Source organism: Hemiscyllium ocellatum, chromosome 19 (genome assembly GCF_020745735.1).
Source record: "Hemiscyllium ocellatum isolate sHemOce1 chromosome 19, sHemOce1.pat.X.cur, whole genome shotgun sequence".
NCBI classification, from domain to species: Eukaryota; Metazoa; Chordata; class Chondrichthyes; order Orectolobiformes; family Hemiscylliidae; genus Hemiscyllium; species Hemiscyllium ocellatum.
Window position 1 is genome coordinate 75,518,145 of NC_083419.1, and position 72,089 is coordinate 75,590,233.

The 72,089-nt window shown below is 44.1% G+C and overlaps 1 long non-coding RNA gene across 3 annotated transcripts; it reads left to right on the forward strand.

The window, feature by feature from the left end:
• The first annotated feature begins 4,141 nt into the window (after positions 1-4,141).
• LOC132824799 (uncharacterized) lies at positions 4,142-30,821 on the forward strand. Of its 3 annotated transcripts, XR_009645709.1 has the most exons (5): positions 4,418-4,569; positions 4,834-4,940; positions 9,414-9,511; positions 28,682-29,250; positions 30,638-30,821. It is a non-coding gene; the product is annotated as an uncharacterized LOC132824799 (long non-coding RNA). The 3 variants fall into 3 exon arrangements; XR_009645708.1 differs by lacking the exons at positions 4,418-4,569; positions 30,638-30,821 and adding an exon at positions 4,142-4,197 and having other exon boundaries at positions 28,682-29,421; XR_009645707.1 differs by lacking the exon at positions 30,638-30,821 and having other exon boundaries at positions 28,682-29,421.
• The last annotated feature ends 41,268 nt before the right edge of the window (positions 30,822-72,089 follow it).

The following is a 72,089-nucleotide window of genomic DNA, read 5'->3' on the forward strand; positions in this document are numbered from 1 at the left end:
CCAACAGTAAGTCTTCCTAGAAAACAAAACGCCAACATATTAATGTACTTAATCTCGTCAACTATTTCTTATTTGAAAAGCACTAACTGTCGAGCTCAGCTTTGAACAAACATCCTCTGCCACAGTTATCAAAATGCCACAAGCTGAACGACAACCACTATTTACATTCATATTCACTGCAGCCTAAGAATGAGAGGTGGTATCATTGAGGGTCTATAAAATGGTCAAGGGATTGACCAAGTAGAGGCAGAGAAGATGATCCAACTACAATGAGTCGTCCTAAGTTTACAATGAAGGGAAAGTTGGAGGAATTACTTCTCTCAGAGGATGGTGAAGCTGGGGAATTCCCTTTCTCAGAACACTGTGGATTCTGGGACATGAAGTAAATTTAAATAAGAGACACACAGACTTTTAATCAGTAATGGGTTGAAGGGTTAAGGAGGGCTGGCAGGAAAGTGGTGTTCAGGCCAAGATGAGATTCACAATCAAGCTGCCTAAATTTTAAACATGAACACTTCTTAATAGTTCACTCCATCCTAACGAAATATTTTGTGCAGATCAAATCACATGATACATAGTTATTCAGAGAACAAAACAAGTTTGTTCATTGAAGAACCCAGAGGAAAGGTGATGAAACAATGTGAGTTTGATATACCTCAATCATCATTTCAAGTGCATTCTATGCATAAATTCTCCTTTTCCTCCTCGAAGTATTCAACTTCTTGAATAATTGAGAGAATGAAGTCACAGTTGTACAATACATAAATCAGACCCTTCAGTCCAACTTGCCCATGCTGACCAGATATCCAAAATTAATCTAGTCCCATTTGCCAGCATTTGTTCCATATCCATCTTAGACCATAAGACCATAAGACATAGGAGTGGAAGTAAGGCCATTCAGCCCATCGAGTCCACTCCGCCATTCAATCATGGCTGATGGGCATTTCAACTCCACTTACCCGCATTCTCCCTGTAGCCCTTAATTCCTCGAGGCAACAAGAATCTATCAATCTTAAACCCTTTCTGCTGATTATCAGTTTATTTTACTTTATCAGCACTTGAAATACTGACTTTTTTCTCCCAACATTGGTGAAAGAAATCATAACTTCATTCATCCAAGTTAATTTTGTAATCTTTCACAAAGAAACAAGTGAGAACAACATATAGCGGAGTGCAAAACAAAATACTGCAGCTGCACGATATCTGGGAACACTCTAAAGGTGAGGCACTGATACTTTGGTGTAACCTGCAGTCTGGCCAAATTGCAGCAAAAAGCTGTTCAATTTTATCTGCAAACTATTGAATAAAATCCTCCTTGCACAATAATGAGGCAGCATTTTGGGATGTCATTTTTAAAATATTATTTTCAAAGTTACTCACAATTAAGAGTGATCATTTGGTACTGTCTGCATAACACAGTACGAAAAGGAATTAACAGTAAAAAAACACAATAACCCAAATTCAGAGTCGCTAATTCATTGATGTTGCATGGGTCCAGCATTTACAAGTAATCAATTTTTAAATATAACTACAAATACATTTACTAACTATATTGGAGTACAGTCAAGTTTCTTACTGAACAGTGACAGGATTGGACAGAGTCCGCATGGATTTAAGAGAGGGGAATCATACTTAGCAAATCTACTGAAAGAATCTACAGAGTCGAATATTAAAGTAAGAAATAGCAGGACATTTAAAAAGCTTATCATTAAACATGGTAGTCTGGGTTTTGTGAAAGAGAAACTATATTTGACAAATTTGCGACAGTTCATTGAGGAGATAACTAGCAGGGCAATCCAATGATGTTCTGTATTTGTAATTTAAAAATGCAAATGATAAGGTGCTACATAAAAGTTAGTTGCACAATTGAGGAGCTCATGGTATCGGGTAATGTATTAGCATGTATTGAGGATTGGTTAACCACGCTGGCTGTTGCTGAGTCCTCACTTGCAGTGCTGTATACAATATTAGCTCCCATATTTAATAAAGGATAAACCAACATTGGAGACCATTCAAAAAAGATTCACTTAGCTGCTTCGAGCATGAAAGGGTTGACCTATCAAGAATAGATAAGCAGGGGTGATCTTATGGAAACAAGATCTGAGGAGCTTGACAGGGTGGATGTTGACTAGATCTTCCAGCACCAGTGAAGTCTCAAACCAGGGGTCATTACAGAGTGGAACATTCATTTTAGAAAAAAGTCAAGATTTTTTTTCTCTCAGTGAACGGCTAGAATTTTCTCACCCAAACTTTTGTGAAAGTTAAATGTGGGAAGGGAATGGTTGGATTACTCTTCGGAGGGTTTCTGGCTTGTTGGGCTGAAGGGCCTGTTTCCACACAGTAGGGAATCTATGATTCTATCTCAAATTATTTTAAAAGAGGGGAGATAGATTTTTGAAATATTGAGCAGTTGAGGGCTATGCGGATCAAGCATAAAAGAGGTGTTGAGGCCTGGGTTGGCCCAGCCATGATCTGACAGAATGGGGGAACAAGCTGAAAGGGATGAATTGCCTACACCTGCTCCGATTCCCTGAGGCTCCATTTCATGTTTTTTTTGTTTCCAAAGATGAGCGTGATAGAATGTGCTAAAGATTTTAGATGTTGTGAAAATGGGGTGTTTTTACACTAATTCAGATAGCAATGATTCATCAATCACAGCTATACAATCATGCGTAGGAAGGCAATTCCCTCCATGAATGAAGGAAATCTACTGCAGAGCTCACACAAAGGGAATTCGTACCCTCAGTAAACTCTCTACCCACCCTACCTCTTGCAAAAATGCCATTCCGTTTTCCAATTCCTCAGCCTCCGACGTATCTGCTCCCAGGAGGACCAGTTCCATCAGAGAACAAACCAGATGGCCTCCTTCTTTAGAGACCGCAATTTCCCTTCCCCCGTGCTAAAAGATGCCCTCCAACACATCTCATCCACATTCCACATTCCGCCCTCCACACCCCACCCCTCCAACCCTAACAAGGGCAGAACGCCCCGGGGGCTCACCTTCCACCCTATGAACCTTCGCATAAACCAAATCATCCACCTCCAAAAAGACCCCACCACCAGGGATATATTTCCCTCCCCACCCCTTCACACGTTCTGCAAAGACCGTTCCCTCCTTGACTAGCTGGTCAGGTCCACGCCCCTACAACCCACCGTCCCATCCTGGCACTTTCCCCTGCCACCACAGTAACTGTAAAACCTGTGCCCACACCACCTCCCTCACCTCTAACCAAGGCCCTAAAAGAGCCTTCCACATCCATCAAAGTTTTACCTGCACATCCACTAATTTCATTTATTGTATCCGTTGCTCCTGATGTGGTCCCCTCTACACTGGGGAGACTGGGGGCGCCTCCTAGCAGAGCGCTTCAGGGAACATCTCCGGGACACCCCCGCGAAGCAACCACACCGCCCCGTGGTCCAACATTTCAACTCCCCCTCCCACTCTGCCGAGGACATGGAGGTCCTGGGCCTCCTTCACTGTCGCTCCCTCACCACCAGATGCCTGGAGGAAGAACGCCTCATCTTCCACCTCAGAACACTTCAACCCCAGGGCATCAATGTGGACTTCAACAGTTTCCTCATTTCCCCTTCCCCCACCTCACCCTAGTTCAAACTTCCAGCTCAGCACTGTCCCATGACTTGTCCGGCCTTGCCCCACCTGCCTGTCTTCTTTCCCACCTAACCACTCCACCCTCTCCTCCCTGACCTGTCACCTCCATCCTCTCCCCCACTCACCCATTGGACTCTATGCTACTTTCTCCCCACCCTCCTCTCGTTATCTCTCCACGCTTCAGGCTCACTGCCTTTATTCCTGATGAAGGGCTTTTGCCCGAAACGCAGATGTCTCTGCCCTTTGGATGCTGCATGAACTGCTGTGCTCTTCCAGCACCACTGACCCAGAATCTGGGTTCCAGCATCTGCAGTCATTGTTGTTACCTCCCATCACATGACCCAACATCTCAGCACAAGCAGGACACACTGCGCATGCTCCAGCCAACAGTGACCCCGGGTGATTGATGTCAGCACCGGACCAATGAAAGGACGGTGGGCGGGGCTGGAGGACCGAGCGGGTGGTTGATTCTCCAACCAATCACAGTCAATGAGGGGCGGGGCTAAACGAAACCATGTGATCACCCTCGCGCCTGACTCAGAGTCGCTGTAATGAATGCTCGGGAAGTTATGGAGCAAAAGGATACGGTAAGGAAAGAAATAAATAGGGAAACGGGACAAAAACTGTGTTGCTATGAGCGGAGAGGTTTTACAAACAAATTGTGCATGTCGGAAAACACAAATTTGAACGTCCCAGTCCCGTGTTTGCAGTAAATGGGGAATTGCCTCAGCGGCTGCAGGCCTGAGTGAGCGCCGCCATCTTTATTCGGGACAACGATTCACTGGACACGTGCGGGGCCGCCATCTTTGTAGGGGGCAAGGTGCAGCCAGGCGCATGTGCAGCCTCTCTCTGGTACAGAGTCATTGTGATGACAGCAGCCAATCCTGCTCTGATTCACCTCTGGGCTCCCTCAGGACCACTTTGTCAATGTCCAGCTTCCTCAGTCTCCAACCATGGGGGTATTTTTGGTCTGTTTAGTACTGTATTATTACTTTTATAGACCCTTTGTAAATGAGTTTTTCACTGTGGCCCTACCCCTGACCATGTGCTGCTCTATTATCAGATTATTTTTATCTTGAATATTTTTGACAGTCAAGAATTCTTTTTTCCAATAAGCAAGTGTATTTTCCTTCCATTTCTGACTATCAAATTCTGAACCATTTTCATTCCTTGTAATCCGTTTTACACTCCCTGAGACATCAACTGTGTTTCTCCTCCCACAGATCCCAGTGATTAATGCCAAAGCCCTGTTGCCTGGGGAGAGGGTGATGCTTGACTTTCTTGTACAGCTGCAGTTTGTGTGGTGAAGGTGCTCCCACAATGTGGTTGGGTAAGAGACATTACAGATTATTCATTACAGCAACAGTGATGATTTGAAGATAATGTCCAAATCAAGAACAGTTTGTAATTTTATTATCATGCTTATAATTTCACAAAAATACTGTTGAGAACTTTAGATATAAGGCCCGAGATGGACATATTAGGTCAGGTGATCAAAAGCATTGCCAAAAAGCAGGTTTTGAGGGATGTCTTAACGGTGGAAAGCAGACCTGTGAGGTTTTCTCTGCAAATTCCAGACCATAGTGCTGTCGCAACTGTAGAATCAGCCACACAGTTGAAGTAATGAATTAACAAGTCGTTGGGAGTCTCAAAGAAAATGGTTGTTGAGGTCTCAAAGGATGTGTGGTGCAGGGAGCTAGGGATGATCACAGCCAGGAATCAAATCAAGAATGAGAATTTTAAATTGTTGTTCCTTATGAATAGGATCCTTTTGACAGATGAACATGTTTGGGGAGAAGTGAGCACGTGGGCAACAGAGCTTTCAATTTTTCTTGAGATTACAGGGTGGTTGAATTTGGGAGGCTGGCCAGGAGTGTGTTTGGACAATTAAGTCTGGAGATAACACATGATGAATGAGAGTTTCAGTATATGAGCTGAGATGAGGTTGGAATCAGCTAGAAATAGTTGTGTTGGAGTGGGACTGGGCTCCACTGGGATTCAGCTGGATGTCAGGTTGTGAATCAGGCAGTAACACAATCGGGAGCTGAGTGGCCCTGGTGGAGCCTAAAATGAGTGTCACTCAGCTGGCTGTCGCTGAGCAGCTGCTGATGGATAGCCCTGTTGATGACGTCTTCCATCACTTTACTTCTGATTGAGTGTGGACTGACAGAGGGAAATTGCCTGGGTTGGATTGCCCTGTGTTTTTGTGTTGAACATGCCTGGGCAATGTTCCACATTGTCGGTAGATGCCAGTGCTGGAGCAGTATGTGGCTTGATGGGTGGCAAGTTCTGGAGCACAAGCTATCAGTATTATTGCCGAGAATGTTAGCAGGACCCATAGCCTTTACACTACTTAACCATTTCTGGATATTGTTCGAACTAAATTGAACTGGCTTATAGCTCACATCTGTGATGTTAGGAACCACTGGAAAAGGCTGAGATGTTTCATCCCCTTTACATCTGGCTGAAGATTGCTGCATATGCTGTCATCTTATCTTTTGCATGGATGTGTGAAACCCCTCCATCAGTAAGGGTGGGGATATCTTGAGTGCTTCCTGCAACAAGTTGTTTAATTGTCCATTACCATTCACAACTGGGTGTGGCACAATTGCAGAGCTCTGATCTGATCCATTGATTGTGGGATCACTTAGCTCTGTTGCTTGCTGCTGATGCTGTTTGAAATGCAGATGGTCCTGTTTGGTAGCTTCACCAGGTTGGCACTTCATTTTTAGGTATGCCTGGTGCTGCTCATGGCATGCCCTCCTTACCTGTCCATTGTGATGGGTGTGCGGGATTTACAAACCCATGAGATTACAGATTGTGCTGGAGTACAGTTCTGCTGTTGTTGTAATCCCACAGTGCCTCAGAGATGTCCAACTTGAGTTCCTACATCTGTCCCATTTAGCATGATGATAGAAGAACTCAACACAACGGAGGTTTTTCTCAACTTTAAGGTGAAGCTTTGTCTCCAAAAAGACTGTGGGATAACAACAGTTATCGCTCTTACCGACACTGTCATGGACAGATACATTTGCAGCTGGTAGATTCATTCTGATGAGATCTAGTATGTTTTTCCCTCTTGCTGGTTCGGTTACCGCCTGCTGCAAACCCAGTTGAGCAGCTATGTCCTTGAGGACCCGACCAGCTCAGTCAGTAATCCTGCTGCTGAGCTACTCTTGGTAGATGACATTGAAATCCTGTACCCAGAGTAGGCTTGTCACTATGTTATTGCCTCAGTGCTTCCTCCAAGTGTTATTCAACATGGAGGAGAACTGATTCATCAGCCGTGGGAGCACGGTACGTGGTAATCAGCAGGAGCCATGAGACTTCCTGGTGTCCAAAGTCAATGCTGAGTACTCCCAGGGGAAATGGTTCCTGTGTGTACACCACTGTGCCATCACCTCTGCCTGGTCTGTCCTGCTGGTGGGACAGGACATATCCAGAAATTTCAGGAGAAAGTGAAGACTGCAGATGCTGGAGATCAGAGTCGAGAGTGTGGTGCTGGAAAAGCACAGCAGGTCAGGCTGATGAAAGGCTTAGGCTTGAAACGTCGATTCTTTTGCTCCTCGGATGCTGCCTGACCTGTTGTGCTTTTCCATCATCACACTCTCGATATCTAGGGATGGTGATGGTGTCTGGCCATTATCTGTAAGGGATTACTCTGTGAGTATGACTGTGTCAGGCTGTTCCTTGACTAGTCTGTGAGACAGCTCGCCACATTTTGGCCCAAAAAAACAGATGTTAGTGAGCAAGATGTTGCAGAGTCGAGAGGGCTGATTCTGTGGTTGTATTTCCTAATGCCCTGTTCGATGCCAAGTGGTCCATCCAGTTTCATTCCTTTGTTGAGACTTTGCAGTGATGAATACAGTGAGTAGCTGGCTGGGCCACTGTCGGGATGGCAGGATTTTTTTCGCTATTGACAATGGTTCCATGGAGATCAGGAGATTCCTAATTCCAGTTATTTTTTCTTGAATTCAGATTCCACCATCTGCCGAGCTGGGATTCGAACGAGGACTTCAGTTGTACATTTTAATATTCTGGATAAAAGTTAAATATATTAGTTTTGTTCATTCATTTTAAATATCACTAACCCCGGTTTTGTTTCTTTGTAAACACTGCCCATCACCCTGTCTCCTTCATCCTTCTCTCCAACAACAAGATCAAGGAGCACATTGAGTTTCTCTGTCACTAAGACTGAGACAATCCGACCAGCTGCCTCTGCTGCTTCCCTCCCTCCCACTAGCCCACTGAGACAAACTGCCTCACATGGTGTTCCTGATTTTTGTCCCAAACTTACATCTTTCTCCAGTCTCTTGTCAACCCTTATCAGAGCTCATCTTGATTTTTTACTAGTCTCACTAAACTACAGACATTCCAACTCTGTTTCCTCCTCATCACTCCCCCTCGCCAAATCACAGGTATTGTTCCTTGTTCTGTCTGTCTGTCTTTCCTGGTTATGTCCTTCTCATCCATTCTGCAAAAAAACTAACATTTGACCTCACCATCATTTGTAAATTCTGCTCCATCTCCACAATCCCTTTCCTTTCTGAATTCCTTGTATTTGGTGTCCCTCAAGGATGTATCCTTGGTCCCTCCTGTTTCTCACCTACATACTACCAGGAGGTGACATCGTCCAAAAGCACAGTGTGAGGTTTCACATGTAAACACACACAATGCCCAACTCTCCCTCCCCACCATCCCTCTCCATTGCTCCACTGTTGCTCAGTTACCAAACGGCTTCTCACATTCCCACTACTCAATTAACTGCAATTTCCTCCAATGAAAATTGCAATGGTTAAACCCATTAACTTCAGTTGCTAATACAAATTCCTTTCCCTTACTGCTGAGCCCCTCCCTCTCGCTGGGTGCAGTCTGAGGTAGAACCAGACTCTTTACAACATTGCTGTGATATCTGACCTCAAGGTGACCTTCTGATCAGACATCTACACAATCACAAACACCAGGAATTCCAATCTCTAAAATGTTGCTTGTCTGCACCTCACCCCAGCTCCATTGCTACTGAAACCCCTTACCCGTGTCGTTGTTGCCTTAAACTTGGTCAATCTGAAACAGAACCCTTGATTTCGTGACTGACCAAGAATCTGCTGGCTTTCAGTGTTTCCTGCACAATGATCCCCCTGCCTCCCATCCCTTTGTGGTGCAGCTTTCTACAGTTTCCACCATGTAAATAGCACTCTGTTCTCTTATTATCCCCTCCAAACTGACCGACTTCACATCTTCTCAAATTATAATCCATCTAGCAACTTGTTGCCCCCTTCTCCTGTGCATCTCTCACTCTTCACAATCCTCTTAGAACTTTACAATTGTGCCTTTTATAGGAGTTCCCCCCCCCCCCCATTCTTCTAAACATTTACTGGGAACACTGGGCAGTGTGAAGCATGCAGAGTTGCTCTGTTTTTAGAGACACTCTCTATGGGAGGAGTTTGCTGCCCATTGGTCAGAATGGAGGCAACTTGCCCATCGAGCTGCATGAGCCTTTCACACCCCATGTCTGATTGATGAGGCACAGCGGCAGCAAGGAAGGAAAAAAAAGGAGCACATCCTGCTCTCCACATCTCACTGACTCTTGGAACATTCTGTCCCATGTGTCAAAGATCTGACCTGTTCAGTCACATGAAGACCCAAGGTGGAAACTGATAGAAATCCACGGAGATTTCCCACTGAACTGACTGCTGACCTCCACAAGGGGTAATGTGTCCAGTCATCCTGGGCTAGGAGGAGGGGATGGTGTGAGTTTCTAACCTGAACTGACAGTGATGGATTTTATAAACTTGTATTACAGGATACTACAGGTGGACATTCAGATGGTAATCTGTCATTATAACACCAAACTCTGATTGAATTAGTCAGTTCATCAGGACCTGGATATTCGCATTGTGTGTGAGTATTGTATTCCATCTGAATACCATTTGCAGCATAAAAGTTCTCCTTTGAATCTTCCCAAACCTTTAATGTGTCTCCTGTAATCCTTGTATAATGAGCTGATGGGTTCAAGATTTATTATTATAACGTGTAACTTTTCTAAACCCCTCTGTCACAGCCCCTCTCAATTTCCTTTGCTACAAGGAGAACAACCTCAGTTTCCCCAAACCCCTGATTCCCCAATGTCTGTTTGCTCTCTATAAGGTACACATCAGGATTGTGTTGGAACATTCTCCACTTGCCTGCATCAGTGCAGCCCCCCAACAATATTAAATAAAGTGAACATCCTCCAGGACAAAGCACTGTGCCTGAGTGGTGTCCCATCCCCCACCTTCAGCACTCCCTCTCCCCACCCCAGAGACACAGTGGCATCACTGTGTAAAATGTAAAGGCAGCATTGTCCTCCCAGACCATAGAGCTGCTCCCTCATTAGGGAGGAAACTGGAGCCCCTGGAAGAAACCCATGCAGACACTGGGAGAATGTGCAAGTCCCACAGAGACAGTTGTCCAAAGCTGGAATCGATCCTGGGGCCCTGGCAGCAGGGCTAATCACTGAGCCACTGTGCCACCCTAAATTGTAATTTGATTCACAACTACCACTTCCTCTGATAGTTCATTTTACACACAAACCATTGTCTGAACAAAAAAAAAAAAACAGAAACGCCTTTTTAAAGCCGTTCTGCTGTCACCTTAAAAGCTATGTACCCAGTCTTGAATCGCCTCCCTGCCTGGAAAGGACACCTGGTATTCACATTACTGATACCACCCCTCCATGATTTGAGTCTAATAAGGTCACTCCTCAGCCTCCTGCGCGCCAGTGAAAGAAGTCGCAGCCTATCCAGCCTCTGCTTATGATTCAAACTATCTATTCCCATCAACGTCCTGGGAAATCGCTTCTGAATCCACTCCAACTACATAATGACCTCCCGATATCAGCATGACCAGAACTGGACACAGAATTCCAGAAAAGGCCTCCCCAACATCCAAAATAACGTCCCAACTCTTGTACTCAAAGGTCTGAGCAATGAAGACAAGTGTGCTAAGCACCTTCCTAACCACCCTGTCTCCATGTGACACAGACTTGAAAAACCTGAACCCCTACTCGAGGCCCTGTTTTTAATTACTGTAACTCTGCCCTCGTTTGTTTTTCAAGATGTAATATTTTGCATTTATTCCAGACCAAAAATCCCAAAAAACCCTGAGCATTAAAGACAGTAGGAGTATACTTAAGAGGGAAATCAGGAGGGCAAAAAGGGGACATGAGATAGCTTTGGCAAATAGAGTTATGAATAATCCCAAGAGTGTTTATAAATACATTAAGAACAAAAGTGTAACTCGAGAGAGAATAGGGCTCCTCAAAGATCAGCAAGGTAGCCTACATGTGGACCTGCAGGAGATGGGAGAGATACTAACTGAATATTTTGCATCAGTGTTTACTGTGGAGAAGGACATGGGCAATATAGAATGTGGGGAAATAGATGTCGACATGTTGAATATGTCCATCTTACAGAAGAGGACGTGCTGGGTGTCTTGTAACCTGTAAAGCTTGGTTACTCCCCAGCACCTGATCAGGTGTACCCTAGAGCTCTGGGAAGCTGGGAATGTGATAGTTGGGCCTCTTGCTGAGATATTTGTATCAACGATTATCACAGGTGAGATGCCGAAAGACTAGAGGTTGGTTAACGTGGTGCCGCTATTTAAGAAAGGTGGTAAGGACAAGCCAGGGAACTATCGCCCGGTGAGCCTGACATTGATGCTGGGCAAGTTGTTGGAGGGATCCTGAGGAACAAGATGCGCGTGTATTCTGAAAAGCAAGGACTGATTAGTGATAGTCAGCATGAATTTGTGCATGTCTCTCAAAATTGATTGAGTTATTTGAAGATGTATCAAAGAGGATTGATGAGGGCAGAGAGGTGGACATGATCGATGGAATTCAGTAAGGCACTCAACATGGTTCCCCATGGAAGACTGGTTAGCAAGGTTAGATCTCATGGAATATAGGGAGAACGAGCCGTTTAGATACAGAACTGGCTCAAATGTAGAAGGCTGGGTGGTGGTGGAGGGTTATTTTTCAGATTAGAGGCATGTGACCAGTGGAGTGCCGCAAGGATCAGTTCTGGGGCCACTACCTTTCGTCGTTTTTATATATATATATATATATTATATATATATATGATTTAGATATGAGCATAGGAGGTAGAGTTAATAAGTTTGCAGATGTCACCAAAATTGGAGGTATAGTGGATAGCGAAGAGGGTTACCTCAGATTACAACAGGATGTTGTTCAGATGGGTGAGAAGTGGCAGATGGAGTTTAATTCAGATAAATGTGACGTGCTGCATTTTGGAAAAGCAAATCTTAACAGGACTGATACACGTAGTGCCAAATTCCTAGATAGTGTTGATGAACAAAGATATCTTGCAGTGCAGGTTCATATTTCCTTGAACGTAGAGTTGTAGGTAGATAGGATATTGAAGAAAGTGTTTGGAATACATTCCTTTATTGATCAGAGCATTGAGTATAGAAGTTGGAAGGTCATGTACAGGACATTGGTTAGGCCTCTTTTGCAATATTGTGTGCAATTCTGTTCTCCGTGAATCGGAAGGATGTTGTGAAACTTGAAAGGGTTCAACAAAGATTTACAAGGATATTGCCAAGGTTTGAGCTGCAGGAAGAGAGCAAAAAGGCTGGGGTTTTCTTTCCCTGGAGCATCAGAGAGTGAGGGATGACCGCCATAGAAGTTTATAAACTCATTGGTAGCATCGATAGGGTAAACAGACAAGGCCTTTTCCCTGAATAGGAGAGTCCAGAAATAGAGAGCATAGGTTGAGGGTGAGAGGGGAAAGATATAAAAGGGAACTAAGGAGCAACTTTTTCACGCAGAGTGTGGTGCGTGTATGGAATAAGCTGCCAGAAGAAGTGGTGGAGGCTGACAATTATAGCATTTTAAAGGCATTTGGATACTTGACATGAATAGGAAAGATTTAGAGGGATATGGTCCAGGTGCTGGCAAGAGAGATAAGATTAGGTTCAGATATCAGGTCGGCATGGACAAATTTGACCGAAGGTTCTGTTTAGTGCTGTTCATCTGTGACTCATAGGGTTTCGGTCCCTTCAAAGATAAATCTTAGTCTGTTTTATTTAGGTAAAGCTACAACATTCAGTAGGGCGACGGTTTGTTTCTTTAAATACACATCTTATGATACTTTGATTAAGTTTTTTAATATAAAATATTGGTACTAATTTATTCTAGAGTAGAGTTTTGTAAAGCTGTAAGACTGTGTGCCTTTTTCTGGGTCTGTGGACTGTTAAGGTGCAGAGATGGCCATTTGTACAGTGATGTGCTCTTACTGTTGGATGTAGGAGATTAAGGAAAGTTTCAATGATCATGATTGTCTGCAGGAAGTGAGGAAGCAAATCCTGTAGGATTTCATGGATCAGATGGAGCAATAGTTAAAGGTAATGAAGAATTTACAGGAGCCGGGGTGTGTGCTAGGTGACAGTTTCAGAAAGGTAGGAAAACTGCCGATCCAGTCAGGTAGATGGGTTTCCTCTCGGAGAGGGAGGAGTGGAAGGCAAGTAGTGCCGGAGTCTCCTGTGGTTATTTCCATCTCAAACAAGTATACTGTTTTGGAAAGTGTCGGGAGTCACACTCTCAGAGGAATATCGCACTGACAGCCAAGTTACTAGTGTAATGAATCTAGTGTAATGTGAGGTATACCAGGTTCCACGTGATCGATGGTGATGGGGGCTCTCTCATCTGCAGCACAGACTGCAGTTTCTGGAGCTGACAGTGAGACATCAGAATGGGGTGGTGCCTCCCTACTGTCTGGGTGAAGGATGGCTCCGACGGTGCAGAATATTCTGAAAGGGGAGAATGATCAGTGGGAGGTCGCTGTACATTGGTACCAATGACATAAGAGAAAAGGATGAAGTCCTGATGAGAGAATATAGCAAATTAGCCTGGAGGATAATAAGCAGATTGTGGTGGGTAGTAATATCTGGATTACTCCCGGTGCCACATGCTAGTGAGAGTAGGAATAGCAGGGTAGAGCAGATGAATGCGTGGCCAAGGATCTGATACAGGGGAGAAAGATTCACATTTTTGGATCATTGGAATCTCTGCTGGGGGAGAGGTGACGTGCATAAGAAGGATGGATTACACCTGAATTGGAAGGTGTCTAATATCCAAGCAGGGAGATTTGCTAGTGCTGCTTGGGAGGCATTAAACCAGTGAGGGCGTGGGGGTAATCCTAAAGAGATAGTGAGAAAGGAGGGAAGTCTGAGGCTGGTACAGTTGAGAAGTTAGACAGGCAAGGGCAAGGCACAGAATGAGGTCGGACTGACAAGGTACAATAGACAATCGGTGCAGGAATAGGCCATTCTGGCCTTTGAGCCAGCACAATCATTCATTATGATCATGGCTGACCATCCACAATCAGTATCCTGTTCCTGTCTTATCTCCGTAAGACTTGATTCCATTATCTTTAACAGCTCTATCCATCTCTTTCTTGAAAGTATCCAGAGACTTGGCCTCCACTGCCTTCTGGGGCAGTGCATTCCATGTGTCCACTACTCTCTGGGTGAAGACGTTTCTCATCAACTCTCTTCTAAATGACCTCTCCCTTATTTTTAAACTGTGTCCTCTGGTTCTGGACTCACCCATCCGTGGAAACATGCTTCCTGCCTCCAGAGTGTCCAACCCTTTAATAATTTTGTAGGTCTCAATCAGATCCCCTCTCATTCTTCTAAATTCAATGTACACAAGCTCAGTCGCTCCAATCTTTCAACATATGATCATTCTGCCATTCCGGGAATTGACCTCGTGAACCTACCCAACACTCCCTCAATAGCCACAATGCTCTTCCTCAAATGTGGAGACCAAAACTGCCCACAATACTCCAGGTGCGGTCTTACCAGGGCCCTGTACAGCTGCAGAAGGACCTCTTTGCTCCTATACTCAATTCCTCTTGTTATGAGGGCCAGCATGCAGTGAGCTTTCTTCACTACCTGCTGTACCTGCATGCTTGCTTTCATTGACTGATGTACAACACACCGAGATCTCGTTGTACTTCCCCTTTACAAAACATGACTCCTTTTAGATAGTAATCTGCCTTCCTGTTCTTGCCTCCAAAGTGGATAACCACACATTTATTCACCTTAAACTGCATCTGCTATGCATCCGTCCACTCACCTAGCCTGACCAAGTTAACCTGTATTCTCATAACATTGTCCTCACATTTCACCCTGCCACCCAGATTTGTGTCATCAGCAAATTTGCTAATATTACTTTTAATGTGTTCATCTATTTTATCAATGTATATTGCGGTCCCAGGACCGAGGACACAGCTGCGGTCCCAGCACCGAACCTTGTGGTACCCCACTAGTCACTGCCTGCCATTCCGAAAGGAAGCGTTTATCACTACACTTTGTTTCCTGTCAGCCAGCCAATTTTCAATCCAAGTCAGTATATTCCCCTTTGTAAATCCATGCTGACTCTGAGGAATCCTATTACTGCTATCCAAATGAGCCATAATTTCATCTTTTGTAATTGACTCAGCGTCTTTCTCACCACTGACATCAGGCTAACCGGTCTATAATTCCTTGTTTTCTCTCTCCCACCTTTCTGGAAAAGTGGGACAACATTAGCCACCCTCCAATCTGACTCTATATCTCCTGATTCTGTATCTCCCCCTTCGCAAGGGACTGAACGTCATTCCTCACCAACAGGGCCATCCCACCCCCTCTGCCCATCAGTCTGTCCTTTTGATAGCACTGCACTGCATTTATTTCAATGCAAGAGGTTTTACAGGGAAAGCAGATGAGCTTCAGATATGGTTTTGAACATGGGACTGGGATATAGTATGCATTACAGAAACGTGGCTTAGGTTGGAAAGGACAGGTAGCTTAATGTTCCAGGGAATAGATGTAAGAGGAAGGATAGAAAGGGGGATAAGAGAGAAGGTGGGATGGTGTTTTTGATTTGGGATAACATTATTGTTGTGCTTAGCGAGGATATTCATGGGGGTTCGCCCGTTGAAATTACTTGGGTGGAACTGGGAAATAAGAACAGGATGATACCTCATTGAGGTTGTCTGTGTAGGTTTCGTCCAGGTGCTCTGGTTTCCTCCCACAGACCAAAGATGTGCAGGTTTGGTGGATAATCCAGGCTGAATTGAATCCAGTGTTCAGGGATGTGCAGGCTATGTGGATTGGCCTTGGGAAATGCAGCGTTTCAATGGTAGGATAGGAGGCTGTGAGGGTCAGTGTGGATGTGATGGGCCGAATGGCCTGCTTCCACACTTGGGATTCTCTGACAATAATTCTACTAGTTTTAAAATAGTTGCAGAAAATAATAGACCAGATCTAAAAGCTGGTGTTCAAAATTGGACAAAGGTGAATTTTGACGGTACAAGGCGAGAACTTTCAATATTTCTTTGCAACCCCAGGCAAAGGGACGGCTGGAAAGTGGGAACATAAGAACAAAAGGAATAGGAGCAGGGGTAGGCCATCTGGCCCGTCAAGCCTGCTCTGCTATTCAATAAGATCAGGGCTGATCTTTTCATGGCCTCAGCTCCACATTCCTGCTCTCTCACCATAACCCTTAATTCCTTTCCTGTTTGCAAATCTACATTTTGCCTTAAAGACATTCAAGTTGATAACGTCAACTGCTACACTCAGCAGGGAATTCCACAGATTCATAACCCTTTAGCTGAAGAAGTTCCTCCTCAACTCTGTCCTAAATCAGATACCCCCTTACTTTGACGCTGTGCTCTCTAGGTTGACCCACCTCCCAGTGGAAATAACCTCCCTGCTTCTATCTTATCTATTCACTTCTTAATTTTATTTTTTCCAATACAACTTCCCATTCTTCTAAATTCCAACAAGTATAGTCCCAGTCTATTCAATCTCTCCACATACACCATCCCTCTCAACTCTCAAACTAGTGACCCTCCTCTGCACCCCCTCCAGTGTCAGGAGACCAAACCTGTATTCCAGTACTCCAGGTGTGGCCTCACCAGCACCCTGTACAGCTGCAGCATAACTATCCCTCTAGCAAGGAAGGACAATGCACCCTTCACCATCTCTTCTAGTCCCCTGGGATGCATTCCATCACGGCCAGGACACCCATGTACTTTTGGGCTGTTATCTTTCCCAACACTACCTCTTTACTGAGAATGACTGTTTCCATGTCCTCATCTGCGATTGCCTCAATAGGCCTGTGAAAATGAGACAACAAGAGAACCTAGACAGGATGTTCCTGTTAAGGTCAAGTCTGGTAGGTGTAGGGAATGCTGTGTGTCTAGAGAAATTGAGGGACTGGTCAAAAAGATGGAGGGATATGGCAGGTACAGACAGCTGGGTTTTAATGAATCCCTCGGAGTATAGGGGCAATAGGAGTACACTCGAGGGAAAACAGGAGGGCAAAAAGGCTACAAGAGATAGCTTTGGGGGGGAAAGAGGTTTAAGGACAATCCAAAGAGATTCTACCAAACACTAAGGACAAAAGAGTAACCAGGCAGAGAATAGGGAAACTCAAAGATCAACAAGGCTGTCTGTGGAACCACAGAAGGTGGGAGAGATACTACCCAAGGATTTCATGTCAGCTTTTACTGAAAGAGGATATGGAAGCTAGAGAGTTTGGAGAAATAAATAGTGATAACTTGACGACTGTCCATATTACAGAGGAGGTTGTACGGGATGTCTTATACAGAAAGCTGAGTAAATCTGTGGGACCTGATCAGGTGTATGCCAAATCTTTGTGGGAAGTTAGGGAAGTGATTTTCGGGTCCCTCGCTGAGATATTTCTACCACCGATAGCCACAGGTGAGGTGCTGCAAGACAGGCACCATTATTTGAGAAAGGTGATGAGGAAAGGCCAGGGAACAATACACCGGTGAGCCTGAGGGTAGTGGCAGACAAGGTGTTGGAAGGAATTCTGAAGGACAGGTTTATATGTAATTGGAAATGTAAGAAGTGATTAGGAATAGTCAGCATGGCTTTGTACATACATCACTAACTTGGACTTCAGAAAGACATTCAAAAAGCTCCACATAACAGACTGGTTAGCAAGTTAGACACCATGGGATACAGAGAGAACCAGCTATTATATACAAATTGGCGGGAAGGTTGGGGACGGAGGATAGTGCTTTTCGGACTGGAGGCCTGTGATGAGCAATATGGTGTAAGGATCGGTGCTAGGTCTACTGCTTTTCATCATATATATCAATGATTTCTGTGAATATGAGGTATAGTTAGTAGGTTTACAGTAGACATCAAAATTTGAGGTGTACTGGACAGCGAAGAAGGTTAACTCAGAGTACAATGGGACTTCAATCAAATGGGCTGAGGATTGTCAGATCGAGTTTATTTCAGATAAATGTGAGATCCTCCATTTTGGAAAAGCAAATGAGGGCAGGAATTATACATTTAATGGGAAGGTCCTGGGGAGTGTTGCTGAACAAAGAGACCTTGGAGTGCAGATTCATAGTTCCTTGAAAGTGGAATCATAGGCAGGGTAGTGAAGAAGGTGTTTAGTGTACTTGCCTTTACTGGTCAGTACATTTGAGTAGTGAAGTTGGGACGTCATTTTGCAGCGGCACAGCACATTGATTCATCCACTTCTGGAATTCTGCTTTCAGTCCTGGTCTCCCTGCTATCGGAATGATATTGTGAAACTTGCAAGGGTTCGGAAAAGATGTGCAAAGATGTTGCCAGGTTTGAGGGTTTGAGCTATATAGGTAGAGGGTGAATAGGCTGGGGCTGTTTCCCCGGAGCATCGGATACAGTTGTGAGGGGCAAGGATAGGGTGAAATCCCAGGGTCTTATTCCCAGGATATGTGAGTCCAAAGCTTAGGGCACAGGCTTCAGGTGTGAGGGAAAAGATTGAAAAGAGATCTAAGGGGCAATGTTTCCAGCTGAACATGGTACGTGTGTGGAAGGAGCTGCCAGAGAAAGTGTGGAGGCTGGTACAATTACCCAATTATGCCTTTGAGATGTTGTATGTGATTAGCAAAAGTTTAGAAGGATATACGCCAAGAGCTGGTGGATGGGATGAGATTAATTTAGGATATCTGGTCAGCATGGACAAGTTTTGGATCGAAGGGTCTGTTTCTCTGCTGTACATCTTTATGGCACTACTAAAATTAAGATGGGTTTCTATTTTATGGAGAGTTAGCAGAAGATCAACTAATTCTTCTTGGAGCTGAGAAGGTTAGGCAGGAATTTCGACCAGGAGCAGATTTCTTTCCAGGATATTTAATTTACAGAGAGACAGAGGGAGAAATTATTAACGTCACAATTTTGAGTAACTACCTTCAGGTAAATGGCTAATAAAATAGGTTAAAAATGTGAAGATTATTGTACTCACTAAGTTCTGAGCATCTGGAACAGTTTGTCCGCCAGCTGGATGCAGATCCAGTAGTTATTGAGAAAACGAATTTAGAATGTAACTTTTTTAAGGAAGGATTTGGAGGTCTACAGACAAATGGGAGGTGAGTTGGGATAGACTGGCACCATGTCCAGAGCGGCCAGTACAGCTGAATAGCCCCAAACCCTTGTCCTCTGTGTTACTGCCCCATTCACTGTGAATGATGAAGCTTATCCCAGGGCAGAGTCATAGAGACATACAGCATGGAATTAGACCCTTTGGTCGAACTGGTCCATGCCGACCAGATATCCCAACATTTGGCACATATCCCTCTACACCCTTCCTATTCACATACCCATCCAGATGCCAAATGGTGTAACTGTACCAGCCTCCACCACTTTCCTGAACAGAAGATTCCATACAGGCACCCATCTCAGTGTGAAAAAAAGTTGCCTCTTGGGTCACTTTTAAATATTTCCCCTCTCACCTTAAACCTACACCCTCTCGTTCTAGACTCCCCCACCCCAGGGAAAAGACCTTGTCTATTTTTCCCATCCATACTCCTCATGATTTTATAAAGTTCTATGAGGTCACCCCTCAGCATCCGATGCTCTTGGGAGGAGCCCACTCATGTCACAATGGGGCCCGGGTGATTGACAGCAGCTTCAGACCAATAGGAGAATTGGTGTGATCCTCCAGCCAATGGGAGTGAATTGGGGTGGGTCCAGCAGGCCAACACATGGCCATGAGCTGTGCAGGCGCAGTGTCACGGTGAGGGCGGGGGGGACCTAGTGAGTGTGAAGGGAGTGGGAGAGACTGCAAAGTCTGGGGAAGAAATGGAGCTATTGTGGACTGGGAGGGTTTATAAACGCACAGTTTTAGGCTGCTAGACCTGAATTAGAAATTCCTGGTAAATTAGAACCAAAAGAACTGCGGATGCTGTAAATCTCGCACAACAACCAGAAGGTACTGGTAAAACTCAGCAGGTCTGGCAGCATCTGTGAAGAGAAATCAGAGTTAACATTTTGGATCCGCTGACCCTTCCTCAGAACTGATGTTACTGAAAATTAATGTCGGTTTATATGCAGAAGGTAGGGGTTAAGGAGTAAATGATAGGTGGTAATATAGTCCAAGAGCAGTTGGACAAAGGAGTGGATAACGATCTGGCTGGGGGAGGGTGAATAGCTGTTTCTGGGGACTGTTCGTGGCTAACTATAGCTAATGTGTAATGGCAGGCTATGTGATAACAAGGCCTTGTGTGTGGGTTAAGAGGCTAGGGCGCTAGGACATTGGAGAGTTCAGGACGTAAAATTATTGAATTTGATACTGGGGATAGAGGTGTGCAGGGTCCCCAAGTAGAAGATGAGGTGTTGTTCTTCCAGCTTGTGTTAACGTGTGGCACTGGAAAAGCACAGCAGATCAGGCAGCATCTCAGGAACAGGAGAATCAACGTTTTCGGCATATTCCTTTTATCAGGAATGCCGGGATTGGGTGGGGTGGGAGGGAGTAAGAGGGCTGAGAGATAAATAAGAAGGGTGGGTCCGGTTGGTGGGAAGGGAGCTAGGAAGGCAATAGGTAGATGTAGGTGGAGGGTAATGGAGAGAGGGTGGAGTGGATAATTGGAAAGGATGATGGACAGATGGGACAGTTCAAGAGGGTGGTGTCGAGTTGGAGGGTTGGATCTGGGATAAGGCAGGGGAGGGGAGATGAGGAAACCTTGATTCTGTGGCTAAAGGGTCTCAATGTGGAAGATGAGGTTTTCTTTCTCCAGGCGTCGGGTGGCTGGGATTTGGTGGTGGAGGTGGCCCAGGACGTGAATGTCCTTGGCGGAGTGGGTGGGGAAGTTGAAGTGGTCGGCCACAGGATGGTGGAGTTGGTTGGTGCATGCATCCCAGAAATGTTCCCTGAAACATTCTGCAAGTTGGTGTTCTTTGTCAACTCCCCAGTAGAGAGGAGACCACATCGAAAGCAAAGGCCATAATAGGTGAGGTGTTTGGATGCGCAGGAAAATCTCTGCTGGATGTGGAAGGGCCCTTTTGAGGTGTGGGCACAGGTTTTACACCTCTTGCAGTGGCAAATGAAGGTGCTGGGAGGGGACGGTGGGTTGGTGGGGAGCATGGATCTGACTAGAAATTCACAGGGAATGGCTTTTGATTGTAATGGAAATGTTTGAAGTGAAAGATAGTTGCTACTCATTTAAATTCTCTTAATGGGAGTAACTAGCTGAAACTAGAGAGACGTTGTGACAGGAGACCTCAGACCCGTGGTATGCTCCTCTTGTACAATGTGGGAAATAAGGGACACTTCCAGTGTCCGTGACGGCTATGTGTGCAGGATGAGTGCCCATCTGCAGCTACTGGGAAACTGCTTTTCAGACCTGGAGCTGAGAGTGGACTCACTGTGGAGCAATACTGAGAATGTTATGGGCAGCACGTTCAGTGAGTTAGTCACACTGCAGGTGAGGGTTACACAGGCAGAAAGGGAATGGGTGACCATCAGATCAACTAAAAGGCTCAGGAAGGGAGTGCAGGACTCCCCAGTAATCATTCCCCCTTCTCAGACAGATATTGTGCACTGCTTGGGATTCTATAATGGGGGGAACAGGTGGGGTGGACTCTCAGGGGAAATCAGCAACAGCCAGGTCCATGACCCCACAGAGAGCTCTGCTGCACAGAACGGGAGGAAGGAGAATGGCAGAGCTATAGTGACAGGGGATCCAGTAGTCAGGGTCAGAGACAGGCGTGTCTGTGGCCACAGACATGAATCCAGGACAGTGGAATTGAACCCAGGTCCATTTATTGATGAGTGCACAGAACAATAAAGGTCAGTGTCTCAAATGCAACCTTCAGCACTTGGTCACCCTGAAGCTCTACTGTCCAGGGACTGTGCACTTGTGCTGAGCCCTTCAGAGGGCTTGAAGGAGATGGGGAGAAAACAGGAACAGGGTTGTGTTGTAGATCTACAAACTAACCGTCACCCTCCGCTTTTGGTCTCCCCCCTCTGTCTCCCACCTCCCATCGTACCTCCTCCCCACCGCAGGGAAAAGACCTTGTGTATTTACCTTATCCATGCCCCTACTGATTTTATAAACCTCTATAAGGTCACCCATCAGCCTCTAACGTTCCAGGGAAAACGGTGTATTCAGCGTCTCCCTGTAGCTCAAATCCTCCAACCCTGGCAACATGCCTGTAATACTTTTCTGACCCCTTTCAAGGTTCACAAAATTGTTTTGATAGGAAGGAGACCAGAATTGCACACAATATTCTAAGCGTGACCTAACCAATGTCCTGTACAGCCGCAATATGACTTCCCAACTCCTATACTCCGTGCTCTGACCAATAAAGGAAAGCATACTAAACATCTTCACTAATCTATCTACCTGCGATTCTGCTTTCAAGGAGCTATGAACCTGCACTCCAAGGTCTCTTTGTTCAGCAGCACTCCCGAGAACCTTACCATTAAGTGTATACTCCCTGCTAATATTTGCTTTTCCAAAATGCAGCACCTCACATTTATCTAAATTAAAGTCCATCTGCCACTTCTCAGCACATTCAACCATCTGATCAAGATCCTGTTGTAATCTGAGGTAATCCTCTTCACTGTCCATTACACCTCCAATTTTGATGTCATCTTACTAACATTACTTCCTATATTCACATCCAAATCATTAATATAAATTATGAAAATTAGTGGATCCAGCACCGATCCTTTGTGACACCCCACTGGTCACAGGTCTCCAATCTGAAAATCAACCTTCCGCCACCACCCTCTGTATTCTATTTTTGAGCCAGTTTTGTATCCAAATGGCTAGTTCTCTCTGTATTCCATGAGATCTAATCTTGCTAACCGGTTTCCCATGGGGAACCTTGATGAATGTCTTACTGAAGACCATGTAGTTCATCTCCACCGCTTTGCACTGTCAATCCTCTTTGTTGTTACTTCAGAAGAATTGACTCAAATTCATGAGACGTGATTTCTCACACACAATGCCATTATTAATATCCACGACTTAATTCTGTACATTGGGGTCGGTGTCACCCAGTTATAGGTGTTAATATTCTGGATGAAGTTCATGTACACCAGCTTTGTGTTAGTGACTTTGTATTGTATCTTGTTAATATCACCAACACAGGTGGGTTCCTTTGGAAAGGCAGTCCCTATATCCCTAACCCCCCTCCCATCTGCTGTGCCTCCTCCATCCCCACCGTCGACAGTAAGTGGGAGGAGCTCATGGAGTTTCCATGTGAGTGAGATTGAGAACATCTTCCCTTCTTTCCACTAGCCCACCAGGAAATGGTGGTCGTGTCCTTACCTCTGGGCCAGGAGGATCGGGTTCAGGGTTGAGTAACAGCATCTTTGAAAAGGCCCAAGCCCAAGCAACCAGGCCATACTGTCTCCCAGCTGTCCCTGCCTGAGCCTCCAAACAGAACCTTCCTGTAGTTTCTCTCCTGTTAGACTCTCCCATTGCTCAGTTTGTCCAGGATCCCCTCCTGCAGCTGCACTGCTCCTGTCCCTCACTGACCTGTCCATTCCCCGTGTCCCTCCACATTCATTCATTGTTTACAATCCCATTGTCCCAGTCCGCCAGCCCCGCCCCTTCACCCTATTGGGCAGCAGCTGCTGTCAATCACCAGGGCTCCTGTGTGATCTGGAGCATGCTCTGTAGGAAGGGAGACCAGTGCACAGGCACAGTGCTGGGCAATTGGTGGCGTATGTGCAGGCTGGGTCAGTGCCAGGAAGGGAGGCTGTGGGTGTGTGGGATTAATCTGTCATTGGCAGCTCCCTCCCTTCCTCCCTCTGAGAACAGGACCCAGGGGAATGGCCCCTCCCCCGGTATCAGGACAAGTGGTCAGCGTATCAGTGTGGGGAGCATTTTGCAGAAAGTTATCAGAACTCGGGAATGTTATGGAAATGAACAAAGATGGGCCTGCAATTAAAGTTCAAACTTGATTCATTTTAGTTCAACCAGATATGATTTTGGCCAGTGTGTGCAGGATGGTTCTCATCAGAGGATGGGAGTGGGGAAAATAAATAAGAGGTTCCAGATTGTGGAAAAAAAATCAGTGCGTTCTGCTCCAGAAGGGAACCCTGAGAGGTTTGGGGAGGATTCACTAACACCCAGGAGGCTCCGAGTCAGACTCATTGATTTGACTTGATTAGATTAGATTTCCTACAGTGTGGAAACAGGCCTTTCGGCCCAACCAGCCCACACTGACCATCGGAAGAGTAACCCACCCAGACCCATTTCCCTCTGACTAATGCACCTAACACTGGGCAATTTAGCCTGGCCAATTCACCTGGCCTGTGCATCTTTGGATTGTGGGAGGAAACCGGAGCACCCGGAGGCAACCCACGCAGGCACGGGGAGAATTGAACCTGGGACCCTAGTGCTGTCATGCCACCCTTTTTTTTGGTTCTTTGTCTGCAGGCAGGAGCTAGGAAGCTGAATTCAAAGAGAGGAGAGTGAGTTAGAGCTGGGTGTGAAGGAAAGGAGTGAGGAGATTGGTTTGGATTTCAGTTCACAGAAGAGAGAAATTGTGAGACTGAGATTTAATGTTTTGGGGGAACAAAGAAACTACAATTTAATACTATAATTGTCTCATGAATTTCCATCCTGTGTTAACGGTGGTGACTTGTTTTCTCAGTTGTCGGGTACTGAACGGGCAGATTTGTGGATGAGAAATTCAAATTGAGCTTCATGTTCAGACCCGATGGTTACTTGATCCGTGCCGATCTGAATATCATTGGCCTTTTCATGTGGAAGGAAAGGGGTGTATTCTGTCCGTGGGCAAATATTTCAAATGTCAGTGTGTCTGGAAAAAGTACTGAGACACAGCCAAGTCCATGTTAGCGTGGTGACTGTGGAGAGAGATTTAATTTGCTTTTAAAAGTCTGAAAAAACATGGCACATTTCCAAGGGACAATTAAGTCACAGATTTGTATGAGGATAAGTTTTAAATTAACCATGCAATCAGAAAGACACAAGGATACCTGCAGCATGGAAAATGCAATGAAAATGGAATTGTTGTAAAGGAGTTGATTCTCGATCATGGTTTTTTATCCATTAGTGTTGTCACGTCGGTTCCAGTGCCATGGGGAAATACTGGAAATGTGATGAATGTAACGTAGGTTTCAGTTATTAAACTGGAAAAAGTGCAGACGAAACTTACAAGAAGTTTTGCCAGGGCTCAGGGGTCTGAGTTATAGGGAGAGGTTGGACAAGCGAGGATTTTTGTTTTTTGTTTAGAGCAGAGGAAACAGAGGGGGGATCTTTTCTGGAAGTGTATAAGATCATGAGAGGCTTGGGTAAGGTGAATGCACTCAGTCTCTTTCCCAGGAAATCAAGGAGTGGAGGCATCAGTTGAAGGTTAGAGGAGAAAGAATAAAAGGGAAGCTGAGGGGGCAACAGGTTTACACAGAGGGTGGTATGTATAAGGACTGAGCTGCCAGTGGAAGTGGTTGAGGTGGGTACATTAACAACAGGTAAAAGACATTTGGACAAATACATGGATAGCAAAGGGTCAGAAGCAGATGGGCCAAGTGCAGGGAAATGGGGTTAGTGTGGATGGACATTCTGGTCAGTTTGGGCCAAAGGGCCTGTCTCTGCTGTAGGGCTCTGACTCCAAGTCTATTTACTATTTCTCCTGCTATCTCTGGGAGCACCCTGGGATGTATTCCATCAGGGCAAAGAGACTTATCTACCTTTAGCTCCATTAGCTTGCCCAGCTCTAACGCTTTTGTGATAATGGTTATTTCTTTTTCCTCACCTTCCCCAGTTTCTTTATCAATTCTTGGCATGTTCTTCGTATCATCCACTGTGAAGACTGACTGCTGTGTACTCCTATTCCTGAACCCTGCTGGATAGGAATAACTACATTAGCAGAACTCTGAGAGGTCTTCTTTGAGTCTCTATTGATGAGACATGGCAGTTACCTGGATAGTGTACATGCAGAACACCTCCAGGCAGCATCAGGTAACTCCCCGCTTGTCCGATGTATGGCTCCCATTCTTATACCTTTGTGGTTTGTGGTTTTGAATGGATGCTGCCTCTCAGTATTCTCTCCATGGCGATGGCAGTTAAAAAGTCGAGTTCAGCTCAGCACTTTGTGGTTAAACCACATACCCCTCCCCCACGCCCCTGTGGCTCAGTGAGGTATCTGACAGGCACTTCAGTTTCAGCTGGGCTGTCTGTCAGGATTCTGATGTGGAAGAACTGGTGTTAGAGCGGGGTGGGCAAAGTTTTTAAAAAAAAACACACATCACCAGGTTATAGTCCAACAGGATTATTTGGAAGTACAAGCTTTAGGAATGTGCTGTGATTTTGAACTTGATCAGGATTATCTCTATTGTCACAGTTTCGTGTTTCAAAAATGACAGAGGCCATATGTTCCCCACACAATAGGTTCCCCTCTAGCAGTGCAAACTGCTATTCTGGCCCTGGGGACAGCTACTCATCACTTGTCTCCCCCATCCCATTTAACGTTCTGCTGATCTTTAAAGTTTTTCTAATCTCCTAGTTTCTCCGTTGTCTTTGCCAATTTGTATGCCTTCTATTTCAATTTGATAAGACTCCCTTATTTCCTGAGCCACCCAGGGCAGATTACTCCTTTTCCTACAGTCCTTCCTTTTCCCTGATATATACTTTTGCTGAGCAGTTTGAAATATCCTTTGATATTTCTCCACTGTCTGTCAACTGTCCCACCCTAAAGTCTTTGCTTCCAGTCTACATTAGCCAACTCCAGTCCCATCCTATTGTAGTCCCCTTTGTTTAAGCATAGGATCTGGATTGGATTCAATCTTCCCGCTTTCCAACTGTATTCTAAATTCAACCATACTTATCACAAGTCTTTTATCAGATTACAAGGTGAGGGGATGTTTCCTGGGTGTTTTGGTTTTCATTATCAGAGACCTTGGCTTTGTAATAAAGTACAGGATGGATATTCACAACAGAGTATTCTGGACGGTGTGAATGTACTACACAGTCTAAAACCATAAATCACTGTCTCCCCTCAGTTTACTTGATTTGGAGAATCCGATGTTTGACTGGGGTGTACAAAGTTAAAAATCACACAACACCAGGTTATAGTCCTTCAGGTTTAATTGGAAGCACACTAGATTTTGGAGCGTTGCTCCTTCATCATGATCCAATTACACCTGTTGGACTATAACCTGTTGTGTGATTTTTAACTCATCTCAGTTTAAAATTGCAAAATCATTATCTCCTACACGTTTCCTCACTATCTAAGTTTGGAACACTAATCCACCTGACTATCCTGCTTTTTCCAAAAATCTCCTTTGGTGAAGGTGGTGAGTTTTGGATGCAGCTTTCCAGTTATTACCGTAAGAAGATGAGCACTGGGCACAGGAGAGGCAATGCAGCCCTTCGAACCAGCCCCACCATTTAATACGGTGATGATTGAGCTCACCTCGGTCTCAGCTGGATTTTCCCACCTGCTGTCTCTCACCCTTCATCTCATTGCAAATTCAACATCTGTATCTCTTCAGTAAATTTCCTCTTTGTCCTGGCATCCACTGTATTTTGAATAGGAATTCCACAGATTAACAGCACATTCAGATAGGTACATTCTTCCAGAGAGAATAGAATAGAATCCCTACAGTGCAAAAACAGGGTATTCATCCATGGAGTCCACACCAATCCTATAATGAGCAGCCCATTCAGACTCACCCATTCCCTGTATTTCCCATGGTTAATGGTTTAACCTGCGCATGCATGGATACTGTGGGCAATCTAGCATCGCCGATCCACTTTACCTGCACATATTTGGACTGTGAGATGAAACTGGAGCACCCAGAGGAAACCCCACAGACTCGGGGAGAACATGTAAATTCCACAGGGTCGCCTAAGGCTGGAATCAAATCCAGGTCCCTGACGCTGTGAGTAAGCAATGCTAACCATTGAGCCACCTCTACTTAAAATCTGCTCCTCCTATGAACCTCCCCACCCCCCAGTTGACTGAATCTATATTCCTTACATCAGAAAATCAGGTTGTGGAAGCAGATGTCTCAGTAAAACCCAGTGACAGCCCACAGGTCCTGTCTGTCTGAATGGGGATCGTATACACAACACCCTCCAGCCCACACTTTTCATTCACTTTCTAGAGACAGGGCTCCAGTGGCTTCATGGGGACTACAACTCCCACAATCCCTGAGGCAGGGACCACACGTGTGTACATGTACAGAATGTGGGCAGGTTTTGGAACATATGCTTTGGGTAAGTATACTTTGCGGAAAGTTTTTCACACTGGCTGGAGGAGGAATGCATCTGCTTATTGTATTGATCTGCTGGGGGGTCAAAGTGTCACCACACCCATGTAGGACCACTCTCCATCCCCAATTCATTGTAATGCTGGGAATCGACCAATGGGCATCAAAGAAGAATCTGACCCATTCTCCCAGCCTGAAGGACCCTCTTCTGTCCAGGATCTGCCACCTCCCTTTCTGTTTCCTTTTGTTTCATTCTGCTGTTACATTATTGACTTGCAGCAACTGAAGGGAAAGGAAGTGAACCCAGAAAGGGTGCAGAGTCTAACCAGGGACGGGAAGTGGTGGCATGGATCTGTTTATCAGTAACTCCATGAGAATGGGGAGGGTGTACACTAGGGGGTAGCAGAGTCAGAATGGTGGGAGAGAGTAAGTGGGCTGGAGGGTTACAGCTTTGGGGGAAGAAAGGGGAAAAAGATATTCCACAGAAACTAGAATTCTCTGTTCTGAATTTCTGTACATATTCCTTTATACAGGGTGCTACATGGTGAAGGTTTGCAGACTGAAATCTCAAAGTCATGTGCAGATTGTGATTAAGTTAACCAGCATTTGAAGAACCAAAGATGGAGAATCACTTGGCCAAAATCCTGCACACTCTCCTCACAGCATTGTCGGTCTTTCTGCAACAAATGGACTGTGAATGGTTCAAGACAGCAGCTCACTACCATCTTCTCCAGGGTAACTAGAGATGGGGAATAAATGCTGGCTGAGCCAGTGATGCCCATATCCTGGAAATGGTTTCTATCTCTAATTGCTGAAACCCAGTTGATGTTACTGCAGGATGGTGAGGGATGCTGAGTACATCCTCCAGGAGGCAGCACCATCACATTACCCCTGCCTACACCCACACAGTAACACCGCAACGTCACTGGAACAAAAGGCAGTGAAACCAAAGGAGGACTTAGATATAGTTCTTCGAGGTAAAGTCATGAAAGGGGATTGGAACACAGCAGGAACAGGAGACTGAGCTGGATGGTCAGCTGTTTCCCATTGAATGGTGGAGCAGGATTGAAAGGCTGAATGGCCTTCTGCTGCTATCTCCCAGGTATGTATATAGCCATGGAGCCTGCGTAGGAAGGAGTGGGTAGGGATTCTCCAGGAGATTGCACTTCCCCAACAGTTTTCAGTGAGGGATGGTTTGATGGATTTTATTTAACATTTATCTTTAACACAAGGTTTGTAAATTTTGGTTTTAAAATGTTTTCGAAGTTTGATGCACAGCAAATAAAATTAAAGAAAATAAATTAAGATGTCTGAATATAACAGTTTTAAAACTTTCAAATTCCACACAGACAGTCAACTCAGAATGGAATCAAACAGATTTCTGATGCTGTGAGGCAGCAATGCTAACCACTGAGCCACCATGCAACCATATGCAATGAGTAAAATCAGTGATACATATGCAAAGACATATTTCAAATGAACACACTCCGATATTGTCAAAGCATGTCAAATTTACATTCAATATGAATAGGTGAATGGAAAAAAAAAGAAAATTCATGAATGAACATTAATTAGAAATTTAATATGATCAAAGGTCATAACAATATTTAGACGAATTGCAATTTTTAATAACAAACGTAGGTAATTAGCTGACTAATGAATAATTGGAAGTGGCATATATTTATTTTACAAATGAAGAAAGTGACTTGTTTTACACGTTTGAAATACTGCAGAATGACAATGTATGTGTTCGAAATGTTTGAATCAAGCTCTTTTGAACAAAAAAAACTGACCATTTACGATCACTTCGCCTGATAAGTTGGAAATAGACATAGTGACCATATAGAAAATGGAGCTTAGAATGTTAACTAAAATGGCTGAAGCACATTGGCTGTATTGCCCAGCATCCTGAGCGAACAAATTGCTAATACAGCAACTTGCACAGGCTGGGTAAACATGTCCAATCCCACAGATCTGAGAATGACATAGTACCAGCACTAGGTCAAAGGGCAGCCATCAGAGGAGTACGGTGCCTTACGGTCTAGCTGTAACACAGTAATGAGGTTTGAATGTTTACATTTAAAGAGCATCTTTGAGATTTGACTGTTGCCTTGAAAGAGGTAGAAAAATAATGGGAGTTAATGTCTGACTTTAAAGATAGTGTTAATATCTTAACCAGATGGGTGCTGGTGTCTGTGTGTTAAGATTTAGAGCATTTTTTGATGCGTAAGCTTACAATTAAGTATACTTTGATTAATATACTTTGCGATAGCTTAATGACACGGGACTCTGTATTGCGTGAGAAGTTATGTATAAATGTAACAACTTTCCCTATCAACGGTGAGAGAATCCACTCTTTAGTACCCAGTGTGGTCTAAGTGGCTTTTCTCTCCCAAGCCTTGTTAGTATATTCATATACTGATAGTCTTGAATAAAAACAGTACTATTGAATTGTATTAATTAAGTGGTGGTTCTCTGTTCTTGGACAGGCGTTCACAGAAAGCCAGGTAACGTGGCTGAGCTTTCACACGCCTTTTCACCTTTAAGACCACAACATTCTCAAACATTTTCCACGAATTTAGAACCAGCAGAGCTAGTTAATTTCTTTTCTTGAGAACTTGAAGAGAATAAACAGCAGATACTGTGAATTAGTGATTCCATGCAAGCATTCGACTGAAGACAACATTCCTTCTTTCCAAAAATATATAACTTACAAAAATCCAAAATGTATTGTTATTTTTGAATGAAACAATAAAGAGATGTTAATTCTTTATCATTTGACTTTGTTGTATGAAAAATCCTTAAGTCTTATTGTGATTCCAAACATGATAAATCTTAGCATTGAAGTGAAATATAATTAAATGTTTCCACAGGTAAAATAAAAATTAATATTAACAATGATTGTGACATTGTACCCTGCAAAATCTTTACAGTAGTTCACGTACTGTGCCGTAATTCCACATTTGCACAATATACTGGATTGAATGAATATTAAAAATTATTAGATAACAACAACAATTAAATCGTCAAAGTCTATCAATGTATTAAGTAATAACGAGAAACCTCATTTTGCTATGGGACTGAGCGATGTCTGGAAATGAACTGGAATTAATTCAGTGAAAAGTAATTACAGTTCCCTGTATTTTAAAGCTGAGATTAAGGCTGATCATTCTAATGAGCAAACACCAGATATTTGCAATGATGTTGGATGGGAAGTCATTGGTTCTGTTGGGAGATAGGTGACCTGCAAAATAAATGCATTTTCACACTGTAGTATTAGTACTAAGAAACAATGGATTAAATTTAAATGTGAATCTTACTATATTTGTTCAAAAGGCTTTCTTAAAAATTGTGCCATTATTGAAATGACAACATCTTGACACTTAGTGTTGGACATGAAGAATTAAAATGATTCAATATTTCAAAAGCACTTTGCTGTGATGTTGATTGAATATTTATTAAGATCAGTAACCTGAGGAATAGGACCTAGTTTTATGGATTGAAGAAAACAATGAGCCATGCAGTGATTATTGAACAAGATTCTTCTTTTTTAACACAAAAATATACATTCTACAAGAATTGTGAATTTCCATCCACTGAACTCCTTGTAGAGATGTGTTACATTGATTTATATGATCAATATTATGATGAATGTTTAAACATTTGTGTCAGAATTAGGAAGAGAATTAGTAGATCATGAAAGTCAACAGGAAATTGAACAAACAATGTAGTCAACAACATGCGGTATATAAAGCAATTTTAATAATTTTGTCATTATTGTACAATGATGAATAACGTCAGAATAGAAACGGCAAAAAAACAATCGACGTGATCAAAGCTGTTCTTTTCTTACAATGAAATGAAAGCAATAATCATTTTGTAGCACACATGATTTGAAAAAGCAGTCCTTTAATATGAAACATACCTTTTTGCAAAAATGTAGGAATTTTAAGAATTTGAAATGAAGCGTTTGTTGAATTTGCAACAAAAATGGTTATAATTTGAATTGTCTGTTGCACACAACAAAAAGCTTAAAAATTGTTAGAATGACAAAACTTTTGTTCCCAATGTTCTTGTATTACAGTCAATGTCCAGGATAAAGTAGAATTATTGGTTTAAACAATATAAATCATCGTTGACGACTGGACCTCCACCGCATCTCCTCCTCAACCGCATCTCCTCCACTTCCCGCTCCCTCCACCGCATCTCCTCCACTTCCCGCTCCTCCGCCCTTGAGCCCCGCTCCTCCAACCGCCACCAAGACAGAACCCCACTGGTTCTCACCTACCACCCCACCAACCTCCGCATACAACGTATCATCCGCCGTCATTTCCGCCACCTCCAAACGGACCCCACCACCAAGGATATATTTCCCTCCCCTCCCCTATCAGCGTTCCGCAAGGACCACTCCCTTCGTGACTCCCTCGTCAGATCCACACCCCCCACCAACCCAACCTCCACCCCCGGCACTTTCCCCTGCAACCGCAGGAAATGTAAAACTTGCGCCCACACCTCCACACTCACTTCCCTCCAAGGCCCCAAGGGACCCTTCCATATCCGCCACAAGTTCACCTGTACCTCCACACACATCATCTATTGCATCCGCTGCACCCGATGTGGCCTCCCCTATATTGGGGAGACAGGCCGCTTACTTGCGGAACGCTTCAGGGAACACCTCTGGGCCGCCCGGACCAACCAACCCAACCACCCCGTGGCTCAACACTTTAACTCTCCCTCCCACTCCACCGAGGACATGCAGGTCCTTGGACTCCTCCACCGGCAGAACATAACACGACGGCTGGAGGAGGAGCGCCTCATCTTCCACCTGGGAACCCTCCAACCACAAGGTATGAATTCAGATTTCTCCAGTTTCCTCATTTCCCCTCCCCCAGCATGGTGGCACAGTGGTTAGCACTGCTGCCTCACAGCACCAGAGACCCGGGTTCAATTCCTGACTCAGGCGACTGACTGTGTGGAGTTTGCACGTTCTCCTGTCTGCGTGGGTTTCGTCCGGGTGCTCCGGTTTCCTCCCACAGTCCAAAGATGTGTGGGTCAGGTGAATTGGCCATGCTAAATTGCCCGTAGTGTTAGGTAAGGGGTAAATGTAGGGGTATGGGTGGGTTGCGCTTCGGCGGGTCGGTGTGGACTTGTTGGGCCGAAGGGCCTGTTTCCACACTGTAAGTAATCTAATCTAAATCAACTCAGCACCGCCCTCCTAACCTGCAATCTCCTTCCTGACCTCTCCGCCCCCACCCCACTCCGGTCTATCACACTCACCTTGACCTCCTTCCACCTATCCCACCTCCATCGCCCCTCCCCCAAGTCCCTCCTCCCTACCTTTTATCTTAGCCTGCTTGGCTACTCTCTCTCATTCCTGATGAAGGGCTTATGCTCAAAATGTCGAATTCCCTATTCCTGAGATGCTGCCTGGCCTGCTGTGCTTTGACCAGCAACACATTTTCAGCTGAAATATAAGATATCAATTGCACTTACTGCAGGGAATAGTAGACAAATGCTTACTGTTGTTATTAGTCTCGGGAACAATAAGGTATTTACTCAGTAATCAGGTGGTGATAAGGACCTTTGTGTTGCTTTATGTGCACTGTTTTGTGTTAACATTGATTTCAATAAAATTGAGGTATTTACATGAATTAGGAACAGACTGATATTTGGGTGTGAAGGATCTTATTTAAGATTAGACAATTTAAATATTTACTAGAATTGCTGAGCAAAACACACTTAAGACATCATGCAATAAATGAGGTAAGTGAGAAATATGTAAAGTCAATTTTCAAATGAATACACCCTGATATTTTCACAGCATTTCAATCTTACATTCAACATAAATAGGTGAGTGGAAAACTAAACATTTCACACAATTCACAAACAGATCAATAACTAAAAATTGATAAATAATAGCAAGTGGCATTTGTTTATTTTACTGAAGAAGAACAATATTATTTTCTAATATTTGTAGCACTGGAGCATCAAGTTCTATGTGTTGTCCGAACTAAGCTCTTCAGAACAAAACAAAATCAATGAATATAATTCCTTTGTATATTTCATCTTTATGATTGCAACATTCTCAAATATTTTCCGAGGAATATTGATTGAGTGGAATTAGATACATTTTGTTATTAATGACCTGATGAAAGTAAATAACAAATACTGAGATTATTGGAATTAACAACAGATGGAAGCATATCGAATATTGATTTGAAAGGCAATTCAATTGATTCTTAGATATTTTCGAATCAGAATTCTGTACAAGGTGGGAATTGAAACTGTGCCTACTGGTGTGGTAGCAGAGACAGTAACAGAGCTGCACAAGATTCCTTCATAACGTTCCCAATCATAATGGGCATGGCGACAATCACATGCTTGTTACAAATTCTAAGCTAAAGTGTTGTGTAATTACTGTAATTGATAATTGTTTCTAAAATCCTGATATATAAATTGGCTTAATATTTTGAATGCACTTTGCTTTGATGTCGATTGTATATTCATTAATACTAATAAATTGAAAATTAATATGTGGTGGCTTTAATAATTAAAAAACACTCAGCAACAATTGATTTTTTTGTAGAGTCATGTCTATTTAATTAATGTAACTTTTACCATGACAAATGTTTAGACATTTATGTCAGAATTAGGAAGACAATAATTAGGCCAGGAAAGTGAGTATTATTGTGAAGGAAAGGTCGTGTTAATGACGTTTGGTCCCAGAAGTCATTTTGTACCAAATGACTGATAATTGTGGGATTATTGTTCATTGAAAATTAATGTTGGAAGAAAAAGAAACTATCTCAACATTTCAAAAGCAGTTTTTTTTTCTTCTTATGAAATTAAATAAATAATGTTTTGGAGGTCATAGGATTTGAAAAATAGAAGCAGCCATTTAATATGAGATTTGAGCTGAAGAATCGTTCTTTCACCCCAGTGTAGTGTTTCCAATAAATTAAAATTTAGTGTTAGTTGAACTAAAGAACAAATGGATGTACCTACATTGTTTTCTTGCACACAAAAGAAGTAAAACAATTTTAACATGGAAATTATATTGCTCTGAAAGTAATAATTCCACACAAAGTAAGTGTTTGTATTGAATTGAAGTGTCATCATAGCTGCAGGAGTGTTTTCCACTGAATGAAGACTCAGAAGGCAGGCAGAACTCTGGGAAGTGGGAGATGTTTATCTATGCTGCAACCAGTTAACATAGAACATAGAATATTACAGTGCAGTACAGGCCCTCTGGCCCTCGATGTTGCGCCGACCTGTCATACCAATCTGAAGCCCATCCAATATACACTATTCCATGTACGTCCATATGCTTGTCCAATGACAACTTAAATGTACTTAAAGTTGACAAATCTACTACAGTTGCAGGCAAAGCATTCCATAGGAGTAAGTGAGGACTGCAGATGCTGGAGATCAGAGCTGAAAATGTGTTGCTGGAAAAGCGCAGCAGGTCAGGCAGCATCCAAGGAACAGGGGAATCGACGTTCGGGCATAAGCCCTTCTTCAGGAATGGGGAAAGTGTGTCCAGCAGGCTAAGATAAAAGATAGGGAGGAGGGACTTGGGGGAGGGGCGTTGGAAATGCGATAGGTGGAAGAAGGTCAAGGTGAGGGTATAAGGCCGGAGTGGGGTGGGGGCGGAGAGGTCAGGAAAAAGATTGCAGGTTAGGAAGGTGGTTCTGAGTTCGAGGGATTTGACTGAGACAAGGTGGGGAGAGGGGAAATGAGGAAACTGGAGAAATCTGATTTAATCCCTTGTGGTTGGAAGGTTCCAAGGCAGAAGATGAGGCGCTCTTCCTCCAACTGTCGTGTTGCTATGGTCTGGCGATGGAGGAGTCAAAGGACCTACATGTCCTTGGTGGAGTGGGAGGGGCAGTTGAACTGTTGAGCCACGACGTGGTTGGGTTGGTTGGTCCGGGTGTCCCAGAGGTGTTCTCTGAAATGTTCCGCAAGTAGGCGGCCTGTCTCCCCAATATAGAGGAGGCCACATCAGGTGCAGTGGATGCAATAAATGATGTGGGTGGAGATGCAGGTGAATTTGTGGCGGATATGGAAGGATCCCTTGGGGCCTTGTAGGGAAGTAAGGGGGGAGGTGTGGGCGCACGTTTTGCATTTCTTGCCATTTCAGGGGAAGGTGCCGGGAGTGGAGGTTGGGTTGGTGGGGGTGTGGACCTGACGAGGGAGTCACGGAGGGAGTGGTCTTTTCGGAACGCTGATAGGGGAGGGGAGGGAAATATATCCCTGGTGGTGGGATCGTTTGGAGGTGGCGAAAAAGCATTCCATACCGTTACTACTCTCTGAGTGAAGAAACTACCTCTTACATCTGTCCTATATCTATCACCCCTCAAGTTAAAGTTATGCTCCCTTGTGCTCCCCATTACTATACTTGGAAAAACGCTCTCCCTGTCCTCCCCATCTAACCCTCTGATTATCTTATATGTCTCTATTAAGTCACCTCTCAACCTTCTTCTCTCCAACTAAAACAGCCTCAATTCCCTCAGCCTTTCCTCGTAAGACCTTCCCTCCATACCAGGCAACATCCTAGTAAATCTCCTCAGCACTCTTTCCAAAGCTTCCACATCCTTTTTATAATGTGGTGACCAGAACTGTACACAATACTCCAAGTGCGGCCGCACCAGAGCTTTGTACAGCTACAGCATAACCTCATGGTTCCAGAACTCGATCCCTCTATTAATAAAAGCTAAAACACTGTATGCCTTCTTAACAACCCTGTCAACCTAGGTGGCAAATTTCAAGGATCTGTGTTCCTGGACACTGAGATCTCTCTGCTCATCGACACTACAAAGAATCTTACCATTAGCCCAGTTACTCCAACCAAAGTGAATCACCTCACACTTATCCACATTAAATTCCATTTGCCACCTCTCAGCCCAGCTCTGAAGCTTATCTATGTCTCTCTGTAACCTACAGCATCCTTTGTCAATATCCACAACTCCACTGACCTTACAGTCATCTGCAAATTTACTAACCCACCCTTCTACGCCCTCATCCAGGTCGTTTATAAAAATGACGAACACCAGTGGACCCAACACCGACCCTTGCGGTACACCACTGGTGACTGGACTCCAGGATGAACATTTCCCATCAACCACCACTCTCTGTCTTCTTTCAGCAAGGCAATTACTGTTCCAAACTGCTGTAATCCCACAATCCCATTCCTCTGCAGTTTGTACAATAGCCTACTGTCGGGGACCTTTTTGAATGCTTTGCAGGGATCATCCCCCAAGGCCAATCTCAGAATGTAGGTCCATGACACACTGTAAAGTGTACAGTAAAAAGCAGTAATTTTACACACTTGCTGTATTACAATGGCCACATGCAATGTGGTTACAGTCCTTCCCTCCTTATACAGACACCCGATCCTGTAGAACACCTAATCTCAGATGGACATTGTTATGGATAGCCCCAGCTTCCTATTGTTTCATGATGTTTAAAAGGTCCTAAAATCTCCCGGCATTGGTATCTCTCAATGTATCTTATTTCTTCAGTTTACAAAGTTAATTATTATCCTCCTTCCAGCCTCGCACTCTGCCTTGTCCACAATTCTCAAGAATCTGCAATTAGAAGTTTTTTTTAATGTTCTGAGCAACTTTAAAATAGTAACTGTTTCTGACAAATGAACCCTGTCTGTTGCCCTGATAGCTGCTGTGAAAGTTAACTGCAGCTGGTGTTTATTCATTCACTGGGACAATTATTCTTTCGTTAATGAAGGTCAGGGTTGGTCGTTTTTCTGTATCTGGCATGTTATTATTACTGTCTGGAATATTACTGTCTGGACTGGCATACTGATGGACTTGGAGTAGGATTTTACAAAGATTATTTTCTTTCATCAGTATTGGAACAAACTGTTAGTTTATCTCTCCTCCGCCATCTTGTGTTCTAATTCTAAAGCAGGTTGCGTCTTTTTGTTTGTCAGACATTTTGTATGAGCCAACATAGGCCATTCTATTCCAGATGGGGCAGGGCACCCCTACAACAGCAAATCAACCAGGATTTCAGTATTAAAATACAAATCTGCATTCGCTACCATTAGGGAACAATACCGTGCAATATGCCTACGTCACTGAGACTTAATTCCACACTTAAAGCCAAATATACTGGATTTTATCAGTGATTAAATATTAGATATAAGGAAAAATTTGTCTTAAAACAGGTCACTGCAAACTTAAAATAATTAGAAACGTCATATTGCTATCTGTAACATGTAGATTTGAACATTAATTATTGGAGTCTAAAACAATTAGACGTATCTTCATTTGTAATGCCGAATATTAATCCAATGATTTCTGTGAACATTCAAATGAGAAGGATCAGATATTTCCTGTGAGTGTTGGATGAGGAATCATTGCTTGGTTCATGGTTGTGTTGACCTGGAAAAAAAGATCCATTTTCCTTTGTAAAATTGGCACAAAGAAATAATGGTTTAAATTGAAATGTGAATCTCATGATATTTGTTACTAAACTTAAACAGAATTATTGTGTGATGTTGGTCTAACAATGAATTGGTAATTTATTTTAGAAGGCTGATACATTAAATGATTCAATATTTCCAAACGAGTTTGCTCTGATATTGATGACACAGTAATTAGTATCAGTGAGCTGAGAACTAGAATGTAGGCATGATGGTTTGGAAAATACATTCGATATATGCAGTGATTATTGATCAGAACTGTTTTGTCATTCAACATTCTCAGATACTCCTGCAATCTGTACTTGCTGTGTCAGCTTTTCTTCTGTAGAAATACAATATATAATCCATTCAATTTTCCATGTCATCAATATTCAGACATTTGTGTCAGCATTACAAAGAAAATAAATCGATAAGAACATGGTTATTATAGCGAAATACAGTCAACAGCATTTATAGAGGAATTTTTTCAATAGTGTCTCTGAGTAAACTAATGAAGATACATCTAATTGTTTTAGACTCCAATAATTTAATGGGGATCTGTTCACAATGTCCTTAGCCACAATTACATTTTCTTAACATGATGACTGGAGAGAACTTATCAGAAAACTCGCCTATATTAGGAATTCCTTCATCTCGATACATGTTACTATCAGCATCTTCAGTCACAAATAATGAAGTGTGATTATTGGCATGGGAACATGTGGTGGGTAAATTATAAGAAGGTATCTCTTGCATATCTTTGGGATGATGTGATAGCGTGATGTCTGCTGTGTTGACTTATCCTGAGAACAATATGAAACTGACAAAAGGTTTTTCACTGAACAATTATTAGGTGGCCTTGAAGACCATCTTATGGCTTTATGTTCAGTGATCACTTTGATTTCAAGACCTTTGATATATTTTCCATGATTTGGAAAATGATTAGATTACTTACAGTGTGGAAACAGGCCCTATGGCCCAACACGTCCACACGGACCTTACTGAAGCGGAACCCACCCAGACCCATTCCCCTACATTTACCCCTTCACCTAACACTATTGGCAATTTAGCATGGCCAATTCACCTAACCTGCACATTTTCGGATTGTGGGTGGAAACCGGAGCACCCGGAGTAAACCCACGCAGACACGGGGAGAATGTGCAAGCTCCACACAGTCAGTCACCTGAGGCGGGCACTGAACCCGGGTCTCTGGCACTGTGATGCAGCAGTGCTAACCACTGTGCCACCGTGCCGCCCAATGATTGATAGTTTTGTGACAAATGTCTACGTGTGGTCATTAGCTGGGTTCAAAGCATTCAATGTGTTGGTGCAAAAACCCTTCATTGTTGACATTTTCAAGAGAGGTATATAATGCTCAGGCATTAGCTGGAAGTCAAGGTGTAAGAAAATTTGGGTCATCCTGGAACTGATTGATTCTCGCTGCTGTTTGACTTAGTTTGATTAATTTTGTGTTTGTCCCGATTTATCTGGCTGTAGGTGAATTTAGAAGGTATAATTTCTGTCCAAGGGTCACTTCACATCACTGGAGAGTGAAAATATAGCTCACATACCGTGATAACAATGAATTGATAATTAAATTTTGTGTTTTAACAGATAAAATGATTTATGTTTTCCAGTAGTTGTTAGATATTGATTAGATATTTATTAAAATAGGTAAACTGAGAATTGTAATCCTGTTGCAGGATTATTGAATTGTTAAAAGGTACATACGTAGAGTGTTTTTGGAATGATTTGGTGTTGCCAGTTTTGGATTGGGCTGTACAAAGTTAAAAAAAAATCAAGCACCACCAGGTTATGCACCAACAGGTTTATGTTGAAGAACTAGCTTTCAGAGCGCTGCTCCTTCATCAGTTGGTTGAGGGAGCAGCACTCCGAAAGCTAGCGCTTCCAAATAAACCTGTTGGACTATAACCTGGTTTAGTGTGATTTCTTAACTTTGTTTTTTGGAAGGAATTGTTTTTTTCATTCAAATATACAGGCTGCTCAAGAATTCTATCTCGCCTTCCGTGGCTTTCTTTTAGAGACCACACATTTATAGATTAGATTAGATTAGATTACTTACAGTGTGGAAGCGGGCCCTTTGGCCCAACAAGTCCACACTGACCCTTCGAAGAGCAACCCACCCAGACTCATTTCCCTACATTTACCCCTTCACCTAAAACTATGGGCAATTTAGTATGGTCAATTCAACTAACCTGTACATTTTTTGGACTGCGGGAGGAAACCGGAGCACCCGGAAGAAACCCACACAGACACGGGGGAGAATGTGCAAATTTCACACAGAGAATTCACCACAAGGGTACACAGGAAACCAACACACACAGACCAAGTCCTAAACTATGAAAGTAACCAGCCCAACACACACAAACGAAGCTGCATCAGGACACTATTCAAAAGAGCCACAACACACTGCAGTACACCAGAACAGCGAAAAGAGGAAGAGGAACACCTATACAAGGTATTCGCCAAAAACGGATACCCACGCAACTTTATCACCAGATGCCTAAGAGATAGACCAAGGAACGAGGACATGCCACAACCAAAAGGACTAGCCACACTACCATACGTCAGGAGCGTCTCAGAACTGATAGCCAGACTACTGCGACCCTTAGGACTCATAACAGCACACAAGCCAACTTCCACACTCAGACAACAACTCACTAGAACAAAGGACCCAATAGCCAGCACGAGCCAAACTAACGTAGTTTACAAAATACCATGCAAGGACTGCACAAAACACTATATAGGACAAACAGGAAGACAGCTAACAATCCGCATCCATGAACATCAGCTAGCCACAAAACGACACGACCAGCTATCCCTAGTAGCCATACACTCAGACAACCAGGAACATGAATTTGACTGGGAAAACACTACCATCAGAGGACAAGCCAGACAGAGAACAGCCAGGGAATTCCTACAGGCATGGCATTCATCCACAAACTCCATTAACAGACACATGGACCTGGACCCCATATACAAACCACTACAGCTGAAACTGACACCCGGAAGCGGCAAGAACATCCATCAACAAACACATCGACCTGGACCCCACATACAAACTACTACAGCTGAAACTGACACCCGGAAGCGGCAAGAACAAACCACTATAAATACCGGAAGAAACATCAAAGCAGCGCTTCACAGGAGGCTCCAATAGCACTGATGATGTTCCCTAGCAAGGGAACGAAACGTTTGCAGCAAAAACTTCCAGCTCGGCGAATAGAACCACAACAACGGACACCGGACTACAAATCTTCAACCAGACTTTCACACAGACAGTTGCCTGAGGTGGAAATTGAACCAGGGCCCCTGGCGCTGTGAGGCAGCAGTGCCACCATGCCGCCCACAATTCATATAATTTTCACTGTAATCAGTATTTCAAATTTGCATCAGATTTAAGATGAAAATGAGGACCAATTAACGAGTACTTCCATGAATGGAAAACGCAGTAAATTGAATTTACAGAAGCAAATTCAAGTTTGATCCGAATAAGCAAATAAATACTTTGAATGGAAATGATCCGAAAATGTTTACATCTACATTTGAACTAAGTCAAATGACTCTTTTTTTGAAATAATTGGACTGAAAACCTCTTTGAAAACATGTACAAATCAGGACTATTGACAAGTTTTGCTGTTAGTGCTCTTGGCCAATCGTAATAAAGAATAAATACTACTTTGAGTAACAAGTATCATGTTTAATTGCTGGGCTGAAAAGTAAGAGGATAGCTCTTGTATTTATTGGCAGGAATTATAACCAAATGTTTACTGTGGTTACTGCACTCAGTAACAATAAGATCAAGATCAAAGGCTGTTAGACTCCTTGGCCACTCGTAATGAAGAATAAACACTGCTGTGAGCAATGCATATCTTGGATAATTACAGAACAGAAATTTAGAAGACACTCATTGTATTTACTGGAGGGAATGATAATCAGATGTTTACTGTGGTGATTGATCTCAGGAACAATAAGACAGTTACTCAGATTATTCCACTGAACAGTAATTAAATGATCATGAGACCATTGTCTGGCTTGATGAATAATGCTTTGTGTGAGCATTAATTTCAATAACATTGCCATAGTATACAAGTCTACAGGTTAGGTGAGTTGGCCATGCTAAATTGCCCATAGTGTTCATGGATGTGTAGGTTAGGTGCATTAGTCAGGGGAAATGTCGAGAAATAGAGCAAGGGAATGTGTCTGGGTGGGTTACTCTTCGGAGGGTCCGTGTGGACTTGTTGAGCCAAGTAGCCTGCTTCAACATTGTAGGGATTCTATGACACCATGATTCTTTGATTTAGGAATAGATTGATAAGCGAGTGCTAAAGATACTATTTAAAGTCAACAATTTTTTTATGTTTCGTAGAATTGCTTAGCAAAATGCGTTGAAGCCATCATACACAATGTGAGATAAGTAAAAGTAGTAAGGTATTTTGATTAAATAAAATGAATGTCATTATTTAGATATTTTAAATTTGAAAAACTACAATGTCCTCAAATCTAAAATTTAGAGCCAATGTAATGTGATACATACATTTATTAATGACCTGAAGATAATAAATTGCAGATTCTGTGATTATTGGAATGAACAACAGACAGAGCAAATCCAAAATTGGATTGAAAAGCAATTCAAACTCTGCTTAGATATTTTCTAATCACATTCTAAGCTGTTTTGGTGCATCTCTGTTGAAGATGGGAACTCAACGCACACTTCCTGGTCTCGTGGGAGACACTCTACTGGAGTTCCACAGGTTCCTTTCATTATGTTCCCACCAAGGAAGGGTGGGATTATAATTAATTGTGATTACTCAAATGAAAACTAACCAGTGTTCACTCCGGTAATTGGGCTGGGAATTAATTTGACTGTTTCTATCCAATGGACTGAGAATGAAATGGTAATTCACAATAATGATGGTACTAAGTATATAGGCTCTTACGTAACAATCAATATCGTGACAATTGAAGGAAAAATAAATAGACATATAATGCGCTTATTGTAAATTCATGAAAAATACAACTGCTGAATATGTTTAAAGCAATTTTTCTGATAATGAAAAGATAATTAGAATGCTTATCACCAAAAAAATTATTCACTGTGACTATTCAGCTGCAAGCAGCTCCCCTTCCTTACACACATGTACAACTTCCAACAATTCAAAATGTACTCTGATTGATAAAGGGAAGAACAAACACATGTAACTTTTTTTTCTCGTGTTTACAAAAAAAGTCACTAATTTGAAATTTTTTAGCTTTAAAATATTTAATCCTTACTGAGATCAGAAATACAATAAACCTTCACGTTGAAGAAAAATGTAATCAAATCATATCAAAATATATATCGATATTCACAATAATTGGGAGATTGAACACTGCAATATCTTTCCATCAGTTGATGTACTGAGCCATAATTCCACTTTTCTATCCCTTACTGGATTGATCAGTTAGTAGATATTAGCAATAACTAAATTATTAATATGCTGTCAGTAAACTGAATATTAAAGAGAAATCTCACATTGCTGTTTGAACATACAATGTGCCAAAATAAACAGTAATTATTGCTGAAATGTCATTAGATATCTCTTAATCGATCAGGCTATGGTTACTTTGATTGTTGATATGAGTGGCATTCAGATATTTCCAATGAGAATTGGATGGAAAATCACTCTTTTTGGTATAGATGTGAAAAAATGTTTTATTGGAGTATTGTCAATCAGAAATATAGGATTAAATTATGATGTGCATCTCACCTTACCAAATATTTTCAAGTTTTCTAAAAGGTTTCTAGTCCAATCATCAGTTTAAAAGGGGTCATTTTGGTTCAGCAGATCAGTAACTGCAAACATTTTCAACACATCTCCATCAAAGCTGATAATTCAGAAAAAAATACCAAAGCAATACCAAATGACAAAATATATCTTTAGATTAGAGTCAAGTTCATTCTCTACTTATTTTATTCCTATTTCTGACACCAGTGACTAAATATTGATTAGATTAAATGTCATATGTGTTAGACATGAGTTTTCTCTCAACGATCTGTGCAACACAGGAATGGGCCCTTTGGCCCATAACGTTGTGCTGAACAGAATGCAAAATAAACTCACCCCTTCTGTCTACCCTTGGTCCATATCCTTCCAAATTATCTGAATGAACATTTAAAAAGCCCTAATGTATCTGCCTCTACCATCAACCCTGGAAGTTCATTCCAGACACCTACCACTCCCTTTGTAAAAAACAAATTGCCCCTCACATGCCCCTTGAACTGTCTCCCCTAACCTTGAACGCATGTCACTTATTTTTGACGTTTCAACTCTGGGAAAAACATTTTGACTGTCAACCCTATTTACGTATCTCCTGGTTGTATAGACTTGCATCAATTCTTCCTCCATCCTCCGCTACTCCACAAAAAAGCAACCTGAGTTTTTCTCATGTCTCCAAATCCAGGCAGCATCCTGGTAAACGCCCTCTGTACCCTCTGTACCCTCTCCAATGCCTCCAGAATAGAGGTGAATACAATACTTTAAGTATGCCTTAACCAAAGTCTTATAAAGTTGCAACAAGTGATCCTTACTCGTGTAATCAGTTCCCTGACCAATAAAGGCAAGCATACCATTTGCCTTCCTGACCACCCTATCTACTTGCATGGTCACTTTCAGGGAGCCATGGTCTTGAACGCCAAGATCCCTTTGAACAACAAAGCTGTTCAGGGTCCTGCCATTACCTACTTTTCGTTAATATTTGAGCTCCCAAAGTGAGACACCTCACAGTTGTATGGATTAAACATTGCCTTTAATTTTTCTGCCCATATCTTCAATTTATCTTTTTCCTGCTGCATTCTTTGACAGCCCTCTACATTATCCACAACTGCACTGAACTTTGCATCGTCTGCAAACTTATTAACTCAACAAATTAGATTTTAATCCATGTCACTTACATATATTTGTCCTGCAAACAGAAGGGTTCCAGTGCAGATCCCTGTGGGAAAAAGATAGAAAATGAGGAAAATGCAGAATTCTTGAATAAATGAGGTTTCTTTCAATGACAAAACTATTCTGATGAATAATCTCTGAAGGTGTGATTTTTGTTTTGAAATTAACCCAATATTTTAATTCTCAGTTTACTGATCTTATTGAATATCTAGCACAAACTGGTTTGAAAATATTGAATCATTTTAAGTGTTGAGTTCTAACATTAATTATTCTTTAATTGTAATTTCAACTATCACACTATCATGAGAGTTGAATCTATTATTTCTTAGTGCCAGTATCATGATGAAATATTTACACTCGTTTCAGGTCAACACACCTGCAATCAAACAAAGTTTTCTCACCCAACACTCAGTAACTATCTCATTCTCTTTCATTTGAATTCTTATTTTAATTAAATGATTATTAATCAGTCTTATCAATTAAGAGATGGCTAACTAGTTTTCACATCAATATTTCAGTTCTTTCCAACATATTGCACAATTACTTTGTAATAAGGGTTTTCTCATCATTCTTAAATTTGTTATCAGCTATTTTTGTTTCTGATTTCCAGTTTTTTGTGTTCTTGTATTGATTGTATTTCATTTCAATGCTAACATTTCTATATTTCTGATTATTACAATAAGAGCTAAGTATTTTTCATGTTAAACATTATATTAATTTCACGTGTTTCTTGTGTATACAAACCAGAATTAACAAATGTTTGCTTTATTCTTTTACAATAAATCTTGAATTCTTAGAAATCACAATTTTGTGAAAATGAGGGAAATTATCTTTCGCTTAATAGTCACATTGACTGACGAATGCTTTATTTCCAAGTCATGTGCATTACAAAGCAGTTTAATTTTGAGTACATAAATAACTGCTTCACACATATTTAATTACTTAATTATCATGAGATTTATATTTGTTTAAGATCACTGTTGCTTCGTTCCAACATTTTTAGAAATTACTAATTCCTTTTATCAGTCCATTATGCACTGGAATTGTCGAATACAACCTAGTCTGATTATCACAATAAATATTTGAGCAGTTTTCCCTGTGAGTAACCACAGTAAGTATGTGATTATAGTCCTGCCCTTCTTGTACATTATGTAGGGCTCTGGTAATGTCTGTACTGAAAGACCAGGAGGTATGTGTTCAATTCCAACCTTCAACAGAGATGTGTCAAAGTACCTCGGAGTTGATTAGAAAATATCTAAGTGTCTACTGAATTATTTTTCAATCCAACATTTTCTCAACTTGTATCCGTTGTTCATTATAATGTTCACAATATCTTGAATTTATTTGCTTCCGGTCACTGACTAAACCATGAATGTTATTATGATGCTTCTACGTACCTCTCAACTTTTAATAACTTTGCAGTCATAAAGATTCTACAGTGTAAATTATATTTAAGGTAGGGGGAAAAGATTTAAAAGGGATCTGAGGGGCAACTTTTTCACAAAGTGTATTTGGCTCACATGGAATGAGCTGTGAGAGGAAAGGCGATGGCTGGTAAAGTTATAACATCTAAAAGACTTTTGGACAGTTACATGGATAGAAAACGTCCAGAAGGATATGGAACAAACACAGGAAAATGGGGCTAGTTTAGTTTAGGGAGCCTGACAGGGCTGCCTGAACAGTCTGTTTACTTCATGGATCAAGCTAGCATTGTACAATTCAAACTTGACTGTGATTGGTAACGGAGATACAGTCCATGACATTTGATAGAAAAAGGAATTTGCATAATTTCATGGTTATTGAACGTTAATAATTAATTCCCTCCGCAGGTACTGAAGCAGTCCAAGTCCAAGTACAACAAGATCTGGACAATATCCAGGTTTGGGCTGACAAGGGGCAAGTAACATACATCCCACACAAATGCAGGCAATGACCATCACGTCTTAGAAATAACCTAACCACCATCCCTTGACATTCGATGGTGTTGCCATCACTGAACACCCACTATCAACAACCTGGGAATAATCATTGATCAGAAACTGAATTGGTCTCACCACATAAACACAGTGGCTACAAGAGTAATTCAACTGCTGTCTCCTGAAAGCCTGTCCAACATCTACCAGACACAACTCAGGAGTGTGATGGAATACTCCCCACTTGCCTGGACAGTGCTGCCCTAACAACACTCAAGAAACTTGATACCATCCGGAACAAAGCAGCCCGCTTGATTGGCACAGCATCCACAAGTATCCACCCCCCACCACCACTGATGCTCCGTAGCAGCAGTGTATACTATCTACAAGATGCACTGCAGGAATTCACTAACCAGCACCTTTCAAACTCATGGCCACTTCCATCGAGAAGGACAAGGGCAGCAGCTAGATGGAAAGACAACTATCTTCAAGTTCCCCAATAAGGTACTAATCACCCCGAATTGGAAATATATAGCTGTTCATTCACTGTCGCTGGGTCAACATCCTGGCAATCCCCAGCCCAAGGTATTGTGCTGTATACCCACAGCAGGTAGGCTGCATCGGCTCAAGAAGACAGCTCACCACCAATTTCTCAAGGGCAACTAGGGATGGGCAATAAATACTGGGCCCAGCCAGTCACACCCACATCACATCAAATAAATATTTTAAAAATGTCTACAAGATCAAACCAGCTCCACACTGTCCTGGCTGCAATCTCTGCCCCTTATTGAAAAAGATAAAAGAATCTGACCTTGCTCAACTTTCTCATCAAAACCAAGTACAGTATTCACCCCAGCCCTCTCTTATATGAACCAGCAGCATTTCCACCACCAACAGTAGATCCTCTTAAAATATTTTGTCAGTAACTTTTAATTAACTGGTTACTACAATTACAATGCAATCTGTACAAACAGACCAAAAACCTTTAATGCAACAACAAATTTTCTAACAACTTTTCTCGATCTCTGTCATTCTTTTTAGTTCGATGAGGTAGGGAGGGATGGAAACACGACAGTGATGTAAGATATATGTAATACAGTGAGACAGGGAAGCTAGTATGGCTCATGTTGACTCTTAGACCCCACACAGTGAAGCAACACATTCACTGCATAATAAACATAACATAACATTTCAACCCCACTCACACCCCGCGTGACAGAAATAAAATGTGGATCAGTTGGACAGGATAGGTTTGTTACAGTTAGAGTTTGGGAGAGTGCGGGGTGACATGACTGAAGTATCTAACATCCTGAATGGTTTGATAAGGTGGATGTGGAAAGGATGTTTCCACTTGTGGGTCATTCCTGAACTAGAGGGAACTGCTTTAAAATTGGGTTCACCCTTTCAGGACAGCGATGATGATATTTGTTTCCCATCAGAGGGCTGTGCAAATTTGAAACTCTCTGCCCCAGAGGGTGGGCTCACTGAGTATTTTTAAGACACAATTTGATAGATTCTTGTGAAGGGACGTTGAGGGGAGATGGAATATAAATCACTAACAGATCAGGCCTGGCTTTATTGAATGGTTGGGCTCGAGGGGCCGAATGGTCACCTTCTGCTTCTCTCTCACATGATCCAAGGAATGAGATCTTTGTTTAAAATTCATTCACTGGGATGTAGGTGCCACTGGCTGAGGGCAGCATTATTACCCAGAGGGCAGGTAAGGGCCAACCACATTGCTGTGGGTCAGGAGTCACATGTAGGCCAGACCAGGTCAGGATGGCCGTTTCCTTCCGTAAAGGACATCAGTGACCCAGATGGGTTTTTCCTGACAATCGAGAATAATGTCATCAATAGACTCATAATTCTAGATGATTATTAAATTGAAGTTCCACATCTGCCGTGGTGGGATTCGAATGAGGGTCCCCAGAATATTCGCTGGGTCTCTGCATTAACAGTTCAGCAATGATACCACAGGACTGTTCCCGAGCTACAAAGGGTGGGAACCAAAACCTTGATCAAACAGGGAGAATTAAGGAGCGTTGAAGGGAATGGGGGAAGAGAATGACCAAGTTTAGGTTCAAGGCAACTGAAACTAAAGCCCCCAACAGGGAGGAGAACAAAGTAAGAAACTCTCACACAGCTGGAATTAGATAAGTGCAGATACCCCAGGGAGGTGTGGGACTACGCAGGGAGGACAGGGTGAAGGCACAGGAAGGGTTAAAAGCAGTGAACCAAACTTTGAAATTTTCTTCATGAACATAATATAGATCGGGTTAAAACTGAGGTAGGTGTCTGACACAACTTGCTGCAAGGACACAGACAGTAGAATCTGAAGTGATCATGAGGTAATGGAGGTAGAATGTGGGAGACAAGCTGGGACTGTATTGGAGTAGTCATGGTGAGAGGGAACAAATGCTGGATGCAGGGTTTCAGCAGCAGATGGACTGACGCTGAGGTGAGCCATCAGAAACTGAGCGACCACCATCTAATAGGACAGAGAAACTGATCCATCAGCCTGAAACTAACTGACCCCGTGGCTGTCAGTGACTCCAACACAAGTGAATGGAAACATTGCTCAGAGCCTGTTTCTGTAACATTCAACACAAACAGGAAATGGAAGTGAATAATTAGCTGAAAACAAGGCCCTGCTCTGTTAGAGTCTAAACTATTCAATGTTCAGTTATTGAACATTATTGATTCACAGAATATTCTAACCTGCACAATCACAGTAAAAGGGGAAAGTAAACAACATTCTTGGCAAAGACATAATGAAGCTACTGCTTGTATAAAACAGCTGAGAACAAAGGGGCTGAATTCTCCACAAACTGACAAACACAGGTACCATCGGTTTATAGATAGACAATGAAATTCTTCAGAAAAACACTTCCCTGCCTCTGGTGTGTGAACTGCCACTTATTTCCTTTGAAAAGAGTCTCTGTTTCCCCTCAGAAAAGTAGGTGTGTCGCGCACTTACAGACTGACTTACAGACAAAGGAAACCTGATCTGAGACTCGCAGGTTAATGAAGCTATTAGTGACAGCCCATTGCACACAACAAGAGCTTAGACCACAACAGATTCTAGTGAAACCAACAATGCAATGAAAAAGGTGAATTAGTCTTTATAATCATGCAGCCTCTCTCAATCAAATAATCCCAGTCAACCTCCAAACATTTTTAAACTATTAATCCCTAATTTCCTCCAAAAATATATCTAATTATTCTCTTCAAAGTACATTTTAAATGGTCAATTCATAATCACATTTCATTTCCAGTTATTCTTAGAGCCAAACAAGTTGCAAACTAAAATAGTTTTCATGTCAATAATGACACTGGAAACTTTGTTATGTAGTTTAACCATATTTCCAAATATTGTTTTGGTTCATTATTGCAGTGAAGCTAAAATTAAAGTCTTATTGATTTTCTCTGATATCCTTCCATTACTTTATTCCCTAATAACAATGCCCATGGTGTAATGGGTGACAAGCATTAAAATAAAATCGAATTTTCATTGCAAGAACTGGTACAAATGATCACATATTATTCAGTTCATTCATTGTCGTTGACGTTAAGAGTTATTTTCACTGTATGATCATGTTAAATTCACTTAAATAATCACAGTACAATTCTCACCTCTATAGATCTGTAAAGTGAATGTCAAGTTATAAATATTTCAAGTAAAACCAAATTCACATTTTGTTCTGTGTTATTCCTGGAAGGACAGAATGTGTTCCATTATTATGGGGAACAGGAACAAGTGAAGGTGGTGCCTCTCAGACGTGAGGCCTTAAAGCTAAAGGGCCAGCTGGCAGTCACAGTGGGGGATGTACCTAGTGCCCCGCTCTCCTCAGAAGGCAGTGAGGATGGTGACACTGGGTAGAACAGGTTAGATGGTGAAGCGCCCACGTATGGACAGAGGGACGGCAATGGGTGGGATGACCCACTGCCCTGTAAGGCCCAGAAGGCCGTGTCCATGGCACCGCTCGGCATCAAAGCTCAACGTGGCTAGACAGTAGGGAGCAACAAAGGGAACTGACAGAAACCAAACTTGAACCGTTTACCCGGCTGAACGACAGGTGTTGGTGAATGAACACCCAGCCTGATAGAGAAATGGTATTAATGGGCCTTATTGAGACAATATGGATTATTTAATTGAGGTACACAATCTCACCGATGATGGTGTCAGCCAAGATCTCTCAGGCCAAGATACCCTGACGTGTACATCAGAAGCTGTCCCTGCAATGAGAGGGTGAGGGTGTGAGCCGGTTCCCCCCAGTGCACAGCTGACCAGTGCCTCCAGGCATTTACAGATATTGCAGGGACACACTGGGGAGGGGACAGGCTGAATGGTCTAAAATAACCTTGGTGACTCATGGAGCCAAGGGTAATATCAAGAATCATACAGAGAGGAAGCCTAAGGTGTGTAAGGAACACGGGGGATTACCAAACCCCAAAGTGTGATGATGAAATAGGTTTGATGTGTTTAAAAGATGACATGGGACCCCATTTAACTGTAATTATAAACATGGGACTCCCAGTGGGAGATAATTCTAACCAAAAGCTGAATTGGTCATGAGAGCTGAGGCAAACGCAGAAACACAGAAGAATAGATTCAATACAGGGAGGGGAATCAGACCCACAATGTTACAAGGGAAGCAGGAAAGGGCACATAGCCAAGGAACGTAGGCAGAGAGAGGGAGATAGGTGTTCGCATTGTGTGTGGCCTGTGTTCATGTAAGCACATGTAGAGCCCATGAATATTTATTGATGCTGTGTTTGCTGTATTAATAAATATTAATACAGGAGCAGCTATATCAGTTACCGATATGGATTTGCCCCCACCCTCTCAATTACTAAAATGAGAGCATTTGGAGAGGGAATCGAGGAAGCTGGATAAAATAATCCGATGCAGATCACCGATATGGCAAAATATACTCAGATATGGGAGTGTGAAACTGAGGAAGGGACCATTCTGGGAGTTGCCATTTTAGAACAGTTCGGAGCAACTATTGATGTAGAGACCGGAACTGTAATATGGGAACAACCTGGACAGGCCTGAGACAGGAAGCAAAGGAGAGGCGACATCTTCAGAGTAGTTGCATTGCAGGGAGACTGGAACAGTCAGGGAATCTGGGGAGTTATAGCTAGGACCCAAACAGCAGTGTGGGGAACTCAAACAGGAATGTGGGTTATTATCTGTGGATCCTGTAAAGATCGAGGGCCCTCTCACTCCCCACACTAACCGGATCCCATTAAAGCTGGGGCTGAGGAGGCAGTCATTGTGACAGTAACAGATTGAGAGAAGCAGGGAACAGTCAGACCGACAGTATCCCAGACTAATTCACTGAATCCAGACGGCTCATCCCACCTCACTATCGATTATACCTCTCTCAGTAAATCCGCCACTAAAGAGTATCCTACAGTAGCAAACCACACCACTGTATTTAATGGATTGAAATCGCAACAGGATATAGTCTCAGCCCTTGTTATTGTGAATGGGTTCTGGTCCATAATGGCAGAATAAGCTGATGTTTACTATCAAAGGAAAACAGTACACCTGGATCCAGTTACCTCAGGGATCCCATAATATTCCATTATATCCCACCGATGTATGGCTGATGGAGTTAGTCTATTTAATCTTACCAACACCTCATGACCTCAGTTAGTGAGAAAGAACATATCCAAATATTAAACATAGTATTGTGTCAGTTCAGGCAGGCCGGGCTTAAAATTAACCCACAGAGAGTGCAACTGGAAAGGTAAGTAGAGGCGTACCTGGGACATCATATCAGGGAGATCAAATCAGGAAGGCAGAGGGGATAATCCCATTGGAACAAAAGACCATGATTTTAAAACTATCCATCTGCACATCGCGAAAGGGTAAGGCAAACTTTAGATTGTTTAATTATTGGAGGCCTTTTGTGGAGGCCAGGATTGGCAGAACCATCACAAGCCCTGACAGAAGCACGGACATTAGCCAGGGGTCAGGGAGTCAGCATATTCACAGACAGTCAGCATGCCTTTGGTATTGTTCATGACCATGTGTTGGTCTGGGCTCGGTGAGGGTACATCACCTTGTCTGGGGGCCACATAGAGCATGAGGAACCAGTCAGAGAGTTAGTGGAAGCAGCTAACTTTCCCAATGAAGCAACAATAATAAAGATTAGAGCTCACAGGGAAGTAGAAACCCCACACCAACAGGGCAGTGAGTATGTGGATAAGGCAGGTAAAATACTGACTGAAACAGTGCAGAAATTTGAGGAGATGGCAGTGGCAGGAGCTGCAGAAGTGAGAGAGGAAGGTTTAAAGATATTCCCAGAAACAGTCCCACAACAAGAGAAAGAGGAATGGGAAAAAGGTGGGGCAGTAATAGGACAAGACAGAGTCTGGATGATCCAGCAGTGCCACCACACTGTATAAGGCAAACATTATTAAAACCATATCATGGGTCAGCCCATATTTAGCAGGATACAATGCAATATCAGATGCTCCACTACAGGGGGAGGCCTGGAACAGGGAGAAATACAGCAAGGTTTTGTCGAAGGTGTGCAGTGTGTTCACAGTGTGAGCCAGGGAAAGCAATCAGGATAAAATGGAGGCAGCAGCAGGGACCCAGGGGCCCATGGGAACAATTACAGATGGATTTGACACAGACACCCCCATCCCAATCCCAGGGAAGGAAATCTTGCTGCGTCTTAATAAACAGGTTTACGCAGTGGGTGGAAGCATTCCCCTGCAGATTTTGACCAAGGGACACATGTTACAGGGAACGTAGTTAAACAGCTCTGTGGCCTGTTTGGTACTGAACAGAAACCCCATCTCCCATCCCACCCCCAGAGCTCAGGTACAGCAGAAGGAATGAAGCAGACACTGAAAGCTAGTCTGACTAAGGCCCTCCCAGAGACAGGCAGAGATGGGTTAGAGTACTCCCCGCCATCCTAATTAAATTAACATCAACCCCAGCAAAGGGAACAAGGCAGTCCCCCTTTGTATTAGTGACCGGACGGACTACGCAGGTGCCACAGGGTGTGGCATTGGGAGTGCCCGAGATGTCCAATGGCAAGGATAGGGTCAAACAATTCTTGAATGCACTGGCAAAGCAACTGCATGAGCTGAGAGGGGAAGTTGCAGAGGGACAGCGAATCAGAAACTGGGAAAGGGAGCACAGAAATATCCGAGCTAACATTCCAAACCCAGGAGATCAGGTCGAGTGAAAATATTAGCGGAAAGCATGAAGGAAACCCAGCTGTACTTGGCTGGGGAAGCCACAGAGTTCTCGAGAGGGAGCTCTCCCACCATGCTTAAATGAGGAGCGCTGTATAAAGGTCACCGCGCTGCTAAACTCAGGCTCCTCTTTGATACTTCTCCCAGCAACAGTTGTGCAGGGACATGTTGCTGGCTGGAGGTCTGTGGCCAGTGCATCTGTTCCACAAGGATCAGAATTGGGACATCTGTTGTTTGCAACATATATTAGTGATTAGCAAGAAAATGTAAACAACTGAATTAGCAAGTTTGTAGATGGTACAATTGATGAAGCTGTGAACAGTGAAGAATGTTGTCAAAGGACACAGCAAGAAAGATCAGTGAGAAGGTTATACGGAGAAAATACAGATATATCTGATTTGGACAAATGTGTGGTGATGCATTTTGGGAGGCACATTGCAAGAGGAATGTATACACTAAACGGAAGGGCCCTGAGCAGCATTGATATAGAGAGGGATCTTCAGGTGCACATTCACAGCTTCCTGAAAGTGGTGAAGGAGGTGGATGGCAGGCTTGCCTTCTTCTGTCAGGGGAGTGAATATAAAACTGTAATTAGGCCACCTTTGGGGTATTGTGTGCCGTTTTGATCACCACATAAGGAGGGTGTGGAGGCTTTGGAGAGATTGAAAACAGGTTTACCAGGATGTTGTCTGGATTGGGAGAGGTTGGAACGACTTGGATTGCTGTCACTAGAAAGTCAGTGGCTGCGGGGTGACCCAAGAGGCACAGAGTGAATAATCTGACTCTTTTTCCAAGGTGGAAATGACAAATTCTAGAGGCCATAGGTTTAAGGGGAGAGGGGGGACGTCTAATGGAAATGAAAACCAAAACAACTGCAGATGCTGTAAACCAAAAACAAAAACATTTTTGTGAAAAGTTCAGCAGGTCTACCAGCATCTGTGAAGAGAAATCAGCGATAACGTTTCTGAGGAAGTGTGACCAGACCCGAAACATTAACTGATTTTTCTTCACAGATGCTGCATGACCTGCTGAGCATTTCCAACAATGTCTGCGCGGTTTAAAGGAAGTTATGTCGGGCAAGTTTCTTCTCCAGGAGGTGGTCAGTGACTAGAATGTACTTGCCTGAGAGTTGGTAAAAGCAGAAACAATCACAATGTTTAAGAGGCATTTGGGCAGACACATAAGCAGACATGGGTTGGCAGGGATATGGACCATATACAGGCAGATGGAATTAGTTTGGAATGGTATCATGATCCGTACAGACATAGTGGGCTGATTATCCCAGTGCTGTCCTGTTCTGTTTTCCGGGGCGTGTAGAATGTGTCGAGCAAGAGATAATATTTTGAGTGGAATATGTCTCTTCATTAGAACACATAGTAAGTTGATGCATTTTGAGAGAAGCAGTGTAGAAAGGGAATATATATTTGATTGGAACAGACACAGGGAGCAGGACAGCAGGATGGGGGACAATGTGTACAAATCATTTAAGGAGAGAGAACATAAAGTGTTTTGAGTAAACGTATAGGATACTGGGCTTCATTAATAGAGGGAATGATAACAAACTCATGGAATAGATGCTGACCATTGACAAAGCTCTAGTTAGGTCACAGTCAATCATTGCATCCAATTCTGGTCACCAGATTCCTGGTCAGAATGGGGAATTTAAAATACCACAGAGGGGCCAGCTCCATACTTTGCTTTCTTTCAGGATGCATTGGCGACTCAAGGGTTAAACATTCTCCTGCCAAAAGCCTTACTGCTGCATTGTAACAGTACGAGGCCTGTACTCTTACAATACAGACAGAACACCTCAGTAGGGGGAGGCGGACTGTACCTTCAAAATAGAACGCATTGCAGCCACTCATGTGGATTCCCCCGTAACCCCAGACAGAGGAATTTGCCCTTTCCAGACAAGACTGAGAGCCCTGGGCACAACCCTGTTAAACTGCCTCCCGCTCCCATTGTCTTACCTCCCCTCCATATTAGCATAGGTAAGTGAATCCCACATTTACTGAAGGAAGAACCCTTCTACCTTAATCTCTTCCCATCAACACATAATCATGAACAATATGATAATCAGTTTCTGTAATCCATTCACACCTTATCACAGGACATCGCCATTCATCAAGCTTTGTAAGGTCATAATTACCTACTTTAAACTGTGTAATGACAATCGCCCATGTGACTGATATGCCTTTGTCTAATTCCTATTAAATATACTGTCTCTGTGGGTAAGGCAGAGATTCATGAAGAACAGTCTCTGCAAGTAGACACTCGGCTACTTTAGAGACATTTTGAAACTCCCGCCAGCTGTCCAATAATAAAACTACTGCTGTTGTGCAGAAGACTTGTCTCGTCTGGATTTGTGGAACAAATTAGACATCAATATTGAATGATATGAGTGATCTTCAGAGTGTGGAATACAGACTTACTGGTGTGGTTCACTGATGAAGAAAATGCACTTAGTGAATTGATTTGAAGAAATTTGTATTTTCTTTGAATTAAACAAGTTGAATATATTTTTGATAGAGCTATATAAGATTATAATACACCTAGATATAGCAGACAAAAAATATCTGTATTCAATAGGTGATCGCACAAGAATTAAGATCAGATGTAAAGTTTTGATACAGCAGGAGATGAGCAAGTGTTTCTGCTGACTGTATTGGCTGGAAATATGCAGAACATGCTGCCTATTATGGTAGTGCAAGCAGAGAAGATGAATGATTGATAAAAACAATTAGATCAGATCCGAGGGAAATAAAATTGTAGAGTTTGGGGACGTATGGGGAATGAGAATATTGGATTCTGCTACAGAGAGCCAGCTTGGATTTGATGGGCCTCTCTCTGTGCTATAATGCATTTTATGTGGACTTGCTTAACTTGCTCTGGTCACCGATTAAATTGTCATTGAGGTAAATCTGCTCAGTGTTCCTACTCAGTCTAACACAGGCTGTCCTTCCTCAGCAGGAGGTAATGTTTTACTGCTTTATACTGGGTTCTGGGAGGGGGGAAGGGAGGGGGCGGTGGGTGGGGTGCGTAATGGTGTGTATAACAGTCTGCCAGCACTTATCTGAAATCAAAACACTAGTGCAGCCACACTAGGGACAGACTCTGGAAATGTGGGGAATGCCAGAAGGGAATTCTTTACCCATTCCCACCTGGAAACGGGCCAAACTAGTCAGACTGGGGAGAAGCTGTTCACCTGCTCTGTGTGTGTGTGTGTGTGTGTGTGTGTGTGTGGGGGGGGGGGGGGGGGGGGGGTGGGTAGGAGGGTAAGGGATCACTCAGGCAACCATCCTGCTGAGACACCAATGAATTTACTCATAAACACAACTTGAAGGACTTTTTTTCTCTTTTCACACCAAGTAATGAACAATGGTATTGGCAGTCCTTCAAGTTATTTTGCGTATAGAGAACTTAGCTTTGGGAATGTTCACAGCATTGTGGAACATGTACACATTCACACTGGGTAGAGACTTTTATTTTCCTTTATTCATTCACAGGATGAGGGTATCGCTGGCCCGGCAGCATTTCCTGCCCATCCCTAATTGCCCAGAGGGCAGGTATGAATCAACCTCATTGCTGTTTATATTGATATTAATCAACACGAATGTCAGACTAAATTAATTATCATCAAACTCAAATCCATTTGATATTCATATATTTACAATCAGTGTTCAATTCACCAAATGTAGCTGAAGATAATAATCTTCAAGTAATTCTAACAGAGAAGATACCTGAATACTTGTTCAGCAAATTAAAGCCTGTTGTGTTTAGATAGTAATAATTTTAAAAAGTAACTTGAGAATAATGAAAGAAGTTGATTGTTGGGTAAGTGATAATCTTGTTTTAATCTGAAGTTAATTTAGGATTAGTTAACAAATGGTAGGGAATCCCAGCCCCATGGAGTGCACATCCAGTTCCATGTGGGAAAACCAGAACACTTCTTGTATCAGCGACAACCACAAGAACACGGAGGTGACACTGGAAATGTCAGGAACACAAGTTAATCCATGATTAAGGTACTGCACTCACTCCGAGTCCCCACGTTGATGTGTTCTCACCAGAGAGGGTACAGAGGAGATTGATCAGAATGTTTCCATGATTGGAGAATGTCTGCTCTGAGGAAAGGTTGGATAAGTTGGGGATGTCTTCAGAGGAGGATGAGCTGAGATTTAATTGAAGTGATAAGATGCTGAGGAATCCAGATCGAGTGAATAGGAAGGAGCTATTCATTAACAGAGAGGTCAGAAACTGGAGGTTTTAGATTGAAACTAATTCTCAGAAAGAAGGGGAGTGGATGGTGGGGGGCAGGAACTCACTGATGGGCTGGTAGAGGCAGTAGCCAGCATCACATTAGAATAAAAGGACATGGATGTAACTGAAATGCTGGAACATGCAGGGCTGAGGACTAAAGTCTGCAGAATGGGATCGTTGCGATTTATTTGACATTTCTCCAGAATATTAAACTCAAGTCCAATTTGAGAATTTATGAATATCATCCGACCTGAATTCCAAACGTCAGACTAAATTTGTCAGTAAGTTACAGCACAGATCGAGGCTACTTGGTCCATCCTGTATATGTTGGCTGTAATAGAACGATCCAGGTTTTACAGCGTTCTGTACTCACCAATGACAGCAACAATTTCAGACTGTGAACTCTGCCCTCTATGTTGTTATAATCTGTTTTTTTCCAATGTATTTCTTTGACAGCTGCACACCTTGTTTCCTGGTTTCTTTCCCAGCCCTAACTCCATTCTCCGTGGCCTTGAGGGACTACCATTTCTGCTGTTTAATCTCTCCTGCCTTCCCCCATGTGACAGACTGTCTTTTTGTCCTTGTCTCACTCCCACCTTGCTCACAACCTGTTACATTTCTGATGGTTCCCAGACCTCTGTAACTTTCACTGCGCCCCCTGGGTCAATGGCACGAGTTTTGAATTCTCTCCCTCATGAGATAATCAGAAATCATTCCGTTTGCAGTTTCCCCCAGATTTTATTTTGAAAAAAAAAGAGCATTTGTGTCAGAGTCAAATATCTGTGAGCCTTCATCCACAATCCTGAGCACTTAGACATAATATGTGACCCTCCTACAGATGTGCATGTTTGCTGGATTGGCCGTGCTAACATGGCCTGTAGTGTGTAGGTTAGGTGGGTTGGGCTAACCATGGTAAATGTGGGGTGATGGAGGTAGGGTCATTGCAGACTCGATGGATCGAATAGTTTCTTTGTGCGCCTCAGGGATTCTGTGATTCTATCTAGTTGTGATTGTCGCCACGTTTTCCTCATGCCAGGTTCATTCAGCTCAGGTCCACACACTGCTTTTGTGTTTCTGTTGGTTCTCGCTCAATCCTTTCCTTCTGGTTTTCAGCAATTTCACACTGTATGTGAGGGTGAGAATGAATTTGTCAATACAAATACTCCAACCGAAACCTGCACAGGTCAGGACCTGTTTCTGCTGCTGATGTCGCTCACAGGGAACAGGAAAATAAAGATTCAGTCATACATCTTACAAGGACACAGAGGTTACAATTACCAGGAACGGGTACACAGCTTAAACCTCTTTACTCAAGAAATAAAGGACGCTGGAGAGACAGCCTGGTACAAGTAGGAAGCTTTGTGTCTGCATTTTCAGAGATTTGAGGTTGAAATCATTGAGTTTGAAGCATGTTTCATTGTCCCAGGTCATCAAAGGTGCGATCTAAATGTGCCTCTTTCTTTCTGTCTTTTTGTCTGAGTTAACAATCAGATGGACAGCTCAGTCAGTGTCTGTGTGTTTTTCCAAATCCCTGATTGAATCTGTCTCCCCACAACAAACTGTCTTTGCTGTCACCTCTCCTCGTGCTTCCGCCTAATCCCCACTTCCCTTCATTAAATCCCAGCTGCCTCTAGTCCACCCACATGGACATGTTGAAAAGCATGACAGGAGAATGGATTGAAACCGAGAGTTCAATAGCCAGAATGAAATAGGAAGAAGGAAATAAACGGTAATTGTGGATCCCAGGGGATACAGACTCCAGGATTAGTCCTTGTGAGTATTCCCGCAGTAATATGAGACAGCATTCCATGATGAGAGTTAAACCCAGGCGGCAGGAGAGGGAGCCACTGAACATTAACAGGTTTGGTGCAAACACAGGAGGTGTGTTCAGTCAGTAACAGTGTGTGTGACATGGAGGTGAAGTGAGCAGTGAGGGGAAATGTTACCACAAGCTGCAGATGGACAACTTTCATTGGAACAGGAGGAGGCCATTCAGCCCTTCAACCCTGCTCTGACATTCAATAGATCATGGCTAATTTGTGGCCTAACTTGCCATTTTCAAAACTCTCCAAACTCATCAATAAACTCCTCTGCAACACACAAGATGAATATTGAACAACTAACCATCTGCAAATGCTGGGAAATCTGAAACAAAACCAGACATTGCTGGAAATTTTCAGGAGGTCTGGCAGCATCTGTGGAGAGTGAACCTTTGGGTCCAGTGACCGGTCAGGTGACCAGCTGCAGCTGACCATTCTGCTGTTTCTGTAACCCTCTCTGGAACAGGTTCTGGTGCGGGGGGAATGAGATTGTCAATAACAACTGGGAAAACAGGAGGACGTGCTCAATCAGAATAAAACCCATTTTGGGTTTTCACTTTTAATTCAACTGCAAACATTATTCATTATCATTTCAAAAATAGGATAATAGGCCAGAAAACAACTCTTCATGTCATTGGGTCTGGGAAACTGTGTTAATTCTGACCTGGTCCAGCCGACATGTGAATCCAGACCCTGAATAATGGGGTTGACTCTGAACCATCTCCTTTAAAAATTAAAGGAAATGTTTAATCCATACAACAGTGAGGTGTTTCACTTTGGGAGTTCAAATATTAAGGAAAAGTAGGTAATGGCAGGACCCTGAACAGCTTTGTTGTTCAAAGGGATTTTGGCATTCAAGACCATGGCTCCCTGAAAGTGACCATGCAAGTAGATAGGGTGGACAGGAAGGCAAATGGCATGCTTGCCTTTATTGGTCAGGGAACTGGTTACATGAGTCAGGATGGCATGTTGCAACTTGGGTGTTTAATGGGATGCCGTGATCCCATGAGCTAACAAAACAAATCCAATCGCTGTAGTTAGTTGTGAACTCGCTGGTTTTATTGGAAGGTTTATGGGGTAAAGGGAGAAGAATGGCATTCAGTGAGGTGATCCTTTGGAGAGCTGATCAGCCAATCAGCCTCCTTTTGTACAGTAACAATTCTGTGAATAATTAATTCTGAGCCCTCTAAGGAAATATCAGAGCAGGATTTGTAAAGAGGTCAGATTGAATGAGTGTCTCGGTGAACACAAGTGAGATACAGGTACAGAGAGGCTTTGGGATGGATTAAATTAAATTTTATGTATTTGCACAGTCATCAACATTACAGCAGTTAAAAATGGGAATGATCAAGTGAGTTGAATTAGAGCAGCAAATAAATCTTCAACATTTATGCAGCTAAAGGGGATGCTGGGTAAAGATACCGTAGTTAGTGCTTATTTCATTCCAGGCACACCAGCTAGGGAGCACATCCTGCCTGTACCTATTCTCTCGAGCTCTTGAAGATTTTTGTTCATTTAAAGTGTTTCATGTTTAGATACTCCAGAGAAGACAGATTCAAGCTCCCCAATCTCTCCTACCAGGGCAATGCTGCTGTTAGAATTCAATTCACTGTGGCATGTTACTGGCTGCTTCATGGACTGGAACTTGCAATTGAGACTGAAAGGTTACTGTATAAAATATCTTCAATGGTATTGCCAGACGTGAGTGTTTTAGGAAAATAACCTTGACTTAGTCAGAGCACTTCCTGTTGTGGGGCATCCTGTTTAGATTCAATCTACTGATAACTATTAGAACTGACTAGCACTGGCTCTGTCAAAGTGGTCAGAGCATTATGGCTGTCATCGAAGCTGGTAACAAACTTCCCATGGGTTAAAAATCGTAAATGATAGAGTAGGTACGAGGTCTGATGACACTGTTGGAGTATTGATGTTGTTGTTAATCACATTAACTCAGCAGGAGTTGACTGAATTCATATTGTCTCTTTCTGAATCTCAGGATGTCTCTATGGGCAATAAGTCTCCACAAACAGCAATGAGCAGGGGTCATTTTTTAAAAAATTTAAATTGCTCTACAGCACTGCTGCTTCACAGCACCAGGTACAAGGTTGGAGTCCAGCCTTGGTCAACAGCCTGTGTGGAGTTTGCACATTCTTCCCATGATAGTGTGGGTCCCCTCCAGGTGCTCTGGTTTACTCCAACAGTCCAAAGATTTGTGGGTTAGGTGGATCAGTCATGCTAAATTGTCCACAGTGTCCAGGATTGTTCAGACTCTGTGGATCAGTCATGGGAAATGCAGTGTTACAGGGATGGAGTGCTCCAGATGGGATGCTCTTTGGATAGTTGGTGCGGTTTGACGGGCCAATGCTCTCCTTCCACACTGTCGGGATTCTATTCTATTATTGAGGATAAAGGCGACACAGCAGCGTGTCCTTGGAGAAGGAGCACATAGTGTGTATCAATTCTCCCGATGCCTTTAGATAGAGATGGGCACCGCAATGGATACAGAGCTTTATCTCCATCGCTGCCTCCTCACCCCCAACTCTACGTTGATTTGGTCCCTTCCCACTTTGTCATTTGTAATGGTTTGCTTTGCCTGTAAGGGGCGTTGTTTGTAAATATTCAATTGGTTACATGGGTGGTTTACTGCTGGTGATTATATGTGAACCAAAATGGGGTAATGGAGGGTGATGATGTTGATGGTGGGAAGGTCGCTCAGCTGGGTGTGATAAAACTTCCGGGTCAGAGAAATGGGGAATAAAGAACACTTCACAGCTCACAGAACCAGAACTGAAAAGCAGTTAAAGCAAACCAAAGGTTCAGACAGGGAGGGAATATTTCCCTGGAGCTTGAGTAACTGGAAAGTGATGGTGTCCGGGAGTAGACAGGATTTTGTTTTACAGGGCGTTTGAAATTTTAAAAACTGTTATATTCAGATAGTTTCATTTCTTTTCTTTTAGTTTTATTTATTGTGGAATAAATAAATTCAATGTTTTAAAACCAAATTCACAAACCTTGTGTTAAAGACAAATGTTAAATAAAATCCATCACACCGTCCCTCACTGAAACCGGATGTGGAAGTGTATTCCCCTGGAGAATCCCTGCCCTGCCTACTTCTTCCTACCTGGGCTCCATGGCTATATACATACCTGAGAGATAGTAGCAGGAGGAGACCATTCAGCCTTTCAATCCTGCTCCACCATTCAATGGGAAACAGCTGACCAGATTAGATTACTTACAGAGTGGAAACAGGCCCTTCGGCCCAACAAGTCCACACCGATCTGCCGAAGCGCAACCCACCCATACCCCTACATATACCCCTTACCTAACACTACGGACAAATTAGCATGGCCAATTCACCTGACCCGCACATCTTTGGACTGTGGGAGGAAACCGGAGCACCCGGAGGAAACCCATGCAGACACGGGGAGAACATGCAAACTCCACACAGTCTGTCGCCTGAGGTGGAAATTGAACCCAGGTCCCTGGCGCTGTGAGGCAGCAGTGCTAACCACTGTGCCACCGTGTGACCATCCAGCTCAGTCTCCTGTTCCTGCTGTGTTCCAATCCCCTTTCATGACTTTACCTCGAAGAACTATATCTAAGTCCTCCTTTGGTTTCACTGCCTTTTGTACCAGTGACGTTGTGGTGTTACTGTGTGAGTGTAGGCAGGGGTAATGTGATGGTGCTGCCTCCTGGAGGATGCACTCGGCATCCCTCATCATCCTGCAGTAACATCAACGGGGTTTCAGCAACTAGAGATATAAACCGTTTCCAGGATATGGGCATCACTGGCTCAGCCAGCATTTATTCCCCATCTCTAGTTACCCTGGAGAAGATGGTAGTGAGCTGCTGTCTTGTACAATTCACAGTCCATTTAGCGCAGACAGACCAACAATGCTGGGAGGGAGAGTGTTGCTGGATTTTGGCCAAGTTATTCTCCATCTTTGTTTCTTCAAATGCTGGTTAACTTAATCACGATCTGCACAGGAGTTTGAGATTTCAGTCTGAAAATCTTCACCATTAAGCACCCTGAATAAACATATGTACAGATTAGAAATTCAGAGTAGACAATTCTAGCTTCTCTGGAAATCTTTTTCCCCTTTCTTCCCCAAAAGCTGTAACCCTCCAGCCCACTTACTCTCTCCCACCATTCTGCCTCTGCTGTCCCTAATGTACCCGCCCCCATTCTCATCGAGTTACTGGTAAACACATCCATGCCACCACTTCCCATCCCTGGTTCGACTCTGCACCCTTTCTGGGTTTACTCCGTTTCCCTTCAGTGTACCCACCTCAACCACTTCCACTGACAGCTCATTTCATATACAAACCACCCTCTGTGCAAAACAGTTGCCCCTCAACTTCCCTTTTATTCTTTCCCCACTAACCTTAAACCGATGCTCTCCAGTCCTCGATTTCCCCGGGAAAAAGACTGAATGCATTCACCTTATCCATGCCCCTCATCGTCTTATACACTTCTAGAACAGTACCCACTCAGTTTCCTCTGGTCTAAACAAAATCCTCGCTTGTCCAACCTCTCCCTATAACTCAGACCCCTGACAACATTCTTTTAAATTGTTCTGCACCTTTTACAGTTTAATAACTGAAACCTACACTGCATTCATCATATTTCCAGTATTTCCCCACGGCGCTGGAACCGACGTGACAACGCCAATGGATTACAGTCCATGATCGAGAATGAACTCCTTTACAACAATCCCGTTTTCATCGTGTTTCCCATGGTGCAGGTATCCTTGTGTCTTTCTGGTTGCATGGTTAATTAAAGACTTGTCCTTCTACAAAGCAAAGCTGTGGCTTAATTGTTCCTGGGAAACATGCCATGATTTTTCAGATTTTCAAAAACAAACGAACTCTTTCTCCACAGTCACCACAGTAACATGGATTTGGCTGTACCTCAGTATTTTTTCCAGTCACACTGATATTTGGAATATTCGCCCACGGACAGAACACACACCTTTCCTTCCACAGGAAAAGGCCAATGAATATTCAGATTGGCACGGATCAAGTAACTATCAGATCTGAACATGAAGTTCAATTTGAATTTCTCATCCACAAATCAACCCTTTCAGTATCCGACAACTGAGAAAACAACTCACCATATTAACACAGGATGGATCTTTATAAGGCAATTATAGTATTATATTGTAGTTTCATGTTTCCCAAAATTTTAACTCTCAATCTAACAATTTCTTTCTTCTGTGAACCGAAATCCAAACCAAACCAACCTCCTCACTCCTTTCCTCCCCACCCAGTTCTCTCACACTCTCTCCTCTCTTTGAATTCAGTTTCCTAGCTCTTGTCTGCGGACTAAGAACCAAATCAATGAGTCTGACTCTGAGTCCATCCTATCCTATGTTTACCCCTGAGTAATGTAACTAATTAGAATTGCCAATTCACCTGTCCTGCCCATCTTTGGATTGCGGGAGGTAACTGGAGAACCCGGAGGAAACCCGCTCAGACATGGGGAGAATGCACAAACTCCACACAGACTGTTGCCAGAGGCTGGAATCGAAACCGGGTACCTGGTGCTGTGAGGCAGCAGTGCTAACCACTGAGCCATCTCTATAGATGGGAAGGAGTGGGGCTGGAGAACTGGGGTAATGAGATTGTAAACAATGAATGAATGTGGAGGACACTGGGGGATGGACAGGTCAGTGAGGGACAGGAGCAGTGCAGCAGCAGGATGGGACCCTGGACAAACTGACAATGGGAAGAGTCTGAGAGGAGAGAAACTACAGGAAGGTTCTGTTTAGAGGCTGAGGCAGGGACAGCTGGGAGACAGTATGGCCTGGTGGCTTGGGCATGTTTTCTAATCATCCTCTTCAAAGATGCTGTTCCTCAACTCTGAATCTGATCCTCCTGGTCCAGAGGTAAGGACACTGCCACTATTTCCTGGTGGGCAAGGGATACGGGGACTGGCTTTCAAAAGGAACTCAACTGTGTTGGTGACATTAACAAGACTCAATACACAGTCACTGACAAAATGCTGGTGTACTTGAACTTCATCCCGAATATTAACACCTATAACTGGGTAACGCAGACCCCGATGTACAGAGTTAAATCCTGGATATTAATAACAGCGTTGTGCATGGGAAATCATGTCTCATGAATTTGACTCAGTTTTGTTGAAGAAGTAACAAAGAGGGTTGCTGAGGTCAGAGCATGGACATGATCTACATGGACTTCAGTAACGTGTTTGACAAGGTTCCTCATGGGAGATTGGTCAGCAAGGTTAGATCGCATGGAGTACAGAACTGGCCCGAAGGTAGAAGGCAGAGGGGGCTTTTCAGGCTGGAGGCCTGTGACCAGTGGAGTGTCACAAGGATTGGTGCTGGATCCACTACTTTTCGCCATTTACATTCATGATTTGGATGTGAACATCAGAGGTATTGTAAATAAGTTTGCGGATGATACCAAAATGGGAGGTGTGGTAGACACGGAAAAAGATTACCTCAGAGTACAAGAGGATCTGGATCAGATGGGTGATGGGCTGAGGAGTTCAGTTTAGAAAAATGCGACCTGCTGCATTTTGGAAAAGCAAACTTTAGCAGGACTTACAGTTTATAGTAAGTTCCAGGGGAGTGCTGCTAAACAAAGAGTCCTTGGAGTGCAGGTTCACAGTTCCTTAAAGTAGAGAAGCAAGTAGATAGAATAGTGAAGGAGGCAGTTTGTCTGCTTGTCTTTATTGGTCAGAGCATTGAGTAGAGGGGGTGGGAGGTCATATTGGGGCTGTACAGGACATTGATTCGGCAACTTTGTAATATTCCATGCAATTCTGGTGTCCTTCCTATCAGATGGATGTTCTCAAACTTGAAAATGGTCAGAAAAGAATTATAGGATGTTGCCAGGGTTGGATAGGCTGTTTTCCCTGGACCGTGAGAGGCTGAACGGTGACCTGAAAGAGATTTTTAAAATCAGGCCGGGCCTGGATAGGGTAAATAGACAAGATATTTTCCCTGCGGAGGGGGGAATACAGAACTAGGGGACTGGGAGGGAGGGTAGACAGAGAATGGGTGGGCAGAGAGTCAGAGGGTGGGTGGATCGAGAGGATTGGGGCAGAAATGGGTGGGGGCACAGAGAGGGGATAGAGAGGGGAGGCACAGAAATGGATGGGGACAGAAAGCGGGATTGGAGACTAGGGGAACAGACGGGGGGATACAGAGGGGGCGACCGACGGTTGGGAGGGCGGGCGACCGACGGAGGGGGGAAAGAGACAGGTGTGCGACCGACAGGGGGGCGACTGACAGAGGGGGGACAGACCAACAGATTGTGGGAGAGACCAATGGGGGAGTGCGAGCAACGAGGTGGTGGTGGGGGGGGGGGCGACAAAGGACTGACCGACAGAGAGGGGGGAAAACCAGACAGCAGAGTGAGGGGAGACGGGGGGAACAGAGAGGGGGAAGATGGAGAGTTATTTTATAGATCTACAACTCAACCCTGTTCATGTTTTCTCCTCCTCACCTTACTTCCCTCTGAAGGGCTCAGAACAGCTGCATAGTTCCTGGAAAGTGGGGTTTTAGGGAGATCAGGTGCTGAATGTGGCATTTGGGACACTGACCTTTAATGGAATGCGCTGGTCAATAGATGGATTCTGGTTTGATTCCACTGTCTGTGGTGTTTGCACATTCTCCCTGTGTCTGTGTGGACTTCCTCTGGGTGCTCTTAATTTCCTCCACAAATCCAAAGCCATGCAGGTTAGCTGGATTAGCTTTGGGTAATGGTAGGTTACAGAGTTGGGGTGGGATGCTGTTCCGATGGTTGGTATGGTCTCATGGGCCGAAAGGCCTGCTTCCACACTGTAGGGATTCTGTCACTGAGTATAGGGGTTAGACGGTCACGTTGTGGCTGAGTAGGGCATTGGTCAGGCCAGTGTTAGAATACTGCATTCAATTGTGGTCTCCCTGATTTCAGAAAGATGTTACCAGAATAGGACTCAACCTCTTAATGGCAAGTTCCTGGGAAGTGTTGACAAACAAACAGACCATGCAGTGTGGGTTGATAGTTCCTTGAAAGTGTGGTTGAAGGTAGACAGGTCGGTGAAGGTGGTGTGCTGTATGCTAGCTGTTATTGGGCCGTGCAGTGAGGATAGAAGTTGGGAGATCAGGTTTCGGTTGTACAGTTTATTGGCTCGGCCACTTTTGGAATCTCCAGACTGCTTTCAACTCCAGTCTCCCTGTTACAGGAAAGATGTTGGGAGATTTGCACGAGTTCAGAAAAGTTTACTAGGGTGTTGCCATTATTGGAACACCTATATTATTACCTTCCCCTCTTTTGCCCTCCCTAGCCCTCCCCTCCCATCCCTCACCCTTCCCTCCCCTCTCTTGCCCTCCCGGATCTCCCCACCCCTCCCCTCCCCTCCCCTCCCTCCTCTCTCTCGCCCTCGGCCCTCTCTTCCCCTCTCTCGCACTCCCGGCCCTCCCGTCCCCTCTCTCGAACTCCCGAACCAACCCTCCCCTCTCTATCTCTCGGCCCTCTACTCCCCCTCTCTCCCTTCCCTCCCTCCCCTCGGCTCTCTCGTCCTCCCGGCCCTCCCCTCCCCTCTCTCGCCCTTTTCTCCCACTCTCACCGTCCAAGCCCTCCACTCCCCTCCTCCGCCCTCCCCTCCCTCTCTCGCCTTCTGCCCTCCCGTCCCCTATCTCTCACTTCCCTCTCTCGCCCTCCCGGCCCTCCCCTCCCCTCCCCTTTCTCGCACTCCCCTCTCTCACCCTTCTCACCCCGCCCCTCCCCTCCCCTCTCTCGTCCTCCTTGCCCTCCCCTCCCTTCTCTCGCCCTCCCTGACCCTCTCTCGCCCTCCCGACCCTCCCCTCCCTTCCCCTCCCCTCTCTCACCCTTCCCTCCCACCAACCCTCTCTCACCCTCCTCTACCCTCGCTTGCCCTCCCCGCCCCTCTCTCACCCTCCGCTCCCATCTGTCGCCCTCCCCTCACTCCTCTCCCCTCTCTCGCCCTCCCCTCCCCTCTCTTGCCCTTCCCTCCCTTCCCCTCTCCTGCCCTCCCAGCCCCTCTCTCGCCCTCCGCACCCCTCTGTCGCCCTCCCCTCACTCCCCTCCCCTCCCCTCTCTTGCCCTTCCCTCCCCTCCCCTCTCTCCCACTCCCGGACCTCCCCTCCCCTCTCTCGCGTCGGCGCTCCCCTTCCCTTCCCTCTCTCGCCCTCGGTCCTCCCCTCCCCTCTCTCGCCCTCCCCTCCCCTCTCTCGCCTCGGCCCTCCCATCCCCTCCCCTCTCTCGCCCTCCCCTCCCCTCTCTCGCCTCCCCTCTCTCGCCCTCCCCTCCCTCCCTCCCCTTCCCTCTCTCCCCCTCCCGGACCTCCCTTCCCCTCTCTTGCCCTTCCTACCCTCCACCCCTCTCTCGCCATCCTCTCCCCTCTCTTGCCCTCCCCGCCCCTCTCTCGCCCTCCGCTCCTCACTGTCGCCCTCCCCTCACTACACTCCCCTCACCTCTCTCGCCCTCCCCTTCCCTCTCTTGCCCTTCCCTCCCCTCCCCTGTCTTGCCCTTCCCTCCCCTCCCCTCTCTCTCCCTCCCAGACCTGCCCCCCTCTCTCGGCCTCGGCCCTCCCCTCCCCTACCCTTTCTCGCCCTCCTCTCTCGCCCTCCCCTCCCTCCCTCCCCCTCTCTCGCCCTCTACCTCCCTCCCCTCCCTTTCCCCCTCTCTCCCTCTCCCCCTCTCTCGCCCTCCCCTCCCCTCCCTCCCTTACCTATCTCACCCTCTCTCTCCCGCTCACCCTCCCCGCCATTCCTCTCCGCCACTCCCCTCCCTCTCTCACCCTCCCCTCCCTCCTTCTCTCCTCTTCCCCTCCCTTCCCTCCCAACACTCTCCCGCTCACCCCCTCCTCCCTCTCTTCCTCCCCTCCCTAATACCCTTTTCTCGCCCTCCCCTCTCTCACTGTCCCCTCCCTCCTTCTCCTCTCTCGCCCTCTCCCTCCCTCTCGCCCTCCCCTCAATCCCCTCCCTCACACTCCCCTCTCTCGCCCTCCCCTCCCTCGCTCCCTCTCTCTCACCCTGCCTTCCCTTTCTCTCTCCGTCTCGCCCTGCCCGCCTTACCTCCCCTCCCTTGCCCACCGCTTCTCGCCTTCCCCTCTCTCGCCCTTACCCCTTGCCCACCGGTATCTCGCCCTCACCCTCTCTTGCCCTCCACCTCCCTCTCTCCCTCTCCTCTCTCGCCCTACCCTCTCTTACACTATCTCACACTTTCCCCCCTCTTCTCCCTGCTCCTTCACTCTCTCCACTTTCTCTCACTCTCAAACGCCCTCAATCGGTGTCTCTCTCTCTGCCCATGTCCCTCCGTTTCTCTCTGACTGAATCTCTCTCCCTCCTGTCCCTCCCTCCCTCTCTCTCAGACACACTCTTTCTCCCTGCTCCTTCCCTCTCCCTCTGACCCCGAGACTGGAGGTGGGGTGTGGTTGGTTGTGGGGTTGCGTGTGGTGGGGTGGGTGGGGGTGAGATGGGGTAGAGATGGAACAGCTGGAGGAGGCAGAGACGGGCAGGACCGAGAGAGTGAGAGTGAGGGGAAAGGGAAGAGTGGAGGCAGGTGGAGAAACCGTGTTTGGGGCGGTTGGTGTGAGAGGGAGAACGAGGGAGAGTGAAAGGGGGAGGTTGTGAGAAAGAGTGAGTGTGCAGGGAGAGAGAGGGAGAAATGTAGAGTAAGAGTCGGGGAGATGAAATGGGGATGCCAGGTTGGAAAGGGGATGGGGAGGGGGACAGAGGGAGTTAAACCCAGCTCCTGAGCTCAGGGCACTGTGCCCTCCCCTTCCCTGAGGACCAGGACTTGGGGCTGAGTCTGTCTCTCTCCAGTTCAGCTTCTCCAACACAAAGACACACAACAACATCGGTCCCTCTGCTGCTCGGCACGCTGTAATCAGCATTTTTATTGGTTACAAATGGAAGTGATGGATACAGTCAGTGGGATGGTGCCTTTTCTCACTGGCCCCTGAGTTGTGAGAAACATTGAAATGTTTCCCTGTAACCCCACTGTGGGATAAGGAGGGACAAACCAGAGCTCCCCTCAGTCTGTTACCATAGCGACAGGCTGCTCCATCGCTGAAACACTGAACTGAAATGAGAAAATCCCGGATGGTGTGATTAATGAGGGAATTTGATGGATGGATGGATCTGGGTGAAGGGATATTTCAGCACATTCTTCAGCTGCTGCCTGAACTTAGTCTGGGTCACGGCATAAATCGCGGTGTTTGTGCAGCAACTGAGGAGCTGCAGCATGAAGCCCAATTCCTGCACATAGACAGCGAGAGACACAAACTGAACCCCAATCCATGACATCCGGAACGATGTAGAATACAGCATGAACGTTGACCATAACAGGATGAAATTGGCCGAGATCAC